Source organism: Spinacia oleracea, chromosome 5, assembly GCF_020520425.1.
Source record: "Spinacia oleracea cultivar Varoflay chromosome 5, BTI_SOV_V1, whole genome shotgun sequence".
Classification (NCBI taxonomy): Eukaryota; Viridiplantae; Streptophyta; class Magnoliopsida; order Caryophyllales; family Amaranthaceae; genus Spinacia; species Spinacia oleracea.
Genome location: NC_079491.1, coordinates 78149143 through 78210090, shown reverse-complemented (window position 1 = coordinate 78210090; position 60948 = coordinate 78149143). Strand labels below are relative to the sequence as shown.

The following is a 60948-nucleotide window of genomic DNA, read 5'->3' as shown; positions in this document are numbered from 1 at the left end:
TCGGATGAATCATAGGCTATGATTATCTGTTTATTTGATCAGTTGAACTCTGAAACCGAGGAACACCTCTGGACATAATAAGGATGACAACTCTTACCTTATGTTCAAGAGCAAGCATCGAGCGACAAAGGAATTAGGAAATGCACACTTGTCCCTAAGGACAAGTGGGAGACTGAAGGAAATAATTCCCTTGGTCCAAGTATGCATTCTATGATAAGTCTAATAAATGCGGTTCAGTATTAATTAACAAGTTAATAATTCAGTGAGATCAAGTGAGCTGAATGCCTAGCTAGAGGCCGCTTCAGTTCAAGTGGAATTAATGATATTAATCCACAGCTTACTCTTGACTGAACCCGTAGGGTCACACAAATAGTACGTAAACGGATCAAGTATTTAATGGCATTAAATACTCCATCTATGAATATTCGGAATCGACGGATCTTGGTTTCAGTGGGAGCTGAGATCGTCACAGGCAAGAAATGAATACTCCGGAAACGATGATATTACCGGAAACGGAAATATGGATCGTATCGGAAATATAAATATTATCCAAGTCGTAGATGTTGCCGGAAACGGAAACATGGTACGTATCGGAAAATATTATCGGAAATGGAAATATTGCCAGAATCGGAAATATTGCCGGAAACGGAAATATTGTCAGAATCGGAAATATTATCGGAATCGGAAAATAATTCCGGAAACGGAAATATTAAATATTTGTTCGAAACGGAAATTAATTCCGGAATCGGAAATATTAAATATTGTTCGTATCGGAAATGAATTCCGGAATCGGAAATTTAATCGGAAGCGTATCGTACGAATAAGCATCGGACGAGGCCTGCCGGACGAGGGCCCAGCACGAAGCCAGGCCATCGCCCAGCAAGCCAAGCGCGCCACACGAACAGCCAAGGCCACGCCAGGCCCAGCGCAAGGCCAGGCCCAGAAGGCCGAGGCAGCGCGCACAGCGCGCACAGCGCGCGCAGCGCGCGCAGGAGCTACGTGGGCTTGTAGCTCGCGTAGGCCTCGCTGCGTGGGCTGCTGCTCGCACGCACGCGCATGGGCGGCCCATCGTGGCTGCCGTGTGTGTGTGCGTGAGTGTTTGTGTTCATGCACGATTCCTAAAACATGCAGAGTTCGGTTAATGATTAAATTCCTAATTCTATTAGATAAATTAATTAATTAGAGTTCTTGTAGGATTCTAGGTTTAATTAATTTGTATCTGAATAGGATTCCAATTCCCTTTCCACACCCCTATAAATATGTGGCCTGGGTTCACAATTTAGAACGAGTTTAAAAGTATTCAAAGTGAGTTTTTGAGAGAAAAATTCAATCACACATCTTGCTCAAAAGTGCCGAAAATTCTAGTACCTTAAGGGCGATTCTAGTTGGTCAATCTTAAGGCGGATCCGGACGTGCTGTGGACTATCTACGGAGGGACGACACTTGGAGTCCTAAAGACTTGTTCTTGTTCGGTTCGGGCGCAGCTAGGGAAGGCACGCAACAAAGAGTATGCATCTAAATTATGCTATATGATTATGTGTAAATAATATGTATTCCTGGGTTAATGGTTGTTTCCGCATGATTTATGTAATATCATATGTATCATAACCTAACACGCTCCTCGTATCCGCGTTTAATATATTTCCGATATATTACGGTTTTTTCATGAAATGCCCCTGAGGTTTGCAATAATGCACCAAATACCCCTGCGCGTTTTAAAATTCATAGAATACCCCTATTTTTTCCAACTGTTCATAAAATACACTTGGATTTAACGTCCGTTAGTCCTCCGTTAGTATGAATTTACGTTTTTTACCCTTATGTGGCTTAAATCCCATTCATCTGTACACTTTCTCTCTCTCCCACCCGACCCACCCAAACTTTCTCTCTCCTCCCACTGAACCAACACCACTCCTCACCCCGTCACCATCTTAGCCCCCGCTACCGTCGCCAACCTCGGTCAGGATTTGACTTTCTCTGGTGCACCGTCGATGGCATCGGTGACCCGGTCAACTCTCTATCTCCTCCATTGGCGTTGTCGACGAGTGAGATTTCATCAAGGTGAAAGGCGTTGATTAAGGGGAGGAGAAGACGGCGGGAGGAGTTGATCCCGGAGCGGAGGAGAGAGAATTAGAAAAAATCGGGTTGGCGGAGGAAGAGGAGCTTCCACCATTGTTGGGCGGAGATGACGGAGGAGGGGCAACACCAGAAACGTCCGTTGTTGGCGTGGTCATGGTGGGTGAATTCGGCGGCGATTTCGGTGGGAGAAATTAGGGTTTTGAGACCGGGTCGTTTGCTAGGGATGTTGCTATCATGCTATGCATCCTGAGACTTGGATTGATTTCCCTTTGCCTGAGGATGACGAGGATGAAGGTTTGATTCAACTTTCCTTCTTTATTTATTCAAGTTGTGAGCTGTCCAATTGTGTTTTTATCTTTGGTTTGATTCAATTTTTCTTATAATTTCGTTGAATTGTTGAATAATTTGTGCAAAAATAATGACCAGGAAGTTGAATTGCATAATTATAAACGGATAACGGGGAGAGAAAATGTGTGATAGATCCTGCAATGACCTCAGTTTGCGGTGCACCAGGTAATTTTTAGTGTTTTCCAGTTAAAATTTTATAAAATTTCGGCTAAAATTTCAGAATATTTTGTTAAAATGTTATTGATTTATTGGATTATAATGAATTGAAGCTAGATTGAGTGTGGTGTGCTTATTATTGACAATTTTGATTGTTCATTGTTCTGTAATTTTGTTTTTCCAATTTTATTACTCATGTTAGGGATAATTTTCAAGCAATTAGAACTCAGAAGGAGATTTCTTTTTAGGATTAGGTTTGTGGTTTTTCTTTGTGTTTTGGGTTGTATAGTTAGAATTTAGGTTGAGTTTCGTCGATGCGACAGTATGAATGTATGATCATATCAATTGCGCAACCTATGGTGCTTTTGGGAGCATTGAAGTATTGTGCTCGAAATGAATGCGGTTTAGAGACTCTGGACGCTAGCTGTACCTATATCTTCGACCAATTGGGACTGCACGACTAATTTGCGTTCTACCGGTGTGGTTCTTTCTATTTAAGGGTGGAAATGGCTCAAGCAAGGTAACCAAGAATGTGATGCATTGTAGTACAAGAGTGATTGTAAATGTTCATTGCAAGGGTATTATTACCGGCTTACTTTGAATTTTCAAGAGCTTTTATAGACTTTCAAATGTAATGGCAATGGCAATATAATCAGAGTTTTTGTAAAGCTACTCTGCAAATTAATCGGCTTTTTATGGAATATAATTCCTATTTATTGCTGGAAATTTGTTATAAACGGTTCTACTTCATTGCTAGGAAAATTAGAAATTCAAACTAGCCGTTGAATTCAAATTCTGCAGTTTTAAAGGAGTTTGGGTATTTGGTGCAAAGAACTTTATAAATTGGTGTATATTATGCAATAACTTTATATGTAGGTGTATTTTATGAATTATAAACATGACTTAACGGAGGACTAACTGAAAGTCATAATAGGGGTATTTTATGAACAGTTTGGAAAAAATAGGGGTATTATATGAATTTTGAAACGCGCAGGGGTATTTGGTGCATTATTGCAAACCTCAAGGGCATTTCATGAAAAAACCGGATATATTATTTATCGTTTTGTATACGCCGAATCACCGTTGTACGATACTATTTATTCGTTTCGCCTAGCTTACGAATATTCGCGATACGATATAAGATTCCGATGCAAGGTCGTATTGTATAATACATTTTCCAAACTAATTCCCGAAAAAGCTATTAAATGAATTTCCGATTCATTTAATCCGTTGATCTGTTACGTGTCATTGGTGTGACCTTGTAGGTTCAATCAAGAGTAAGCTGTGAGTTCAATATCCATTAGAACTCACTGATCGGAAGCATTGCTCCAGCTAGCTGTTCCGGTCACTTGATCTCACTTAAATTAATTGTTCGCAATTAATCTGAACCTTGGTATTAGACTTAATGCACCTTGGGTGGAGGACATATTTCCTTCAATCTCCCACTTGTCATTCAGACAAGTGTGCATCCACATTCCTTTGTCACTTAGTGTTACTTACTGAACATAAGGTAAGATCCAAGCCATCCTTATTAGGTCCAGAAGTGTTTCTCGGATTACAGAGTTCAACTGTCAAACTTTTGCAGAAGGTTAAGCCTAACCATTCTGAGCACGACCATGCATTTTACAGTATCTAACTCTCCGAGAGGCCTTGTTACACAACAACACCATATCCTATCAAAGATAGGAGGACAGTCCATTCTTGCAATCTATGAATACTCACTTTGATTCATAGTACGCCCAATAACTTGCTTTTATAGCCTCCTTTTACGGTGCGACGTTTAGCTAGTATCAAAGCGAACTAATTCTCAAACGAGCAGACATAATCGCTCATGTTCAGAGGAATGGTTTCTAATCACCATTAATGAGAACTACCTATGACACGACATTAATCTCTTAAAGTGTTCTCATGGTCAATCCGATACAAGATCCAATAAGTATCTATGCAAAAGATTCTGACATCCAGTCACTCTAGTTCAAGAAACGTAACTAAGTAATCTACTTGCAATCTAATCTTCATTAGTCATTGGTCGTCCACCTTTCAATGACCTGGATTAGGGATCCTTTGTGACTTCAATATTCAAGTTCACTTATGGGTGTTTCTTTGTCGAAGAATCCATATTGACATCCCATTTGAATGATTTGAATCACATGGACTTATCATTTAATTCTAAACCACAATTAAATGAATATGAAATAAATAAATTTCATAAATATGAAATGGTTAAACCAATTGATTTAAACATAGATCTAACAGATGTTCCAAAACAATACTTAGAAAATCAAAGCCATTCTCCAACATGCTTGATTCCCATGGTTGCTACATGTGCGTTGTCTTTCACTTGTGGCAACGGTTTAGTCAATGGATCCGCGACGTTGTCGTCATTTCCAACCTTGCAAATCTCGATTTCTTTTCTTTCAACGATCTCTCAAAGTATGTGAAATCGCCGCAGTACGTGCTTGGACTTCTGGTGGCTCCTAGGCTCCTTTGCCTGGGCAATGGCTCCGCTATTGTCGCAATACAAAGCCACTGGTCCTTTAATGTAGGGGACAACACCAAGTTCTTCGATGAACTTCCGAATCCAAACAGCTTCCTTTGCTGCTTCTGAGGAAGCAATGTACTCGGCTTCAGTTGTAGAATCCGCAATGGTGCTTTGCTTAGCACTTTTCCAGCTTACTGCTCCGCCGTTGAGGCAGAACACAAACCAAGACTGTGATCTGAAATCATCTCTGTCGGTTTGAAAGCTTGCGTCCGTATAGCCCTTAACAATCAACTCATCTGTACCACCATAAACCAGAAACTAATCCTTAGTCCTTTTCAGGTACTTTAGGATCTTCTTGGCAGCAGTCCAATGCGCCTCACCTGGTTCTGACTGGTACCTGCTCGTTGCACTGAGTGCGAATGAAACATCCGGCCTTGTACAAATCATAGCATACATGATGGATCTAATAGCCGAAGCGTATGGAATTCCACTCATCTTTCTACGCTCATCAGATGTTTTGGGACACTGATTCTTGCTTAGATATGTGCCATGTGACATGGGAAGATGGCCTCTCTTGGCTTCCATCATATTGAACCTAGCTAGCACTTTGTCAATGTAAGTGCTTTGGCTTAGTCCAATCATCCTCTTAGATCTATCCCTATAGATCTTGATGCCCAATATGTACTGTGCCTCTCCTAAGTCCTTCATTGAGAAACACTTCCCGAGCCAAGTCTTTACAGACTCCAACATAGGAATGTCGTTTCCGATAAGCAGTATGTCTTCAACATACAAGACTAGGAATGCAATTTTACTCCCACTGACCTTCTTGTATACACAAGATTCGTCCTGATTCTTGATGAAACCAAACTTATTGACTGCTTCATCAAATCGTTTATTCCAACTCCTTGATGCCTGCTTTAGTCCGTAGATGGACTTCTTAAGCTTGCATACCTAATGAATCATATTTATATAGGGTACTCTAAGCTCATTTAGGTTGCATTTCTAGGCATTTGTCTCATTTTAGTTGCATTTAGAGTCATAATTGCATAACTCATCGTTATTGTACTCTATTACGCTCCGTTTGTGTTTTCTTTGATATTTCAGGTGATTTTACAATCATTTGGGTGCTTTTGGAGTGTTTGGAGGTGGATCGAATGATCACCGGATGGTTTGAGTCGGAGACGAAGTGTTTGATCGGAGAATTGAGCTTTCCGGGGATGATTAGCTCGATGTATCGCTTGTGCATAGCCTCGCAAGATCCCTCGTTGGCTCGCAAGATCTCTCGTTGGCTCGCTACATCAATCGTCGTGCCTCATCGCTTCATGGTTGCTTGCTTCACTATGCCAGCAAGGGATGGTGCGCGAGATCCCTCGCTGCCTCGTTGCTCCGTTGCTTGTCTTGCTGCACTTCACTAGGCCAGCGAGGGATGGCTCGCTAGCTCCCTCGCTGCCTCGTTGCTCGTCGCCTTGGCCTGCTATGTATCTCACTAGGGCAACGAGGGATGGCTCGCTAGCTCCCTCGCTGCCTCGTTGCTCGTCGCCTTGGCTTGCTGCACTTCACTAGGCCAGCGAGGGATGGCTCGCTAGCTCCCTCGCTGCCTCGTTGCTCGTCGCCTTGGCCTGCTATGCATCTCACTAGGCCAGCGAGGGATGGCTTGCTAGCTCCCTCGCTGCCTCGTTGCTCGTCGCCTTGGCTTGCTGCACTTCACTCGGCCAGCGAGGGATGGCTCGCTAGCTCCCTCGCTGCCTTGCCTCGCCCCGTGCTCTACATTGCTACATTACATTGGGCCAGCGAGGGATGGTGTGCGAGATACCTCGCTTCCCATGCCTCGCCATCTCTCTTGCTTTAGACGCGGCTCGTGCTCGGGTTTGGCTGCCACGTCATCGCTCCATCGACCAATCATCGACAACTTTTATTTTTATTTTCTTATTTATTTATTTATTTTATTCTAGAAAATAGGAGCATATAAATACTCAAGGGAACTAATTTATTTCCCTCATGCTATTATTTCCTTAGAATTCTTTTGAACGCTTAGTTTTATTTTTCTCTCTTCACATTATTGAGCCCTAGTTCATTCCATTCAATTAATCAATATACAGGTATTTTCATAATTCTTCTTGCTTTTCTTCCTTTGAATTATCGTTTCTTATTATTGTTCATTATGAAATTCATTGTTAATTCATATTTCATGCTTGTTAATTCAATTATGAGCGAGTAGTTTTATTCTAGGGCTAAGTAAGGGAAGCCATGTTTATACCATGATTGATATGCATTAAAGTTTGTTAATTTATAGATTATTGCTGGAGTGATTCCTATTGATTTGTTTTAATAGTTGATTCATGTAATTGGCCAATATCGTGGATTGATTTTCTAGTAAATAGGAATTAGAATTGAAAAATCATATTCTTAGAGGCTTTGTGCAATTGGCAATTCTGATTATGTTAGCGACCGTATTGCATATGTTGGATTGAAAGTGTTAAGACCCGACCGTAGGATTAACATATACTTTAATTACTCGGCCTAGCCTATTCATTGTCGAATTGATTTGTGTTCTTGGATTGGTATAAGCATGGTGAACCGAACAGACGCCCTAGACCTTTAATTCATCGATAAATTACGCATTTTTATTATTGCTTTAGTTTTACTAGTTAATACTCAAAATCAACTTTCGTTTACTGAAATAGTTTCTTTAATTGGGCAAAAACTAATAGAACTTGTCTCCCTGTGGGATCGACTCGTATTTGCTAAGTATCTGCTAACAACAGACACCGTGCACTTGCGGTATCACTTTTTAATTCATCAAGTTTTTGGCGCCGTCGCCGGGGAGATGGCTAGATTCTATTAGCTTTAGTTTGATTATTTGAACTGTTTCCATTGTCTCATTGGAACTTTTAGTTCCAATTGAGGCAAATTTCACTGCGTTTTCTTGTCTGTTGTTTATGCCCAGGTCTGCTAGAACGGGTACCTTAGTTCCACCCGATCCCGATCCTGGTAAGACTCTTTGACAACTCAAAAAGAAACAACAAAAGAAGAAGCAGTCAGGGGTTCAAGACTCACAAACTCCACCGAGTCACACGATTTCTAAATCCTTGAAATCATATGGGGTTCCTTCCTCAAGCAATATTCCGACTGGGCTTACGATGCCAACTATCGAAGCAGTCAACTTTGAGATCAAGCCAGCTCTAATCTCCATGGTCTCACAAAATCAATATGGTGGCCATCCATCTGAGGAACCCACCAACCATCTGCAGAGGTTCAACCAACTATGTGGCACTATCACGCATCAAGGGGTCACTCAAGACAAATTGAAAGTAATGTTGTTTGGTTTTAGCCTCCGTGATAAGGCTCAAACATGGTTGAACGATGTCAAGGAGACAGAGTGGAGTGCTATTTCACAAGCCTTTCTAGAAGAATTCTTTCCACCCACCAAGACTGCTGAAATAAGACACAAGTTGACTACATTCACGCAAGAACCTGGAGAGTCACTTCGAGAAGCCTGGGATAGATTCAAGGCTTTGCAGCAGTCGTGTCCGCACCATAACATTGAAAAATGGTTCTTGGTTCAGATTTTCTACCATGGTTTGCAAGATGAAACAAAGAACACGGTTGATTCTGCAGCTGGGGGTGTTTTTCTTGACAAAGAAGTGGATGCAGGTTATGATTTCCTTGCCAATCTTGCTGCCAATCACTATAGCACCACCAGAACCACATCTAAAAGGGGAAAGATGGACGTTGATGCTTATGCTCTATTGTCCTCACAAGTGGCAGCCTTGAACCTAAAGATCGATGCTTTGAAGTCCCTTCAGTCTGGTACTCCCCCAATGAGTATCAATGCTATGTCTAGTGTACCTCCAGTGACAACTTCTTACTGCAAAGTTTGTGGCATCCAAGGTCACTTTGGTCATGAGTGCTCTTATAGTCCGCAAGATACCACGCAAATGGAACAAGTGAATGCTTTTCAACAGAGGCAACCCGATGACCCATATTCTTACTCATACAATCCAGGTTGGAGGAATCATCCAAATTCCTCATATCGGAGCAACAATGTTCAAAATCCTCAACCCCAACAACAATGTTCACAACCACAGTTCCATCCACCTCATCCACATGTTGCTAGGCCTCCATTCCCACAAGGAGCCTCACATAATTCTCCCCCGGGGTTTAATAGACCTCCACACCAAGGCTATCAACAACAACCTCCTCAGATTAATGCTACTCTAGAGCCTAACATGGGTGATCTGTACAAGCTCATAGCGAATATGCAGAAGACCTCAGAGATCGCTTAAAAGAATCACGATGAGAGCATAAAGGAGTTGAAGAATCAAAATAGAATGTTGGAGAACCAAGTTGCTCAACTCGCTGATACTTTGTCAAAAAGGCAACCGGGCAAACTTCCAGGGCAATCTACTTCATCTCAAGATCACACTAGAGAGAGTGCTTGTGCCATTGTTTTTCGGAGTGGTACTACATATGATGCCCCCTTGGTACCTACTGATTTTGGGGATCTCGAAAAGGGGAGAGAGCAGGCTAGAAGAAAGAAGGAAAGAGTCAAGGAGAAGGCTATTGATGATTCTCGCCCTTTTGTTCCCCGATTGCCATTTCCTCATCGACAATATAAGTCAAAGGGTGATCATCAGTCTGGTGAAGAGGCATATGTTGAAATTAAGACTGTGGATGTAGGGGTTGAAACCCCGGGTGCTGAGAATGAAATAGAAAAGAAGGAAAGCGACAAGGAGAAGGTTACTGATTCTCCCCCTTTTGCACCTACACTACCATATCCTCACCGAATGCAGAAAACAAAAGTTGATCAACAGTTCGGTAAGTTCTTGGCTATGGTCAAGAATCTTGAGGTAACGATTCCTTTCATTGATTTAATATCTCAGATTCCTATGTATGCAAAATATTTAAATGAATTAATCACTAAGAAAAGGGATCTTGGTGGTGTAGAGAGAGTGGCTCTAACTGAGGAGTGTAGTGCTATGTTACAAAACAAGTCTCCCCCTAAATTAAATGACCCCGGCAGTTTCTCCATCCCTTGTCATATAGGTGCTTTAATCATTGATAAGGCTCTATGTGATTTAGGTGCTAGTGTGTCCGTCATTCCCCTCTCTATTTATAAAAAGTTGAACATGGGAGAATTAAAATGTACCACCATTACTCTTCAAATGGCCGACCATTCTATTAAATACCCCTTAGGGGTTTTAGAAGACGTCCCCGTGAGAGTAGGTAAATTCTATATTCCTGTAGACTTTGTTGTGCTTGACATAGTAGAGGACACCCAGATTCCAATAATCTTAGGAAGACCATTCCTTCATACTGCGGGGGCAGTTATTGATGTTAAGAGAGGGAAGCTAACCTTGACTGTAGGGGATGACAAGGTGGTTTTTAACCTGTCTCATGTGATGAAAAGTCCAATGAAAGAAGTGTCTTGTTCTTTGAATACCTCTATTGCTAAGTTGCCTCATTCCAGTTCTAGAAATCTTTCAAATAATGCACTTGGCTTGAAAGGGTTTGCAGGTGATGATGATCCTGGAGATGCAGTTGATGCTAGTCCAAAAGTTGGAACAAGAGGTTCGGTACTCGATGGCACCGGGTTTGGTGCCCCTGATCGGTGAAGTTGTAAGTTTTTCCTTCCCCTCACTTTGGTTTTACTGTCGTGTTTTGTGCAGTGGGGACACTTCATCATTCTAGCTTGGGGGAGGGATATTCTATCCTTTATTGCTTTCTTAGTGTAATTTTATCGCTTTTGTAGGTGTTGTACGCTTTGTACCATCCATCAGGGGTGGGAGTTTACGTGCAACGAAAAAAATGTACTGCTTTCCTAGTGTTAATGTGAAGGAAATAGTGCCCTTGGTCCAAGTATGCATATAATATTAAGTCTAATAAATGCGGTTCAGTATTAATTAACAACTTAATAATTCAGTGAGATCAAGTGAGCTGAATGCCTGACTAGAGGCCACTTCAGTTCAAGTGGAATTAATTATATTAATCCACAACTTACTCTTGACTGAACCCGTAGGGTCACACAAATAGTACGTAAACGGATCAAGTATTTAATGGCATTAAATACTCCATCTATGGATATTCGGAATCGACGAATCTTGGTTTCAGTGGGAGCTGAGATCGTCACAAGCAAGAAATGAATACTCCGGAAACGATGATATTGCCGGAAACGGAAATATGGATCGTATCGGAAATATAAATATTATCCAAGTCGTAGATGTTGCCAGAAACGGAAACATGGTACGTATCGGAAAATATTATTGGAAATGGAAATATTACCGGAATCGGAAATATTGCCGGAAACGGAAATATTGTCAGAATCGGAAATATTATCGAAATCGGAAAATAATTCCGGAAACGAAAATATTAAATATTTGTTCGAAACGGAAATTAATTCCGGAATCGGAAATATTAAATATTATTCGTATCGGAAATGAATTCCAGAATCGGGAATTTAATCGGAAGCGTATCGTACGAATTAGCATCGGACGAGGCTTGCTAGACGAAGGCCCAGCACGAAGCCAGGCCGTCGCCCAGCAAGCCACACGCAACAAACACACGCCAAGCTCTACCAGGCCCAGCGAAAGGCCGGGTCCAGCCAAGCCTTGGCGCGCGCGCATAATGGGCTGCGGGCAAAGGGGCTGTGCGCCGTGCGTGGGCCGCGAGGCTTGCGCATGGGCGTGCGGCTCGTGCGTGCGTAAGTGTTTGTGTTCCTGTACGAATCCTAAAGCTATCGGGATTCTACATATTGATTAAATCCTAATCCTAATATGATTATATTTATTATTTAGAGTTCAAGTTGGATTCTAATTAATAAATTCAAATCCTAGTAGGATTATAATTCCTTTTCCATACCTCTATAAATAGGAGCCTAGGGTCATAATTTATAGAGACAATTGAAGTATTCAAAGGGTAAGTTTTTGAAAGAAAAATTCAGCCATACACTTGCACTAACCTAGCCGAAAATCTTAGCACCTTAAGGGCGATTCTAGTTGGTCAATCTTGAGGCGGATCCGGACGTACTGTGGACTATCTACGGAGGAAAGACACTTGGAGTCCTAAAGACTTGTTCTTGTTCGGTTCGGGCGCAGCTAGGGAGGGCACGCAACAAAGTGTATGCATCTAAACTATGCTAAATGATTATGTGTAAATAATATGCTTTCCTGGCTTTATGGTTTTTCCGCATGATTTATGTTTTGTCATATGAATCATAACCTAACAGTGGTATCACGAGCCTCTTATTATTTTCATAATCTAAATTGCATAACATGGTTAAATTTCACAAATTTGCAAGGAATTAAAAGGGGTGATTAATTTTCGTAATTGTTAATTAATTGCAAATTGCGTTTATTTAATTATATGTACGCAGTTTTTCGGCAGTTTCTTCGTTACTCATCCAAATCGAGTGATTTTTGTGTCAATTCCGCATGTAAAAGGCATTCTAAATTTTTTGGAAAAAGTAGTATTTTTCAGCCGAACCCAGAATTCCCAAATTCGAAGCCTAACTATGACTTTTCGGAGGTTTTAGTTTTTCGAACGCAAAAGTTTTTAAATTTAAGATGTTAAACTAAGTATTTGCGATTCTTGTTGATAAATCTTGAATTTTTGATTGACCTACAGTATATGTTTAACAAGTTTGAATGCCTAGCCTTGTTAATTATACAACCTAATTTGTAATTATGATTAATTTGTTGAAATTCGAATAACTTAGAATTAATTTGATTTTCATAATTAATTAATAGTTTAATTAGGTATCTATGATTAAAATCCACCATAAAAATTGTTAATTTATGTTAAATTTTTAATTTTTATGACCTAGATTTGAATCCATGTTAATCGGAAATTAATTGATTAATAAATTTTCGATTTTTCGCCCTAAAATTATGAAATTAATATGTTTTATTAATTTGTCATTAATTTTGAATTAAAAATTTTAAATTTTTATAAAAACGCTCATTAATGTTGCACGCACAAAGCAATGGAAGCTACGTGTTACCCTTAAGGGGTGTTGTATAGTGCGGGCACGCGACGACTAGCAAGGGAGCTCGTCGCCCGTGCGGTACGAATGCAACGAGCAACATAGCGCATGGCGCGCGCACGAGGCAAGGGAGCATGTGCGTGTGTGCCGTATGTGCTATACGATGAGCGAGGGCGACGATGCAAGGCACGAGCGACGAGCAAGACGCGTGTGGGCAGCGATGCTGCCGCGCCACAGCGCGCCTGGCTCGCCCAGCCAGCAAGCAGAACGCGCGAGCAGGGAGCGATCCCTCGCTCGGCGCGCGCTGGCCTGCGCAGCAACACGCGACACAACACAAGGCTGCGTGCAGTGTGGCCAGCTGTGGCGTGTGGCTGTGTGTGCTTTGTGCTACGATCAATCGAGCGGGGCGCGCTGCCTCGTAGCTTGATGGGGCTTGGGCGCAAGCCCAAAGTGCCTCGTCTTGCGACGATTGGTACGTTTTGATTTTAATTTTAATTTTCAGTTCGGAAACGATTTTAATTAATTTTAAAATTCGAAATTTAAATTGTTTTCTTGGATTTTAATTTGGAAAATTTGGTAATATTAATCCAACCTTTGACCGATTTTCTTTTATTAAGCCCACCTACGACATATTTTTTAATAATCCCACATTTATTACCCAGCAACTTTTATTGGGCCCAACATGTCATAAAACTGTTGTAAGCGGCATTATTTCTCTACATGGCAGTACTCTCTCTCGATATATTCAGTCATCATCATCAATTCATCACCATCTCGTTGACTTTTTCACCGATTACCGGCCACTTAAGCCCAATAAAAGTCGTCGGGTAGTAAAGGTGGGATTATTAAAAAATATGTCGTAGGTGGGATTAATAAAAGAAAATCGGCCAAAGGTTGGATTAATATTACCAAATTTTCCTTTTAATTTTGAATATTATAATTATTATAAATTTTATTTATACTAATTATTTTACTAAAGTTAAATCTTGAATTAATTTAAGTTCGTTTACTTCAACTGAAATAAATTAAATTAATGGATTCGATTATAAATTTATATGAGCTTTAAATTTTAATTAAATTTGTATGTTTCCGGTTAGACTAGAAATACATTTTTATGTTTAAAATTAGTAAAGCATATGAATTTATTGGTTTTAGTGGGAGCACTTTTAGTCATAAACTCTTGATTAGGTCTACAAATCCCTTAAGGTTAAACAACTTGATTAGAATTAATAAGGACTGAATAATTGGTAGATTATTGGTGCCCTTGATTAATTGCTGCAAATATTTATGTGATGCATAACGTGTTTTACTAACCAGCTATGTGGGCCATTCATGATAATGAATGGGTGAATGGTATATATTGTATATGTACTGTTTTGCAGGTTATGAAGTGACTAGTATGGCCCAAATAGGATAGAAAATATGGTCTGCGTACCATGAATTTGAATGTAATTGGTCTAAAGTACCAAAATTGTTTTTCAATTCAAATATGGTCTGCGTACCATCAAATAGTTGTAATTAGTTTAATTATAGCTTATCCTATTTGAAGAAAATGGCTCCTCCCACGGAGATTTTCAAGACGGACTTTGAAGTTGAAGCTTCAAGATGAAGTCGGGCCATACTAGATCACATTTATCTTATGCATGTTTTAAGTTATTTATTGCTTTTAAATATGTCTTAAATATGCATGAGATCAAAGCTTGATTATGTCGCATGATTAAGGATTTTAGTTCACTTAAAATCTAACCAACATAGTAAGAGCTTTAAGTTCCAAACTTAAAAATTGAGTTAAAAGGTGCCATGCCAAAATAACACTTACTTGGATATCCTTTCTTCATCGATCTTAGTAATAGTTTTCCGCCATAGCGAGGTGTTACTTATCGATACTAAAGGGGTAAGGTACACAAATAATTGTGAGTACATGTTAGTTTTGGTGAAACTCAACGACATAAGTAAGGAGTCCTTTTATGTCGTGGCAAAATCGATAGGTTTACCTAATAAGTTCTTAGACGTACCTATCAACCAAGAGTAGTTTCTAGACTATTAGCAAAAGGCTTTTGCTTACTTAAAAGATTTTAGAATTGAGTCTAAATACATAATGTGCTTAGTTCTTCAATGGATTTTAGGGTCTTGGAATCATTTTATTCACACCTGCCGGAACACATAACTCGAATAAAATGCTAATAACTTGTTTGAATTGCATGATTGCTTTAATTTCAAGTTATTATTCATGATAAATGTTTAGACTTTGCATGCTTCAATGTATGTTTTAATTATTGTTTATAATTAAATATCTTGCACTGTAGTAAACCCTTTTAGAAATGTAACAGTAAATTTCCTCGATTGGTAGTGAATCCAAGAACGATTCACGGAAATAAGAGAAAATGAGCAATTTAAAATATACGTTTCTTATAGCGACTTTTATGGTTGTTTTTGAGTATCAAAATTGAATGGCAAACCAATTGGTGCTTGTGAAATCAAAATACAATGTAGTTTTGAGATCATAAAGCATTGAGTTTAAACGCTCAGCTTTACCAATGGTTAACAACCTAAAATCTTTTTCCATTTAATTCTCGAATGAGTCTAGTCCCTAGACATTCGAATAGATCGATGCTTAGAGAACTTTAGAAGCTTCTGGTAAGATCATCTAGTTGAAACAAAATATTCAACATAAATTAAAATGGTAAAGAACCTTGTTGGTGACATTGGACATGTCTAAACAAAGTATAAAAGTCAACAATGGAGAATTCAATTCTAAAGGCTGTTAGAAAGGGTACAAGAAATAGGAAAAACAAGGAACAAACGAAAGGAATTTACGATTCCGTTTCCACCTATAAGTTTATGTTTAAAGAGAAGTGACCTAGCAATCAAACTTCCTTGGTATCATATACCGCTTGAGGTTCTTACTTCGGAAAAAACTCAAACAATGGAAGCTAGGCTACACTAATGGCCTACAAGTGGGAAATGAAGCATGGCAATGCTACATTAGTTGTAGGGTCATCTAGTTTGTTTTAAGTCCTTTCAAAGGCTGGAACTTAATGGCTATTTTGTTCCATAATCAGCATACCTAAATTTCTGCTTCAAACACAGAAAGACTCACATTCAGAAAAACAAAAACAATGTGTGTTTGTTTGTTTATTTGAATGAAATGGTCATTTACGGGTTAAGTCAATATGCTTGATTAAAACAAACAACTCTTTAAATAAAAACTTTACTAGGTTCAAATCAACCCCTTGATTTGAGTTCCACTAATCTTTGGCATTGTTGCTTAGACCATATCAACAAGTTAACATTCATAAGCTCTATTTCGATGGACTTTTGAAAGTTGATTAATTTCTAGATCAATTCAACACAAGCTAGTCTTACTTGTTGAAAGTAACAAAAAATATGAACTATTGTTAGAACGCCTAGACAATAGAGTTCAAAGCTAAAGAAAGGTTTTATAACTTTATTATTTGACACATGTTTGAGTGAATATAGGTTTATTTACTCAATGTGATATAAGTTTGAATCTGTTTGACTAGTTCAAAGATTCAGAAGTATAAATCCCACTTGGTAAGAAATCATAAAGATCTAGGATAGATCATGTTAATGATTGCTTGAGACCAATAATGATCATCAATGATTGTGTGTTGTAATTTCACAATCTAGCTCCATGAGATATGGAATATCTAAGTGGAATGATCGAAGTCAATTAGTACTTGATTCGATCAATGATGAATCATAAAGACTTTTCCTATAATTTCTAAAACAACATGCTCAACTACCACCAAACTAAACCAAATTCGTCAAAGCTATTGAAAAGTAACTTCAGAATATCTTTTCATAATATATCTAAAGAGTTCCTAAACTCAGTGGGAGCTTAGTGTTTGTTATTCAACAAACTAAGGCCCAAGTTTAGATATATGTTTCATTGTGATTTATTCAAATGAGACACAAGGGTATTGTTTCTACCACGAATTTTTGAGAACATAATGTTTGTTTGCTCGAAATAATGTCCTTTTGGAGATTCGTTTCCAAAATGACAAGTGGGTGAAAATAGACCTCGAAAGTCTTCGAGGCGAACAACAAACATAAACGGACATTCAGGAGGCTTTTCGAAGTTCTTTAGAAAATTCGAACATGTATTCTTTAAGGACTTTAGAAGTGGCTTTAAAGAATAAGCATCTCTTAGAAGACTTTACAACTGCTTCAAGGAGAACAGAATATTCAAAGGACTTTCAAGTGGCTATTGATATTCTATTTGTTTGATGTTCTATACCCAAGTAGGCATAGAGTTCAAGTCACTGAAACTATGAGATTCTTCTATTAGATAGTAAAGAATCATGGAGTTCAGGTCACTGAAGCTATGCGATTCTTCTATTAGATAGAAACCTACAACTTGCAGTCAAACTATTATCATGTAGATTAATAAGTTTGTGACCTGTAAGAATGCTATGACGAAACCCGGATTCCCTGAAATGGTTAAAGGCCATATATAGACTCAAATGTTTTAGATGGTTAAAGGCCATAAAACATAACCAATGTTTTGATGACAAAATTGAAATTTTGTTGAGTTGCAAGAATGGGTTAACACCTATTGGTTGCAAATTGGTTTTAAGGATAAAAACCATCGAACATGGAATTGTGTTCACACACAAAGCTAGATTAGTTGCTAAAGGTTACAAGCAAAATTCACGGTGTGGATTGTGTTGAAACCTCATGCATAATCGTAATGCTCAAGTCTATAATTCAAGCAATGATTGCATATTGGTACATATGGCAATTGGATGACAAAAACATCTTCCTCAGTCAAATGTTGGAAGAAACTATGCATGTCATAGGATATGTGGATCCAAATAAGTACTTGAAAGCAAAAGCTAGCTTATGAAATCTAAGTACAGATTTAAGCAAGCAATTGGGAATTGGAATTGTATTTTAGTGAAGCTAATAAGTATTTTAGTTTCATAAAATATACATGATTCTTATAAATATATAAGAAGTTTAGTGGGAGTACGTAAAACTTAATTGGTCCTATGTGTATCATACACATATCTCTATATTGTGAAATAAAATTCAAATGCTAATAACTTAGGTTTGAAATTATTCATCAATGATGGACCAAGGCGAAACTTAGTACATACTGGGTATTAAGATCTATTTACAAAGATCTTATGATATTGTTTTGGATTAAGTAATGGCATTTACTAAATCAAACACGAAAGACTCCATTGGAGATATTCGATCCATATGAATAAATCTAAGTAATGAATGTTTAAACTATGTATAAGCATTTACTAAGTTAAACATCAAAGGATCTAAGTGAGATTCTTAACCTATATTATATATCAAAGAATTTAGCTGGATTCAGTATCTACTGAAATTGAATGAGCTAAAGTTATATGAATAGAATTCAATTGGGAATTATTCTGCAAAAGAATTTATCATGTATGATATAATATGAGGATCGCCAAAAACGTATCGTATGACTTTAGGCATGACGAACATATACCAATCTCTACTGATCTAAGTGAAGATCAACTAGATTGAGATCAAGAAAAACTTATGGTACTTGAAAAGGTACACAAGAGTAGTTCTTGATTCAAGAAAATAAAGATATGCTAAATATTGATGCTACACGCATAAACACTGGCAAAGGATCAAGCAAGATTCCTTTGGAGTTAACCATTGACAAGGACGAGCTACAGAGCATCGTGTTTTGAAATGGCAACATGGATTTGAGACCATGAATTGTTGCGTGGAAAATTAAATATTAATTTCTATGTTCTGAGATACAGATGGAAAGTCTTCCACATATCTGTGAACTGCTTGGATAAGTAATTCCAAATAAAGCATCACTAGCAACCTATAAAGTTGAAGTAAAAATACTTATTGCCTAAGAAGCAATAAAACAGGGTTGTTTATGTTAAAGAGTTCTTCACCGAACTTGGGTAGATCACATGTCTGCTGGCTTGATGGTTCTTCATTGAAAAATACGTAGAACCACTCTTGAAGCAAGAAAAGACTAGATCACAAAATAGACATACTCAAAAGATCTTATCATCTATCTCGAAGAACATTCGATGAAAAGGATATTAAGATTGGCAAAGCATGATAACTAAACCTATGCAACAAGTGAGAAGAAACACTCACATTGTAGCACTGGAAATCAAGCATAGCTTTGAATTCCATGAACTGTTTTAAAAATGGGTTTGAGGCCCATGGTTGTAAAACATTGGGGTTGAACATTTATCATATATGAAATGTATTTTCATATTCCATTTAATCTTGGTTTAGTATTAAATGATGAGTCCCTTCAATTTGACAATATATTCAAGATAGACTGTCAGGACCAGTCCTGTGACTAAGAAATGTCTATCAAGTGAACTTGAATGTCAAAGGTTGAAAATGGTCCCTGGTCGGAGTTTTCTATAAAATTGGACGCATAGAAAACGTTAGACGACTAGAATGCAAGATGACTAGTAGTTTCGTTTCTTGAACTATGTGGACATGGCAATGACAAAATCATTTGCATAGATACTTACTTTGGGAAGACTAGTATCGGATAGACCTATGAAACTTTACTGTAAGAGATGAAAATCTGTCATAAGTAAATTTCATTAAAATTATTAGACACTAAATCCTCAATACCTGAGTGATTTGAGATTACTTGTTTGAGAACTGGTTGCTTTGACGTTGACCAACCGTCGCACCGTAAAAGGAGGCTATAAAGGCAACGCTCAGGTAATCACCTATCAAACGAAGTCTAATCTCAAGATCGCAAGATTGGGATTGTCCTCCCATAAATCGGGATGATATGCTTAAAAGTTGTACAAGGCCACTCGGAGAGCTAGAAACTGTAAAATGCATGGCCGTGCTCAGATGAATCATAGGTTATGATTATCTGTTTATTTGATCAGTTGAACTATGAAACCGAGAAACACCTCTGGACATAATAAGGATGACAGCTCTTACCTTATGTTCAAGAGCAAGCATCGAGCGACAAAGGAATTAGGTAAATGCACACTTGTCCCTAAGGACAAGTGGGAGACTGAAGGAAATAGTGCCCTTGGTCCAAGTATGCATATAATATTAAGTCTAATAAATGCGGTTCAGTATTAATTGACAAGTTAATAATTCAGTGAGATCAAGTGAGCTGAATGCCTGACTAGAGGCCGCTTCAGTTCAAGTGGTATTAATTATATTAATCCACAGCTTACTCTTGACTGAACCCGTAGGGTCACACAAATAGTACGTAAACGGATCAAGTATTTAATGGCATTAAATACTCCATCTATGGATATTCGGAATCGACGAATCTTGGTTTCAGTGGGAGCTGAGATCGTCACAAGCAAGAAATGAATACTCCGGAAACGGTGATATTGTCGGAAACGGAAATATGGATCGTATCGAAAATATAAATATTATCCAAGTCGTAGATGTTGCCGGAAACGGAAACATGGTACGTATCGGAAAATATTATTGGAAATGGAAATATTACCGGAATCGGAAATATTGCCGGAAACGGAAATATTGTTAGAATCGGAAATATTATCGAAATCGGAAAATAATTCCGGAAACGGAAATATAAAATATTTGTTCGAAACGGAAATTAATTCCGGAATCGGAAATATTAAATATTATTCGTATCGGAAATGAATTCCGGAATCGGGAATTTAATCGGAAGCGTATCGTACGAATTAGCATCGGACGAGGCTTGCTAGACGAAGGCCCAACACGAAGCCAGGCCGTCGCCTAGCAAGCCACACGCAACAAACACACCCCAAGCTTGACCAGGCCCAACGCAAGGCCAGGCCAAGCCAAGCCTTGGCGCGCGCGCATAATGGGCTGCGGGCAAAGGGGTTGTGCGCCGTGCGTGGGCCGCGAGGCTTGCGCATGGGCGTGCGGCTCGTGCGTGCGTAAGTGTTTGTGTTCCTATACGAATCCTAAAGCTATCGGGATTCTACATATTGATTAAATCCTAAACCTAATAAGATTATATTTATTATTTAGAGTTCAAGTTGGATTCTAATTAATAAATCCAAATCCTAGTAGGATTATAATTCCTTTTCCATACCTCTATAAATAGGATCCTAGGGTCATAATTTATAGAGACAATTGAAGTATTCAAAGGGTAAGTTTTTGAATGAAAAATTCAGCCATACACTTGCACTAACCTAGCCGAAAATCCTAGCACCTTAAGGGCGATTCTAGTTGGTCAATCTTGAGGCGGATCCGGACGTACTGTGGACTATCTACGGAGGGACGACACTTGGAGTCCTAAAGACTTGTTCTTGTTCGGTTCGGGCGCAGCTAGGGAGGGCACGCAACAAAGTGTATGCATCTAAACTATGCTAAATGATTATGTCTAAATAATATGCTTTCTTGGCTTTATGGTTTTTCCGCATGATTTATGTTTTGTCATATGAATCATAACCTAACATACTGTTTAATTTAGTTGCATTTTTTGCATTCATATGTCTTTATACCCTGCATTGTGCAATTGACTTTCAAACTATGTTCGGGCTTTATTTGACTCTCTTTAGCTTCTTTTGAACTTAGTTATGATTCTGAAATTCAGTCGGTCATGTTATACATTGATAACTGCTTGGCATTGTGTGAACCAATTGAATGGTATGCGGTAAGATGTTGGTCTCGTGTCAAGAATAGCTAGCCAATTATCTTGCAGGTCACCTTACTATGTGTTTGTGTGATTGATGTGACTTGTGATCGTATGACTTTGGCTTGAGATTCATTAGTAGCTTAGTTGCAACTCACGCATGCCGCGTATGACAGAGGCCATTCTCTTAGGAAGCCTTCAGACGAATTTAGAAACATCAGTTCCTGCCTTTCATACCCATGTTGTAGCCTTGTCCGTTTATTGTTTTAACTCCACAAAATTGAGCCCTATTAGCCCCGTTGGTTACTTGTCCCAAGTCTAGCTTGGGGGAGCTTCGGTGTTCGTAATGGTTTCGTTGATGTTGATTGATTGGCATACTAAGCCAATAGTTCGTGGTTCGAGGCTATGGTTGGATATGTGGTCTGGAGATGGTGCATATTATTGTTGGCACCCAAGCTTGTAACAGTTATGTACTTTCGATTTCATTATTTAGTTTCATTTTTCATAAAAAAAAAAAAAAAAATCAAAATCAGCTTAATTCAATTCTCTCTCTCTCATGGTGAATGGCGCACGATAAGGGTTTCTGCTATCCTGCACTACGTCCTTTGATGGGGAGGAAGAAGAAGGCAACGACGGTCTCGAAGCCAGGAAATAATGGAGTTTCTTCTCCTGATATTGGTACTCATGATTCTGCTACTCAAGCGTCTAACTTGGAACCCACGCAACAACTCACGTATGCTATGGTGGAGGAGCTGCTTGCTGAACCAACCTCCATTGCTGACCCGAAATTAGTTCACCCCAGTGCTGGACCAGTTTCAATCAGGCTACAAGAGGTAATTCGTGAACACCATGATTCGCTTTTCACTGCTGCTAAATGCCAATCTGCTAGATTAAATCGTACTGGAATAATGGGTGTTATTCCAGAAATTGGAAGTCCTGTTAGATCTGATTCTGCGCATACTGTAAGTAGGAGATTGCAGATGGGGGGTGAAAATGGTGATGCTAATCCACAGAAACCTCCTGAAACTTGGTCTAGTATTCTTAAGGGTAGCTCTCTCGCCACTAAAGGTCTAGCTCTCTCATATGTTGCTCCTGTGACCATTGAAGGGAAATCTGTTGCCCAATTGCAGGCTGATGAACAGGACAAGTATAATGCTCACTGGGCTACTGCTGTAGTATTGTTTGATTTAGGGGAAACACCCACTATTGCTTCTGTAATGCGATTTATTGCTAAGGATTGGAACCAAGTGGCCACCCCTACTGTGTATTTACATGATGAAGGGTATTTCTTAGTGAAATTTTCTTCTATGGAGGACAGGAATGAGATTCTCTATGCAGGGCCTCATTTCTTCTATGGAAAACCAGCTATCATTAAGCCATGGTCTGCTACATTTAAGTTTCATGCTGAAGTGTTGAAGGTTATCCCTCTCTGGGTTAGGTTCCCTAATTTGCCACTCAATTGTTGGGGGACAGATTCTCTTAGCAGGATGAGTAGTGTGATTGGTGTGCCTCTCTATGCTGATGAATGTACCTCACAACAACTTCGGCTTTCTTTTGCTAGGGTGCTTGTGGAGGTTGATGTCACCAGACCTTTACCTAGTAGTATTGTTGTGGTTGATGCTTCAGGGGAGGAATTTATGCAGAGTGTTACTTATGATTGGAGACCACCTTATTGCAAGGTGTGTTGTATGGTAGGGCATAATTGTGAAACCAAAGCTGGAGTGTTAAAGAAAACTGCTGTACCAGTGAAGAAGGTGACAAAGAAATGGGTCCCTAAAAAACAGCAACCAGTGGTGGTTCAGTCCACTCAGGCTCAAGTAGTTCCTACTCAGGCCACACCAGTTGGCACTTCTAGTGTGATTCACTCAGATGATGATGCAGGTTGGAGAGTTGACTCTAGAAGGGTGAAACACAGAGAGGAGAGGGTTCCTCCCTCTACTACTCCTGTTCAGAATGTGTTTGGAGTGCTGACTCAAACACACCATGAAACTCATGATGAGGAGTTAGATGAAGAGGAGGGAGATGGGGGTCAGTTTGGTGATCATTCCTCCCCAGGATGATCATCTGTACTTGGAATATAAGGGGTCTAAATGACCCTATTAAAACAAGGAAGCTGAAATCTTTCTTGTTAGAGAATAATGTTGATGTTATAGGTGTGTTGGAGACAAGGGTTAAGAAGAACAATGCTGATAAGATAAGACAAAAACTAGGCAATTGCTGGAGTTGGGTTTGTAACTCTAGCTGTAATCCCTGAGGTAGAGTGTGGTTAGGCTGGAGAATGATGAATGTTACTGTAAAAATTCTGGATGTTCATGAGCAATTCATTCATGGTGAAATTTTAGATAACAGAGGGAGGTTTGTGTGTTATTTTACTACAGTTTATGGTCTGCATACTGTAGAAACTAGGAAACCTTTATGGGCTTCTCTTGCTGGTATTGCTGCCACAGTTAGTCATGCTCCTTGGTTGATTCAAGGAGATTTTAATGCTGTTTTGGGCTGTCAAGACAGAATGAATGGGGTGGATGTTAGTAGATATGAAACACAAGATTTTTCTGATTTCTTGTTCCAAACTGGTGTTGGGGAATTAAGAAGTACAGGGCATTATTTCTCTTGGAGCAATAAGGGGTTAGGAGATGCTAGAGTGGTTAGTAGGATTGATAGGGCCTTGGGTAATAGCTGTTGGATGATGCAGTTTGGTCATTTGGCAGTTGATTACTTAAATTGTTCTATTTCAGACCATTCTCCTTTACTGCTTAAAGTTGGTAGTGATCAACAGAGTGGAGGTAGACCTTTCGGGTTTTTCAATTAACTAGCTCAGCATTCACAATTTGAGAAACTGGTGCAACAAGATTGGTCAAAGCCTATTCAGGGTAACCCTCTCAGTAGAATTTGGTTTAAGTTAAAGAGACTTAAACTACAACTCAAACTTTTGCATAAGGAGGAATTTGCAGGTATTGAATCCAGAATTCAACAATCTCAGCAAGAGCTAGATCATGTTCAAGGGAAATTACAAGTGGATTCTGCTGATTTATTGCTGCAAGTGGAGGAAAAAAGACTAACTGATAAGCTTAGAAAATGGCTGTCAGTTGAGGAGTCTGCTTTAAAACAGAAGTCCAGAATTTTATGGCTCTCTAATGGTGACTCTAACACCAAATTTTTCTTTGCTTCTGTGAAGCAAAGAAGAAATATGAACAGAATCTCAATGCTATATGATGATCAAGGAACACAATTGATTGAGCCTGATGAAATAAGTAAAGAGATCCATTTATTTTACAAGAAGTTGTTAGGGTCTGCTGCTGCTGTGTTACCAAAAGCTGATATTCCCATTTTGAGAGCTGGTCCTAGATTATCAAATGAAGCTGCTATGGCTCTGTGTTGTCCTATTACTAACTCTGAAATTGATGTTGCACTTCACTCAATTGATGATAGCAAAGCTCCAGGTTTAGATGGATACAATGCTGTTTTCTTCAAGAAGTGCTGGCATATAATCAAAGAGGAAATGTATGATGCAGTCAAGTTTTTCTTCTCTCATAGGCAGTGCCTAAAGTGCCAAATGCTTCTCAGGTGAAGGATTTTCGACCTATAGCCTGCTGTACTATGGTATACAAGATCATCTCCAAAATTCTGACTATTAGGCTTCAAAAAGTGATTCCAGAAGTTGTAAGTGAGTGCCAATCTGGTTTTATCCTAGGTAGATATATTGCTGACAATATTCTACTTGCTACAGAGCTAATCAAAGGCTATGGAAGGGCTCATCTCTCCCCTAGGTGTGTGCTAAAGGTTGATCTGAAAAAAGCATATGATTCAGTTGAGTGGAGCTATCTTAATACAGTGTTGCAAGAGCTTGGTTTTCCTGAACTGTTTGTGCAATGGATTATGGCCTGTGTTACTACAGTGTCCTACTTAATCCTCATTAATGGGAAACCTAATAAACCTTTCCAGGCTAAGAAAGGTTTGAGGCAAGGGGATCCCCTCTCCCCTTTCCTTTTTTCTATTGGGATGGAATATCTGACTAGGTGTATGCAGCAATTACAGGTTTCTCCAGATTTTAATTTTCATCCTAAGTGTGAGAGGCTTAACATCACTTACTTGATGTTTGCAGATGACTTACTGTTATTTGCAAGAGCTGATATGATCTTAGTTAAAATGCTCCTTGCTTCTTTTCATAAGTTCTCTTCTGCCTCTGGTTTGGAAGCAAATATGAACAAGAGCAATATCTACTTTGGTGGCATCCTGGACACAGAGAAACAGCTGATTCTGAATGCTACTGCTATCCCTGAGGGATCTCTTCCCTTTAGATATTTGGGAGTCCCACTGTCATCCAAGAAACTGAACTATCATCAATGTAAGCCATTGGTGGATAAGATCCTTGCCAGAGCTACTATTTGGTCTGCTAAATTCCTCTCCTATGCTGGCAGATTGTTATTGATAAAAACTATCTTATTTGGGATGCAAACTTTCTGGTGCCAAATTTTCATCCTCCCTAAAAAGATTATAAAAGAAGTTGAAGGTTTCTGTAGGGTTTTTCTTTGGACTGGTAGTACTGCTAACTCAAAAAAGGCCTTGGTTGCTTGGGAAAAGATGTACCTACGTAAAACAGCTGGTGGTTGGAACTTGAAAAACATCACAGTATGGAATAAAGTGGCTATTGGTAAGCTCCTTTGGGCTTTGGCTTTTAAGAAAGATAAACTGTGGGTTCAGTGGGTAGACAAGTACTATATGAAAGGTCAGGATCCATTGACTTGTAATGTTCCTAATACTTGTTCTTGGGCTTTGAAGAAGATTTTGGGTTGCAGAACCTTTATTCAGCAGATTGGTGGGTGGAGCAATTCTACTCATAATGGCAAATACTCTATCAGTAAAGTTTATAGAGGGCTGCAAGGTGATCATACTAAAGTTCCTTGGAGGAGAGTGATTTATAATAATCATGCAAGCCCTAGAAGTATTTTCATCACTTGGCTAGCTGTTCTTAACAGATTATATACTGCTGACAGAATTCAGGATTGGGGTATCAATTATAGTGATGTGTGTGTTCTTTGCAATTCTGGGAAGGAAACTGTTGAGCACCTGTTCTTTGGGTGCCTATTTTCTGCTGATATTTAGCAGAGAGTTTTGAGAAGCATTGGGATCTCTAGAAGAGGGAATGGCTTTGCTAGTGAGCTAAATGCAGTTGTTAAGAGGAGCAGGAAGACTAGTGGTTGCTCTGTGCTTTATGTCATGTGCTTCACTGAGACTGTTTATCATATCTGGCTTGCTCGAAATGCTGTTGTTTTTAGACAGACTAGGAGATCTATTGATAGTATTGTTAAAGACATTCTCTTTAGAGTGTGCTGCAGATGCTCTGATGATCTTAGAAGTAGAGTAGAGTATGTTTAGTAGCTGCTGTTGTAGCTATTTGAGCTGTTGCTTGTTGTAGCTCTTTCTGTTGCTGGTGTTTTGTAGGTTGTAATATCTGCTCTACCCCTTGAGGTTTCTCAAGGATTTGGTTATTAATATATCCCATTATTAATTGCCAAAAAAAATATAGAAAAAAAAAGAAAAAAAAAGAAAAAAAAGGAGAAAAATCAAAGAAAAATAAAAAAATATATGTTTTTCGTTTTTGTATGTAGTTTGAAAGCAGGTAAAGGGGAATGAAGAAAGATCATTGACATTATATTATGTTTTTCCCCTTGGTTATAACTTGGTTGATTGTTCGGGTTTCATGGTTCGATGGAGTTGGATTTTCGGCATTATCACGCCGACGCATATAGTTCACATTTTCTCCCCAAGTTGGACCTTACTCTCACTTTTTCCCAAATTATACCCTACCCTTTATTTTCACCTAGCCCCATTACAAGCTTATTATAAAGACCTCTTGATCGGCATGTTTGTTTTGTGATTGAATGAAAATCGTTTCTTGCTATTGTCATCTTACCCCATGTTGCATCATATATTTATATTCTACAAGGTATGCGGCGACGACTAGCTTGATTGAGAATAATTTGTGGCTAAGATTGGTTGTTTCAATTGTGGATCATGATGCTTTCTGGTTCTATTTGTATCCGAGCTAGATTTCTGTCTCAATAACTCTGTTTGATTGTTTGCTCGAGAGTTAGGTTGGTCTTACCATGGTTTTATGAAAGTCATCTGCGTCTCATTTCTCTGTCTTCGGTCTAGTGTTTCTTGGTGACAAGCAACAGTTTAGCTTGGGGGAATTTGATGAATCATATTTATATAGGGTACTCTAGGTTCATTTAGGTTGCATTTCTAGGCATTTGTCTCATTTTAGTTGCATTTAGAGTCATAATTGCATAAGTCGTCGTTATTGTACTCTTTACGCTCCGTTTGTGATTTCTTTGATATTTCAGGTGATTTTAAATCATTTGGGTGCTTTCGGAGTGTTTGGAGGTGGATCGAATGATCACCGGATGGTTTGAGTCGGAGACGAAGTGTTTGATCGGAGAATTGAGCTTTCCGGGGATGATTAGCTCGATGTATCGCTTGTGCATAGCCTCGCAAGATCCCTCGTTGGCTCGTAAGATCTCTCGTTGGCTCGCTACATCTATCGTCGTGCCTCATCGCTTCATGGTTGCTTGCTTCACTAGGCCAGCGAGGGATGGTGCGCGAGATCCCTCGCTGCCTCGTTGCTCTGTTGCTTGTCTTGCTGCACTTCACTAGGCCAGCGAGGGATGGCTCGCTAGCTCCCTCGCTGCCTCGTTGCTCGTCGCCTTGGCCTGCTATGCATCTCACTAGGCCAGCGAGGGATGGCTCGCTAGCTCCCTCGCTGCCTCGTTGCTCGTCGCCTTGGCTTGCTATGCATCTCACTAGGCCAGCGAGGGATGGCTCGCTAGCTCCCTCGCTGCCTCGTTGCTCGTCGCCTTGGCTTGCTGCACTTCACTCGGCCAGCGAGGGATGGCTCGCTAGCTCCCTCGCTGCCTTGCCTCGCCCCTTGCTCTACATTTCTACATTACATTGGGCCAGCGAGGGATGGTGCGCGAGATCCCTCGCTGCCCATGCCTCGCCATCTCTCTTGCTGTAGACGCGGCTCGTGCTCGGGTTTGGCTGCCACGTCATCGCTCCATCGACCAATCATCGACAACTTTTATTTTTATTTTCTTATTTATTTATTTATTTTATTCTAGAAAATAGGAGCATATAAATACTCAAGGGAACTAATTTATTTCCCTCATGCTATTATTTCCTTAGAATTCTTTTGAACGCTTAGTTTTATTTTTCTCTCTTCACATTATTGAGCCCTAGTTCATTCCATTCAATTAATCAATATAGAGGTATTTTCATAATTCTTCTTGCTTTTCTTGCTTTGAATTATCGTTTCTTATTATTGTTCATTATGAAATTCATTGTTAATTCATATTTCATGCTTGTTAATTCAATTATGAGCGAGTAGTTTTATTCTAGGGCTAAGTAAGGGAAGCCATGTTTATACCATGATTGATATGCATTAAAGTTTGTTAATTTATAGATTATTGCTTGAGTGATTCCTATTGATTTGTTTTAATTGTTGATTCATGTAATTGGCCAATATCGTGGATTGATTATCTAGCAAATAGGAATTAGAATTGAAAAATCATATTCTTAGAGGCTTTGTGCAATTGGCAATTCTGATTATGTTAGCGACCGTACTGCATATGTTGGATTGAAAGTGTTAAGACCCGACCGTAGGATTAACATATACTTTAAGTACCCGGCCTAGCCTATTCATTGTCGAATTGATTTGTGTTCTTGGATTGGTATAAGCATGGTGAACCGAACAGACGCCCTAGACCTTTAATTCATCGATAAATTACGCATTTTTATTATTGCTTTAGTTTTACTAGTTAATACTCAAAATCAACTTTCGTTTACTTAAATAGTTTCTTTAATTGGGCAAAAACTAATAGAACTTGTCTCCCTGTGGGATCGACTCGTATTTGCTAAGTAGCTGCTAACAACAGATCGACACCGTGCACTTGCGGTATCACTTTTTAATTCAGCAATACCTTTCCTTGGTTCTTTTGATCGACAAAACCCTCCGGTTGTGTCATAAACACAGTCTCTTCAAGAATACCATTCAAGAAGGCATTCTTGACATCCATTTTCCATATTTCATAGTCATGAAAAGCGACAATCGCAAGGATTATCCGAATAGACTTAAGCATCGTGACTGGAGAAAATGTTTCATCGTAGTCAACGCCGTGAACTTGCCTGTAACCTTTTGCTACCAATCTAGCCTTGTATATGTATACAATTCCATCTTTGTCTTTTTTCAACTTGAAGACCCATTTGCATCCGATAGGTGTGAACCCATCCGGCAAATCAACCAAATCCCAGACTTGATTTTCAGATATGGAGTCAATTTCAGATTGCATGGCCTCTAACCATTTAGTGGAGCTTGGGCTCGTCATAGCTTTCTTGTAAGTCATAGGTTCATCACTATCCAATATGAGAACGTCTAAGTTTTCAGTCAAGAGGACGCATGTCCATCTGTCCGGCTGAATAATAGTTCTACTTGACCTACGAGGGGCAACAACGTTTTGAGAAACTACTCCCACTGGCTCTTCTAAAGACCTTGGAGGTTCATCAACCTGAAATGCTTCTAAAGAGTTCTGAGTTCGTTGTTCGTCTCGAATCTCTTCGAGGTCTATTATTCTCCTACTTGTCAATTTGGAAATATGATTTCTTCGAGGTCTATTATTCTCCTACTTGTCAATTTGAGAAATAATACCCCATAGTTTCTTTTGGATACCCAACGAAGAAACATTTGTCAGATTTACGTTGTAGCTTGTCCGAAATTAATCGCTTGACATATGCTTCGCAACCCCAAATCTTCAGAAAATACAACTTTGGAAGTTTCCCAGTCCATAATCCGTATGGAGTCTTTTCAACAGCTTTTGACGGAGCACGATTCAGTGTGAGTGCTATAGTTTGCAACGCATGTCCTCAGAACTGTAAAGGAAGTTCGGCCTGACCCATCATTGACCTGACCATATCTAGTAAGGTCCTGTTTCTCCGTTCCGACACTCCATTCCATTGAGGTGTCCCGGGAGCAGTCAATTCAGAAAGAATACCGCATTCTTTTAGATGGTCATGAAACTCGTGGCTAAGATATTCACCTCCTCGATCCGATCTTAGAGCTTTGATTTTCTTGCCATGTTGATTCTCTACTTCATTTTGAAATTCTCTAAATTTCTCAAACGATTCAGACTTGTGCTTTATTAACTAAATATAGCCATATCTAATGAAGTCGTCCGTAAATATTATGAAATAGCTGAACTCACCTCTAGCTTTCGTACTCATAGGACCACATACGTCCGTATGTATTAGCCCTAGTAGTTCGCTTGCTCTTTCTCCCACCTTTGAGAAAGGTTGCTTTGTCATTTTGCCAAGTAAACAAGATTCGCATTGATCAATCTTCTCTAAGTCGAATGATTCTAGAATTCCTTTCCGTTGAAGTAATTCCATGCGCTTTATGTTTATATGGCCTAATCGACAATGCCACAGAAATGTGAGATCCGAATCACCAGTTTTAGCCTTTTTGGTATTTATGTTATAAATGTTTTTTCTCGTATCTAGCACATAAAGACCGTTTTCTTGTTGTGCTGAGCCATAAAACATTCCATTCAAAGAAAAAGAACAACTATTTTCTTTAAATTGAAAACTAAAACCATTAGAATCCAAACTTGAAACGGAAATGATGTTTCTGGTGATACTAGGAACATAGTAACAGTTTTCTAGTTCCAAAACAAACCCACTAGGCAAAGAAATAAAATAAGATCCTACGGCTAATGCAGCAATCCGTGCTCCATTTCCCACGCGTAGATCCATCTCGCCTTTATCAAGCTTTCTACTTCTCCTTAGTCCCTGCGAATTAGAACATAAGTGTGAGCCACAACCAGTATCTAATACCCAAGAAGTAGAATTAGCAAGATTACAATGTATAACATATGTACCTGAAGTAGAAGCAATGTTCCCGTTCTTCTCATCTTCCTTCTTCTTCAAGCAATCCCTCTTCCAATGCCCCTTCTTCTTAAAGTAGAAGCATTCAGAGTTGGCAGGAGAACGATTCACCCTCTTCTGTTTACCAGAACTGGTGCCGTTGGACTTGGATGAGGGCGTAGCCTTGCCATTACCCTTCTTACTCTTATTCTTGCCTGATTTCTTGAAGTTCTTGCCCTTACGCACCATAAGCATATCATGCTTATTCTCTTGCTTGAGCGTCTTTTCAGCGATTTTCAGCATACCGTGAAGCTCAGTAAGAGATTTCTCCATGCTGTTCATGTTGTAATTCAACTTGAACTGATCATATCCATTATGAAGCGAATGGAGAATGATGTCAACAGCCACTTTATTTAAGACGTCAGAATCTAGAGCTCTGATGTTTCAAAGAGTCCAATCATTTTAAGAACATGTGGGCTCACTGGTTCTCCTTTCTTGAGCTTAGTCTCAAGGATCAACCTCTGAGTCTCGAATCTTTCGATTCTGGCTTGGTCCTGAAACATGTTCTTCAACTCCGAGATGATTTGGTAAGCATCCGAGTTAATGAACGTTTTCTGAAGTTCAGGACTCATGGATGCAAGCATCACACATTTGACATCCCTGTTGGCCTGAATCCAACGATTAAGGGCAGCTTGAGTTACCTCCGGCCCAGCCTCTTCCGGTAACTCTTCCTCAAGGACATATTCCTTTTCCTCATGCATAAGAACTATTTGTAAGTTCCTTTGCCAGTCGAGGAAATTGTTTCCATTCAACTTCTCTTTGTCGAGAATTGAACCCATTCAATATCTCGTTAGCCCAAATTAATGCAAATATACGAAGCCCAACGAAATAAACAATTTTCAACGAAAAAAGTCCGATTACGTAGTTGGGCTTGGCTTGCGCCCAGCCCAATCCCTTGCGTGTGGCCTATGAGGTGCACGAGCAAGCTCGCACACCCCCAGGTCTTCGCGTGCGCGCGTGCCCGCAGTTATCGCTGCCCCTGCGCTGCGTGTTGTGCGTCGCTGCGCTGGACGTCACAGAGCCTTGTGCCTTGCTTCGTCGCAGCCCCTTGCAAGCATACGCCTGCCCCTTTCCTCGCCCAGTGCGCACGAGGCACGCAGCACGCTTGCTGCTGCCCGTGTCGCTGCGGCTCGGCCATCGTATAGTAGCCCGTATGGCTCGTCGAGCCATACGTCCACCACACTTGTGTTCGTGCCTTTGGTTCGTGATACGGACCAACTTAATTAAAATAAATTTAATTTCATGAACTTGCATTAATATTATTTTTCAAAAAGTTACGATTTTTATTTTTGAAAAACAACGATTTTTAACGATTTAATAAATTCCAACGACAATCCAATTTCGTAAAATATTAAATCAAAGGCTAACATTATTCAAACTTTTAAGAACGAACGAATCAACATTAAAGTTTGAACTTTTAATTAATAAAATCCGAAGCTTTAAATCGTTCATTAACATTTAAATTTCAGATTTTTAATAATTTGGTTTAAGTGCGATTAAAATTAACGAAACCATTCAAAATTTTAATCCAATAATTTTTAAAATTAGCCACTGACCCATGAAATTATATCCCCTTTCCCAATTAACCGAATTATTAAACTAAAATTAATTAAAATTCAATTAGGGTTTCAAATTTTACGAATTGGGGAAAGGCAAAATTAGGATTTATATTTATCGGGGAAAGGCAAAATTAGGATTTTACGAATCTGAAATTTTTACCATAGATCAAGAATATACCCAGAAACATTGTGTCAAAATTTCAAGCAATTCCGAGTAGTTTAGATCGACCTTTTAATTGAATTACTGTCCGACACTTTTAATTTTTAATGAAAAATTAACAAAAACGCCCAAAGAACGACATTCGAGGCATGTTTTTGCAATTCCGTTCGCATGAGTTGATCTTATAAAATCCTTTTCAATCAGATTAGGGTTTTAAAACTCGGAAAAACGAATATTTTTGATTTCGGACCTGATTATTACGCAATTCATCCAATAATTCGTAAAAATTTCGAAAATTCAACAAAAAATTCAAAATTTTCGACAGATGCAAAAACAATAAAATCATGCTAATTCATGCTTTGAATACATAAGGCTCATGATACCACTGTTGGGGAATACAGTTAAACATAATAACATGTGCGGAAACAATCCCCAAAGCCAGGAAGCATGTATAAAGCACAGATTAAGCAGACTTACGTTTGAAGCGTGTTTTCCACGAATTGTCAACGAACACGAACTTAGAACTCCACTTGTCGTTCCACTACTTGGTTCACCAACACGTTCAGATCCGTCTTGATTATCGTAGCTTAGACAATCGATCAAGATACTTTGCTTTTGGGAAGAACTCACTTTGGAGGCACAGAGAGAATTAGGGTTCTCTGTGTCTCTAGGGTTTGAGTAATGAATTGTGTGTATTATTGGAAAATTGGTTAGAAGGTTATTTACATAACCTTACTAAACGACCAAGCCATAAGGCAAGGCCGGCTAGCAAGCCCGCGCAGCATCACACGGACACGCACAGCGAGCTGGGCCGTGGGCCGCGCTGCTGCTGCTGTGTCGTGGTCTTGGCCCGCACGCGCACACAGCTGCTCGGCCATGGGCCAGCGCGGTTGTGTCGCCTTGCTTGCTTTCCTAGCGCGCGCTCCCATGGGCCTTGAGTGCTTCGTGCACTCAGCTCGTGGGCCGCTCCTCGTATCCGCGTTTAATATATTTCCGATATATTATTTATCGTTTCGTATACGACGAATCACCGTCGTACGATACGATTTATTCGTTTCTCCTAGCTTACGAATATTCGCGATACGATATACGATTCCGATGCAAGGTCGTATTGTATAATACGTTTTCCAAACTAATTCCCGAAAAAGCTATTAAATGAATTTCCGATTCATTTAATCCGTTGATCTGTTACGTGTCATTGGTGTGACCTTGTAGGTTCAGTCAAGAGTAAGCTTTGAGTTCAATATCCATTAGAACTCACTGATCGGAAGCATTGCTCCAGCTAGCTGTTCCGATCACTTGATCTCACTAAATTAATTGTTCGCAATTAATCTGAACCTTGGTATTAGACTTAATTCACGTTGGGTGAAGGACATATTTCCTTCACTTTGGTCAATTTATGCACATTTAAGGCTCGTTCGATCCCTACATGTCATATTTTGACTAAAATAGCCGTTTTCGCTCCCAACTCTCAACTAATGAACCAAATTAGGAATTATTAACCCTTTACATGTTTACAATACATAGTATTAGGTTGCCAATCCTCATTCTCATATACTTTGGTCAATTTATGCACATTTAAGGTTCGTTTGATCGTTATATGTCATAGAAATTATTAACCCTTTACACGTTTTATCGTTCCCAAAGGAGCCTTAGATGTGCATAAAGAACTTGAAATAAGTTTCATAAACATATAACTAATCATATGAATCATGAAAAACGTTTAGAATATGGAAATAGTTTCATTTGTTGGTAGTTGGGATCGAAAATGCCATTTTTGGCGGTAAATGACCTATATCAACCCAAATGACCCATAGGCGTGCATAAAGAACTTGAAATGAGTCTTATAAACATATAACTAATAATATAAATCATGAAAAAGGTTTAGAATTTGAATATAAGTTCGTTTGTTGGTAGTTGGGATCGAAAATGCCATTTTTGGCCATAAATGACCTATATCGACCCAAATGACCCATAGGCGTGCATAACGAACTTGAAATGAGTTTCATAAACATATAACTAATCATATGAATCATGAAAAAGGTTTAGAATTTGGATATAGGTTCTTTTGTTGGTAGTTGGGATCGAAAATGCCATTTTTAGCCATAAATGACCTATATCGACCCAAATGACCCATAGGCGTGCATAACGAACTTGAAATGAGTTTCATAAACATATAACTAATCATATGAATCATGAAAAAGGGTTATAATGTGGAAATAGGTTCTTTTGTTGGTAGCTGGGATCGAAAATGCCATTTTTGGCCATAAATAACCTATATCGACCCAAATGACCCATAGGCGTGCATAACGAACTTGAAATGAGTTTCATAAACATATAACTAATCATATGAATCATGAAAAACGTTTAGAATGTGGATATAGGTTAGTTTGTTGGTAGTTGGGATCGAAAATGCCATTTTTGGCCATAAATGACCTATATCGACCCAAATGACCCATAGGCGTGCATAACGAACTTGAAATGAGTCTTATAATCATATAACTAATCATATGAATCATGAAAAAGGTTTATAATGTGGATATAGATTCGTATGTTGGTAGTTGGAATCGAAAATGCCGATTTTGGCCATAAATGATCTATATCGACCCAAATGACCCATAAGCGTGCATAACGAACTTGAAACGAGTCTTATAATCATATTACTTATCATATAGATCATGAAAATGGTTTAGAATGTGGATATAGGTTCGTTTGTTGGTAGTTAAATCGAAAATGCCATTTTTGGCCACAAATGACCTTTATCGAACCAAATGACCCATAGGCGTGCATAACGAACTTGAAATGAGTCTTATAAACATATAACTAATCATATGAATCATGAAAAGGATTTAGAAAGTTTCCTTAGGTTCATTTGTTGATATTTGGGATCGAAAATGCCATTTTTGGCCAAATATGATCTATATCGAGCCAATCGAGCCCACTTGTGCATAAAGAACTTGAAATGAATCTTAGTACACTCAGAAAGTTGTTTTCTCGACCAATATAATTTCTATTTTCGCATATGAAACTTAATTTAATTTATTGGTTTGCATGTACGTTGTTCTTTTAAAGGTTTTCAAAACTCCAAGGGAGGCCCTTTAACAAAGAGGAGTTGGATGAAGTTCGAGACAAGTGGGCTACTTACTTCAACAATTGTTAACTACCCAAAGTGTAATAAATAGAGCAGGCTTGTAGTTATCCGTGACTCTTACATTATTTTTGAAGGAAATAATGCCCTTGGTCCAAGTATGCATTCTATGTTAAGTCTAATAAATGCGGTTCAGTATTAATTAACAAGTTAATAATTCAGTGAGATCAAGTGAGCTGAATGCCTAGCTAGAGGCCGCTTCAGTTCAAGTGGAATTAATGATATTAATCCACAGCTTACTCTTGACTGAACCCGTAGGGTCACACAAATAGTACGTAAACGGATCAAGTATTTAATGGCATTAAATACTCCATCTATGAATATTCGGAACCGACGGATCTTGGTTTCAGTGGGAGCTAAGATCGTCACAGGCAAGAAATGAATACTCCGGAAACGATGATATTGCCGGAAACGGAAATATGGATCGTATCGGAAATATAAATATTATCCAAGTCGTAGATGTTGCCGGAAACGGAAACATGGTACGTATCGGAAAATATTATCGGAAATGGAAATATTGCCAGAATCGGAAATATTGCCGGAAACGGAAATATTGTCAGAATCGGAAATATTACCGGAATCGGAAAATAATTCCGGAAACGGAAATGTTAAATATTTGTTCGAAACGGAAATTAATTCCGGAATCGGAAATATTAAATATTGTTCGTATCGGAAATGAATTCCGGAATCGGAAAATTTAATCGGAAGCGCATCGTACGAATAAGCATCGGACGAGGCCTGCCGGACGAGGCCCAGCACGAAGCCAGGCCATCGCCCAGCAAGCCAAGCGCGCCGCACAAACAGCCACGCCAGGCCCAGCGCAAGGCCAGGCCCAGCAGGCTGCGCAGCGCGCGCAGCGCGCACAGCACGCGCAGCGCGCAGCGCGCGCGGGCGCTGCGTGGGCTGCTGCTCGCGCGCACGCATGGGGGCCCATCGTGGCTGCCGTGCGTGTGTGTGCAAGTGTTTGTGTTCGTGCACGTTTCCTAAAACGTGCAGAGTTCGGTTAATGATTAAATTCCTAATTCTATTTGATAAATTAATTAAATTAGAGTTCTTGTAGGATTCTAGGTTTAATTAATTTGTATCTGAATAGGATTTCGATTCCCTTTCCATACCCCTATAAATATGAGGCTAGGGCTCACAATTTATAACAAGTTTCAAAGTATTCAAAAGTGAGTTTTTGAGAGAAAATTAAAACACACATCTTGCTCATAAAAGTGCCGAAATTTTCTAGTACCTTAAGGGCGATTCTAGTTGGTCAATCTTAAGGCGGATCCGGACGTGCTGTGGACTATCTACGGAGGGACGACACTTGGAGTCCTAAAGACTTGTTCTTGTTCGGTTCGGGCGCAGCTAGGGAGGGCACGCAACAAAGAGTATGCATCTAAATTATGCTATATGATTATGTGTAAATAATATGTTGTCCTGGGTTAATGGTTGTTTCCGCATGATCTATGTAATGTCATATGTATCATAACCTAACAGTGGTATCACGAGCCCCTTATTATTTTCATAATCTAAATTGCATGAACATGGTTAAATATTACAAATTTGCAAGAATTAAAAGGGGTGATTAATTTTCGTAATTGTTAATTAATTGCAAATTGCGTTTATTTAATTATACGTACGCAGTTTTTCGGCAGTTTCTTCGTTACTCATCCGAATTGAGTGATTTTTGTGTCAATTCCGCATGTAAAAGGCATTCTAAAAGTTTGACAAAAGTAGTATTTTTCTGCCGAACCCAGAATTCTCAAATTCGAAGCCTAACTATGACTTTTCGAAGGTTTTAGTTTTTCGAATGCAAAATTTCGTAAATTTAAGATGTTAAATTAAATATTTGCGATTCTTGTTGATAAATCTTGAATTTTTGATTGACCTACTGCATATGTTTAACAAGTTTGAATGACTAGTCTAGTTAATTATGCAATCTAATTTGTAATTATGATTAATTTGTTGAAAATTAGAATAATTTAGAATTAATTTGATTTTCATAATTAATTGTAATTTAATTAGAAACCTATGATTAAAAACCACCATAAAAATTGTAAATTTATGATAAATTTTAAATTTTTATGACCTAGACTTGAATCCATAACAATCGGAAATCAATTGGATAATAAATTTTCGATTTTTTCGCCCTAAAATTATGAAATTAATATTATTTATTAATTTGTCATTAATTTTAAATATAAATTTTAAATTTTTATGCGATTCGTTCATAAAACTTGCACGCACGAAGCAATGGACGCTTCGTGTTACCCTTAAGGGGTGTTGTATAATGCGGGCATGCGACGACGAGCAAGGGAGCTCGTCGCCCGTGCGGCACGAATGCAATGAGCAAGGGCGTAGTGCACGAGCACAAGGCAGCAGCCCTGCCTTGTGTCGTGTGCCACGAGCAATGGACGAATGGGGATGGGCGAAGGGCAAGCCAAGGCAGTCGCGTGTGGGCAGCAAGCGAGCTGCGCCACAACGCGCGCTGCCTCGCACAAGAGCGCGCAGCCTCGCGCGCAGCGAGCGCAAGCTCGCGTGCCACGAGCGCTGCGCCCAGCATTGCTCGCGCGCACAGCGAGCGATGTCGCCCGCCCAGCGAGCGATGTCGCGCGCCCATCGAGCGATGTCGCGCGCCCAGCGAGCGATGGCTCGCGCGCCCAGCGAGCGATGTCGCGCGCCCAGCGAGCGATGTCGCGCGCCCAGCGAGCGATGTCGCGCGCGCACTGCGAGCGATAGCTCGCGGCCGATGAGCGCTGGCGCGCGCAGCGAGCACCAATGCGTGCGGAGGCTTGCGATGGGGATGCAGCAGCTATGCGACGAGCGCATGGGCTGCGCGCACATGGCCAGCAATGGCTGTGTGCGTGCGGCCCATGGGCGTGCAACGCGTAGGGTGTTTGCATTACGATTAAAGATCGTTTTGAATGTTTAATTTGAAAATTTCAGTTCACGTAATTTTAATTAATTTTAAAATTAATAATTTAAATTATTTTCTTGGATTTTAATTTTGAATATTGTAATTATAATAAATGTTATTTATTCTAATTATTTTACTAAAATTAAAATCATGAATTAATTTAAATACGACTGAAATTAAATTAAACTTTTTGGATTCAATTATAAATTTATATGAGCTTTAAATTTTAATTAAATTTGTATGTTTCCGGTTAGACTAGAAATACATTTTTATGTTTAAAATTGGTAAAGCATATAAATTTATTGGTTTAAGTGGGAGCGCTTTTTAGTCATAAACTCTTGATTAGGTCTACAAATCCTTAAGGTTAAAACAACTTGATTAGAATTAATAAGGACTGAATAATTGGTAGATTATTGGTGCCCTTGATTAATTGCTGCAAATGTTTACGTGATGCATAATGTGTTTTACTAACCAGCTATGTGGGCCATTCATGATAATGAATGGGTGAATGGTATATATATTGTATATGTACTGTTTTGCAGGTTATGAAGTGACTAGTATGGCCCAAATAGGATAGAAAATATGGTCTGCGTACCATTAATTTGAATGTAATTGGTCTAAAGTACCAAAGTTGTTTTTCAATTCAAATATGGTCTGCGAACCATCAAATAGTTGTAATTAGTTATAGCTTATCCTATTTGAAGAAAATGGTGCCTCCCACGGAGATTTTCAAGACGGACTTTGAAGTCAAAGCTTCAAGATGAAGTCGGGCCATACTAGATCACATTTATCTTATGCATGTTTTAAGTTATTTATTGTTTTAAATATGTCTTAAAATGCATGAGATCAAAAGCTTGATTATGTTGCATGATTAAGGATTTTAGTTCACTTAAAATCTAACCAACATAGTAAGAGCCTTAAGTTCCAAACTTAAAAATTGAGTTAAAAGGTGCCATGCCAAAATATACACTTGCTTGGATATCCTTTACATCAATCTAGTAATAGTTTTCACTCAGCGAGATGTTACTTATTGGTCCTAAAGGGGCAAGGTACACAAATAATTGTGAGTACATGTTAGTTTTGGTGAAACTCAACGATATAAGTAAGGAGTCCTTTTATGTCGTGGCAAATTCGATAGGTTTACCTAATAAGTTCTTAGACGTGCCTATCAACCAAGAATAGTTTCTAGACTATTAGCAAAAGGCTTTTGCTTACCTAAGATGTTCTAGGATTAAGTCGACAAACTGTGCTTAGTTCTTCAATTATTTTAGGATCTTGGAATCATTTTATTCACACCTGCCGGAACACATAACTTGAATAAAATGCTTAATAAACATTGAATTATGCATGTATGCTAGAATTTAAGTTTATTAAGAGAAACTGTGAATGGTTATTTATTTGTTTATTCTTTTCAATTGTAGTTTTTAATATGGCAAACAACAATTCATTCAACATTTGATCAATTCTCGAAAAGGAGAAGTTGAACGGGAAAAACTTCCTTGACTGGCAAAGGAACTTGCAAATAGTTCTTATGCAGGAAGAAAAGGAGTATGTCCTGGATGAGGCGATGCCCGAAGCTGCAGGCGACGGGGTCACTCAGGCAGCCCTCAATCGTTGGATTGATGCCAACAAGGATGTGAAATGTCTAATGCTCGCCACCATGAGTGCGGATCTGCAGAAAACGTTCATCAACTCAGATGCTTTCACAATCATCAGTGAGTTGAAGAACATGTTCCAAGATCTGGCTCGAGTCGAAAGATTCGAGACTCATAGGCAAATTCTTGAGACCAAGCTTAAGAAAGGCGAGCCCGTAAGTCCACATGTTCTCAAAATGATTGGACTCATTGAGAATATGAGTCGGCTGGATCAGCAATTTTCTCAGGAAATGGCTATAGACACCATCCTACATTCTCTTCATAGCGGGTATGATCAGTTCAAACTGAACTACAGTATGAATAGTCTGGAAAAAACGCTCACTGAGCTTCACGGTATGCTGAAGACCGCTGAAAAGACGCTCAAAAGTGATAAGCAGGATGTGCTTATGGTGCGTGGGGGCAAGTTCAAGAAATCTGGAAAGAAGAGGAATGCTAAGAAAGGTGGCAACAAGGCCAGCCCAACTAAGCAAACTGGCGCCAAATCTGCAAAGAGGAAGGTCAGTCAACCCACTTCTGAATCCGAATGCTTCTACTGCAAGAAGAAGGGGCATTGGAAGAGAGATTGCTTGAAGCTAAAGGAAGATCAGAAGAACGGAACAGTCGTTCCATCTTCAGGTATTTTCGTTATAGACTGTATACTTGCTAATTCAACTTCTTGGGTATTAGATACAGGTTGTGGCTCACACTTATGTTCCAATCCACAGGGACTAAGAAGAAGTAGAAAGTTAAGCAAGGGTGAAGTCGACCTACGAGTGGGAAATGGAGCACGGATTGCTGCATTAGCTGTAGGAACTTACTATTTGTCGTTGCCCTCCGGGCTAGTTTTGGAACTGGAAGAATGTTTCCATGTTCCAAGTCTTACTAAAAACATCATTTCAGTTTCTTGCTTAGATGCTAAGGGATTTTCCTTTTTAATAAAAGACAATAGTTGTTCGTTTTATTTTAAAGAGATGTTTTATGGATCTGCTAGATTAGTCAATGGACTTTATTTATTAGATCACGACAAACAAGTATATAACATAAATACCAAAAAGGCCAAAAAGGATGATTCAGATCTCACCTATCAGTGGCATTGTCGATTAGGCCATATAAACTTGAAATGCTTAGAAAGACTTCAAAAGGAAGGAATTCTAGAACCATTTGACTTAGAGGATTATGGTAAATGCGAATCATGTTTACTTGGCAAAATGACAAAGCAACCTTTCTCTAAAGTTGGAGAAAGAGCAAATGAACTATTGGGTTTAATCCATACAGATGTATGTGGACCAATGAGTACAAATGCTAGAGGTGGTTTCAGCTACTTTATCACTTTCACTGATGACTTCAGTAGGTATGGTTATGTCTACTTAATGAAGCATAAGTCTGAATCCTTTGACAAATTCAAGGAATTTCAGAGTGAAGTAGAGAATCAATTAGGCAAGAAGATTAAGGCACTGCGGTCTGATAGAGGCGGTGAATATCTGAGCTATGAATTTGATGACCATCTGAAAGAATGTGGAATTCTATCAGAATTGACTCCTCCTGGAACACCACAATGGAACGGTGTGTCAGAACGGAGGAACAGAACCTTGCTAGACATGGTCAGGTCAATGATGGGTCAGGCCGAACTTCCATTAGAATTTTGGGGACATGCACTAAATACAGCTGCACTCACTATAAATAGAGCTCCGTCTAAAGCTGTCGAAAAGACTCCATACGAATTATGGTTTGGAAAGCCTCCAAATGTGTCTTTTCTTAAGATTTGGGGATGTGAAGTATACGTCAAACGATTAATTTCAGACAAACTTCATCCAAAATCTGACAAATGTATCCTTGTGGGCTATCCAAAGGAAACAAAGGGGTATTACTTCTACAATACATCTGAGAACAAAGTGTTTGTTGCTCGAGATGGTGTCTTTTTGGAGAAGGATCACATTTCCAAAATGACAAGTGGGAGAAAAGTAGACCTCGAAGAAATTCGAGTCGAACAACAAACTCTAGAGAATGCTCAAGATGACATTCAGGATGAAACTCAGAGATCTTTAGAAGAATCTGGTGAGAATCATGGTCAATCTAGAAATGTTACCCCGCGTAGATCGCAAAGATATAGATCTCAACCGGAAAGATACTTAGGTATTTTGACGAACGAGAGCTATGACGTTCTATTACTTGAAAGTGATGAACCTGCGACTTACAAGCAAGCTATGACGAGCCCTAGCTCCAAGCAATGGCAAGAAGCCATGCAATCTGAATTAGACTCCATGTCTGAAAACCAAGTATGGGATTTGGTCGATTTGCCAGATGGCTACCAAGCCATTGGAAGCAAATGGGTTTTCAAACTGAAAAAGGACAAGGATGGGAAACTTGAAGTTTTCAAAGCTAGATTGGTCGCAAAAGGTTACAGGCAAGTCCACGGTGTGGATTACGATGAAACCTTTTCACCAGTTGCAATGCTAGAGTCTATTCGAATAATGTTAGCAATCGCTGCATATTACGATTACGAAATATGGCAGATGGATGTCAAAACTGCTTTCTTAAACGGCGTTTTAACAGAAACTGTGTTTATGACACAGCCTGAAGGTTTTGAGGATCCAAAGAATGCTAAAAAGGTATGCAAGCTAAAGAAGTCAATCTACGGATTGAAGCAGGCATCCAGGAGCTGGAATATACGTTTTGATGAAGCAGTCAGTGACTTTGGTTTCATCAAGAACGCAGACGAATCTTGTGTATACAAGAAGGTCAGTGGGAGCAAAATTGCTTTCCTAGTATTATATGTCGACGACATATTGCTTATCGGAAATGACATTCCTATGTTGAACTCTGTCAAGATTTGGCTTGGGAAATGTTTTTCGATGAATGATCTAGGAGAAGCACAGTACATATTGGGCATCAAGATTTACAGAGATAGATCTAAAAAGATGATTGGACTTAGTCAAAGAACTTATATCAATAAGGTGCTTGATAGGTTCAAGATGGCGGACTCCAAGCGAGGCTACCTACCCATGTCTCATGGAATGACTCTAAGCAAGACTCAGTGCCCAAAAACACTTGATGAGCGTAGACGAATGAATGGGATTCCATATGCATCATTGATTGGTTCAATAATGTATGCTATGATATGTACACGCCCGGATGTTGCGTACGCACTCAGTGCTACGAGCAGATACCAGTCAGACCCAGGAGAGGCACATTGGACTGCTGCCAAGAATATTCTGAAGTACCTGAAAAGGCACAAAGATGACTTCCTGTGAAGGAAATAATGCCCTTGGTCCAAGTATGCATTCTATGTTAAGTCTAATAAATGCGGTTCAGTATTAATTAACAAGTTAATAATTCAGTGAGATCAAGTGAGCTGAATGCCTAGCTATAGGCCGCTTTAGTTCAAGTGGAATTAATGATATTAATCCACAGCTTACTCTTGACTGAACCCGTAGGGTCACACAAATAGTACGTAAACGGATCAAGTATTTAATAGCATTAAATACTCCATCTATGAATATTCGGAACCGACGGATCTTGGTTTCAGTGGGAGCTAAGATCGTCACAGGCAAGGAATGAATACTCCGGAAACGATGATATTGCCGGAAACGGAAATATGGATCGTATCGGAAATATAAATATTATCCAAGTCGTAGATGTTGCCGGAAACGGAAACATGGTACGTGTCGGAAAATATTATCGGAAATGGAAATATTGCCAGAATCGGAAATATTGCCGGAAACGGAAATATTGTCAGAATCGGAAATATTACCGGAATCGGAAAATAATTCCGGAAACGGAAATATTAAATATTTGTTCGAAACGGAAATTAATTCCGGAATCGGAAATATTAAATATTGTTCGTATCGGAAATGAATTCCGGAATCGGAAAATTTAATCGGAAGCGCATCGTACGAATAAGCATCGGACGAGGCCTGCCGGACGAGGCCCAGCACGAAGCCAGGCCATCGCCCAGCAAGCCAAGCGCGCCGCACAAACAGCCACGCCAGGCCCAGCGCAAGGCCAGGCCCAGCAGGCTGCGCGCAGCGCGCAGCGCGCACAGCGCGCACAGCACGCGCAGCGCACAACGCGCACAGCACGCGCAGCGCGCAGCGCGCGCGGGCGCTGAGTGGGCTGCTGCTCGCGCGCACGCATGGGGCCCATCGTGCCTGCCGTGCGTGTGTGTGCAAGTGTTTGTGTTCGTGCACGTTTCCTAAAACATGCAGAGTTCGGTTAATGATTAAATTCCTAATTCTATTTGATAAATTAATTAAATTAGAGTTCTTGTAGGATTCTAGGTTTAATTAATTTGTATCTGAATAGGATTTCGATTCCCTTTCCATACCGCTATAAATATGAGGCTAGGGCTCACAATTTATAACACAAGTTTCAAAGTATTCAAAGTGAGTTTTTGAGAGAAAAATTCAGTCACACATTTGCCTATAAAGTGCCGAAAATAATAGTACCTTAAGGGCGATTCTAGTTGGTCAATCTTAAGGCGGATCCGGACGTGCTGTGGACTATCTACGGAGGGACGACACTTGGAGTCCTAAAGACTTGTTCTTGTTCGGTTCGGGCGCAGCTAGGGAAGGCACGCAACAAAGAGTATGCATCTAATCTATGCTAAATGATTATGTGTAAATAATATGTTTTCCTGGGTTTATGGTTTTTCCGCATGATTTATGAATTGTCATATGTATCATAACCTAACAGTGGTATCACGAGCCCCTTATTATTTTCATAATCTAAATTGCATGAACATGGTTAAATATTACAAATTTGCAAGAATTAAAAGGGGTGATTAATTTTCGTAATTGTTAATTAATTGCAAATTGCGTTTATTTAATTATACGTACGCAGTTTTTCGGCAGTTTCTTCGTTACTCATCCGAATTGAGTGATTTTTGTGTCAATTCCGCATGTAAAAGGCATTCTAAAATTTTGACAAAAAAATTATTTTTCTGCCGAACCCAGAATTCTCAAATTCGAAGCCTAACTATGACTTTTCGAAGGTTTTAGTTTTTCGAATGCAAAATTTCGTAAATTTAAGATGTTAAATTAAATATTTGCGATTCTTGTTGATAAATCTTGAATTTTTGATTGACCTACTGCATATGTTTAACAAGTTTGAATGCCTAGTCTTGTTAATTATGCAATCTAATTATTAATTATGATTAATTTGTTGAAAATTAGAATAATTTAGAATTAATTTGATTTTCATAATTAATTGTAATTTAATTAGAAACCTATGATTAAAAACCACCATAAAAATTGTAAATTTACGATAAATTTTAAATTTTTATGACCTAGACTTGAATCCATAACAATCGGAAATCAATTGGATAATAAATTTTCGATTTTTCGCCCTAAAATTATGAAATTAATATTATTTATTAATTTGTCATTAATTTTAAATATAAATTTTAAATTTTTATGTGATTCGTTCATATAACTTGCACGCACGAAGCAATGGACGCTTCGTGTTACCCTTAAGGGGTGTTGTATAATGCGGGCATGCGACGACGAGCAAGGGAGCTCGTCGCCCATGCGGCACGAATGCAATGAGCAAGGGCGTAGTGCACGAGCACAAGGCAGCAGCCCTGCCTTGTGTCGTGTGCCACGACCAATGGACGAATGGGCATGGGCGTAGGGCGAGCCAAGGCAGTCGCGTGTGGGCAGCAAGCGAGCTGCGCCACAACGCGCGCTGCCTCGCACAAGAGCGCGCAGCCTCGCGCGCAGCGAGCGCAAGCTCGCGTGCCACGAGCGCTGCGCCTAGCATTGCTCGCGCGCACAGCGAGCGATGTCGCCCGCCCAGCGAGCGATGTCGCGCGCCCAGCGAGGGATGTCGCGCGCCCAGCGAGCGATGGCTCGCGCGCCCAGCGAGCGATGTCGCGCGCGCACTGCGAGCGATAGCTCGCGTGCGATGAGCGCTGGCGCGCGCAGCGAGCACCAATGCGTGCGGAGGCTTGCGATAGGGATGCAGCAGCTATGCGACGAGCGCATGGGCTGCACGCACATGGCCAGCAATGGCTGTGTGCGTGCGGCCCATGGGCGTGCTACGCGTAGGGTGTTTGCGTTACGATTAGATCGTTTTGAATGTTTAATTTGAAAATTTCAGTTCACGTAATTTTAATTAATTTTAAAATTAATAATTTAAATTATTTTCTTGGATTTTAATTTTGAATATTATAATTATAATAAATGTTATTTATTCTAATTATTTTACTAAAATTAAAATCATGAATTAATTTAAATGCGACTGAAATTAAATTAAACTTTTTGGATTCAATTATAAATTTATATGAGCTTTAAATTTTAATTAAATTTGTATGTTTCCGGTTAGACTAGAAATACATTTTTATGTTTAAAATTGGTAAAGCATATGAATTTATTGGTTTAAGTGGGAGCGCTTGTTAGTCATAAACTCTTGATTAGGTCTACAAATCCTTAAGGTTAAAACAACTTGATTAGAATTAATAAGGACTGAATAATTGGTAGATTATTGGTGCCCTTGATTAATTGCTGCAAATGTTTACGTGATGCATAATGTGTTTTACTAACCAGCTATGTGGGCCATTCATGATAATGAATGGGTGAATGGTATATATTGTATATGTACTGTTTTGCAGGTAATGAAGTGACTAGTATGGCCCAAATAGGATAGAAAATATGGTCTGCGTACCATTAATTTGAATGTAATTGGTCTAAAGTACCAAAGTTATTTTTCAATTCAAATATGGTCTGCGTACCATCAAATAGTTGTAATTAGTTATAACTTATCCTATTTGAAGAAAATGGTGCCTCCCACGGAGATTTTCAAGACGGACTTTGAAGTCAAAGCTTCAAGATGAAGTCGGGCCATACTAGATCACAAATATCTTATGCATGTTTTAAGTTATTTATTGTTTTAAATATGTCTTAAAATGCATGAGATCAAAAGCTTGATTATGTTGCATGATTAAGGATTTTAGTTCACTTAAAATCTAACCAACATAGTAAGAGCATTAAGTTCCAAACTTAAAAATTGAGTTAAAAGGTGCCATGCCAAAATATACACTTGCTTGGATATCCTTTACATCAATCTAGTAATAGTTTTCGCTCAGCGAGGTGTTACTTATTGGTCCTAAAGGGGCAAGGTACACAAATAATTGTGAGTACATGTTAGTTTTGGTGAAACTCAACGATATAAGTAAGGAGTCCTTTTATGTCGTGGCAAATTCGATAGGTTTACCTAATAAGTTCTTAGACGTACCTATCAACCAAGAATAGTTTCTAGACTATTAGCAAAAGGCTTTTGCTTACCTAAGATGTTCTAGGATTAAGTCGACAAACTGTGCTTAGTTCTTCAATGATTTTAGGATCTTGGAATCATTTTATTCACACCTGCCGGAACACATAACTTGAATAAAATGCTTAATAAACATTGAATTATGCATGTATGCTAGAATTTAAGTTTATTAAGAGAAACTGTGAATGGTTATTTATTTGTTTATTCTTTTCAATTGTAGTTTTTAATATGGCAAACAACAATTCATTCAACATTCGATCAATTCTCGAAAAGGAGAAGTTGAACGGGAAAAACTTTCTTGACTGGCAAAGGAACTTGCAAATAGTTCTTATGCAGGAAGAAAAGGAGTATGTCCTAGATGAGCCGATGCCCGAAGCTGCAGGCGACGGGGTCACTCAGGCAGCCCTCAATCGTTGGATTGATGCCAACAAGGATGTGAAATGTCTAATGCTCGCCACCATGAGTGCGGATCTGCAGAAAACGTTCATCAACTCAGATGCTTTCACAATCATTAGTGAGTTGAAGAACATGTTCCAAGATCTGGCTCGAGTCGAAAGATTCGAGACTCATAGGCAAATTCTTGAGACCAAGCTTAAGAAAGGCGAGCCCGTAAGTCCACATGTTCTCAAAATGATTGGACTCATTGAGAATATGAGTCGGCTGGATCAGTAATTTTCTCAGGAAATGGCTATAGACACCATCCTCCATTCTCTTCATAGCGGGTATGATCAGTTCAAACTGAACTACAGTATGAATAGTCTGGACAAAACGCTCACTGAGCTTCACGGTATGCTGAAGACCGCTGAAAAGACGCTCAAAAGTGATAAGCAGGATGTGCTTATGGTGCGTGGGGGCAAGTTCAAGAAATCTGGAAAGAAGAGGAATGCTAAGAAAGGTGGCAACAAGGCCAGCCCAACTAAGCAAACTGGCGCCAAATCTGCAAAGAGGAAGGTCAGTCAACCCACTTCTGAATCCGAATGCTTCTACTGCAAGAAGAAGGGGCATTGGAAGAGAGATTGCTTGAAGCTAAAGGAAGATCAGAAGAACGGAACAGTCGTTCCATCTTCAGGTATTTTCGTTATAGACTGTATACTTGCTAATTCAACTTCTTGGGTATTAGATACAGGTTGTGGCTCACACTTATGTTCCAATCCACAGGGACTAAGAAGAAGTAGAAAGTTAAGCAAGGGTGAAGTCGACCTACGAGTGGGAAATGGAGCACGGATTGCTGCATTAGCTGTAGGAACTTACTATTTGTCGTTGCCCTCCGGGCTAGTTTTGGAACTGGAAGAATGTTTCCATGTTCCAAGTCTTACTAAAAACATCATTTCAGTTTCTTGCTTAGATGCTAAGGGATTTTCCTTTATAATAAAAGACAATAGTTGTTCGTTTTATTTTAAAGAGATGTTTTATGGATCTGCTAGATTAGTCAATGGACTTTATTTATTAGATCACGACAAACAAGTATATAACATAAATACCAAAAAGGCCAAAAAGGATGATTCAGATCTCACCTATCTGTGGCATTGTCGATTAGGCCATATAAACTTGAAACGCTTAGAAAGACTTCAAAGAGAAGGAATTCTAGAACCATTTGACTTAGAGGATTATGGTAAATGCGAATCATGTTTACTTGGCAAAATGACAAAGCAACCTTTCTCTAAAGTTGGAGAAAGAGCAAATGAACTATTGGGTTTAATCCATACAGATGTATGTGGACCAATGAGTACAAATGCTAGAGGTGGTTTCAGCTACTTTATCACTTTCACTGATGACTTCAGTAGGTATGGTTATGTCTACCTAATGAAGCATAAGTCTGAATCCTTTGACAAATTCAAGGAATTTCAGAGTGAAGTAGAGAATCAATTAGGCAAGAAGATTAAGGCACTGCGGTCTGATAGAGGCGGTGAATATCTGAGCTATGAATTTGATGACCATCTGAAAGAATGTGGAATTCTATCAGAATTGACTCCTCCTGGAACACCACAATGGAACGGTGTGTCAGAACGGAGGAACAGAACCTTGCTAGACATGGTCAGGTCAATGATGGGTCAGGCCGAACTTCCATTAGAATTTTGGGGACATGCACTAAATACAGCTGCACTCACTATAAATAGAGCTCCGTCTAAAGCTGTCGAAAAGACTCCATACGAATTATGGTTTGGAAAGCCTCCAAATGTGTCTTTTCTTAAGATTTGGGGATGTGAAGTATACGTCAAACGATTAATTTCAGACAAACTTCATCCAAAATCTGACAAATGTATCCTTGTGGGCTATCCAAAGGAAACAAAGGGGTATTACTTCTACAATACATCTGAGAACAAAGTGTTTGTTGCTCGAGATGGTGTCTTTTTGGAGAAGGATCACATTTCCAAAATGACAAGTGGGAGAAAAGTAGACCTCGAAGAAATTCGAGTCGAACAACAAACTCTAGAGAATGCTCAAGATGACATTCAGGATGAAACTCAGAGATCTTTAGAAGAATCTGGTGAGAATCATGGTCAATCTAGAAATGTTACCCCGCGTAGATCGCAAAGATATAGATCTCAACCGGAAAGGTACTTAGGTATTTTGACGAACGAGAGCTATGACGTTCTATTACTTGAAAGTGATGAACCTGCGACTTACAAGCAAGCTATGACGAGCCCTAGCTCCAAGCAATGGCAAGAAGCCATGCAATCTGAATTAGACTCCATGTCTGAAAACCAAGTATGGGATTTGGTCGATTTGCCAGATGGCTACCAAGCCATTGGAAGCAAATGGGTTTTCAAACTGAAAAGGACAAGGATGGGAAACTTGAAGTTTTCAAAGCTAGATTGGTTGCAAAAGGTTACAGGCAAGTCCACGGTGTGGATTACGATGAAACCTTTTCACCAGTTGCAATGCTAAAGTCTATTCGAATAATGTTAGCAATCGCTGCATATTACGATTACGAAATATGGCAGATGGATGTCAAAACTGCTTTCTTAAACGGCATTTTAACAGAAACTGTGTTTATGACACAGCCTGAAGGTTTTGAGGATCCAAAGAATGCTAAAAAGGTATGCAAGCTAAAGAAGTCAATCTACGGATTGAAGCAGGCATCCAGGAGCTGGAATATACGTTTTGATGAAGCAGTCAGTGACTTTGGTTTCATCAAGAACGCGGACGAATCTTGTGTATACAAGAAGGTCAGTGGGAGCAAAATTGCTTTCCTAGTATTATATGTCGACGACATATTGCTTATCGGAAATGACATTCCTATGTTGAACTCTGTCAAGATTTGGCTTGGGAAATGTTTTTCGATGAAGGATCTAGGAGAAGCACAGTACATATTGGGCATCAAGATTTACAGAGATAGATCTAAAAAGATGATTGGACTTAGTCAAAGCACTTATATCAATAAGGTGCTTGATAGGTTCAAGATGGCGGACTCCAAGCGAGGCTACCTACCCATGTCTCATGGAATGACTCTAAGCAAGACTCAGTGCCCAAAAACACTTGATGAGCGTAGACGAATGAATGGGATTCCATATGCATCATTGATTGGTTCAATAATGTATGCTATGATATGTACACGCCCGGATGTTGCGTACGCACTCAGTGCTACGAGCAGATACCAGTCAGACCCAGGAGAGGCGCATTGGACTGCTGCCAAGAATATTCTGAAGTACCTGAAAAGGCACAAAGATGACTTCCTGGTCTATGGTGGAGATGATGAATTAATTGTTAAAGGCTATACGGACGCAAGTTTCCAAACCGACAAAGATGATTTCAGATCACAGTCTGGGTTTGTCTTCTGCCTCAACGGAGGAGCAGTAAGCTGGAAAAGTGCTAAGCAAAGCACCATTGCGGATTCTACAACTGAAGCGGAGTACATTGCTGCACATGAAGCAGCAAAGGAAGCTATATGGCTAAGGAAGTTCATAGGAGAACTAGGTGTAGTCCCCTCCATTAAAGGACCAATAGCCCTGTATTGTGATAATAACGGAGCTATTGCACAGGCAAAAGAGCCTAGACACCACCAGAGAGTCAAGCATGTACTTCGTAGATTTCACCTTCTACGAGAGTTCGTTGAAAGAAAAGAAGTCGAGATAAGCAAAATTGGAACTGATGACAACATATCAGATCCATTAACTAAACCTCTGCCGCAGGCGAAGCACAACTCGCACACTGCAGCTATGGGAATCAAGCATATTGGAGAATGGCTTTGATGTCTCTGTTTAATGTTTTAAAGTTTTAGAGTTTAAATCTTTGTAAAACATTATTGGTTAATCATTCACAATAAATAAAAAGAATTCATTTTTCCATTTAATTTGTGGTTTATTAAATGATGAGTCCCTTCAACTTGACGATATATTCAAGATAGACTGTCAGGACCAGTCCTGTGACTAAGAAATGTCTATCAAGTGAACTTGAATGTCAAAGGTTGAAAATGGTCCCTAATCGGAGTTTTCTATAAAATTGGACGCATAGAAAACGTTAGACGATTAGAATGCAAGATGACTAGTAGTTCTGTTTCTTGAACTATGTGGACATGGCAATGTCATAATCATTTGCATAGATACTTACTTTGGGAAGACTAGTATCGGACGAGACCTATGAAACTTTACTGTAAGAGATGAAAGTCTGTCATAAGTAAATTTCATTAAATTATTAGACACTAAATCCTCAATACCTGAGTGATTTGAAGATTACTTGTTTGAGAACTGGTTGCTTTGACGTTGACCAACCGTCGCACCGTAAAAGGAGGCTATAAAGGCAACGCTCAGGTAATCACCTATCAAACGAAGTCTAATCTCAAGATCGCAAGATTGGGATTGTCCTCCCATAAATCGGGATGAGATGCTTAAAAGTTGTACAAGGCCACTCGGAGAGCTAGAAACTGTGAAATGCATGGCCGTGCTCGGATGAATCATAGGCTATGATTATCTGTTTATTTGATCAGTTGAACTCTGAAACCGAGGAACACCTCTGGACATAATAAGGATGACAACTCTTACCTTATGTTCAAGAGCAAGCATCAAGCGACAAAGGAATTAGGAAATGCACACTTGTCCCTAAGGACAAGTGGGAGACTGAAGGAAATAATGCCCTTGGTCCAAGTATGCATTCTATGTTAAGTCTAATAAATGCGGTTCAGTATTAATTAACAAGTTAATAATTCAGTGAGATCAAGTGAGCTGAATGCCTAGCTAGAGGCCGCTTTAGTTCAAGTGGAATTAATGATATTAATCCACAGCTTACTCTTGACTGAACCCGTAGGGTCACACAAATAGTACGTAAACGGATCAAGTATTTAATAGCATTAAATACTCCATCTATGAATATTCGGAACCGACGGATCTTGGTTTCAGTGGGAGCTAAGATCGTCACAGGCAAGGAATGAATACTCCGGAAACGATGATATTGCCGGAAACGGAAATATGGATCGTATCGGAAATATAAATATTATCCAAGTCGTAGATGTTGCCGGAAACGGAAACATGGTACGTGTCGGAAAATATTATCGGAAATGGAAATATTGCCAGAATCGGAAATATTGCCGGAAACGGAAATATTGTCAGAATCGGAAATATTACCGGAATCGGAAAATAATTCCGGAAACGGAAATATTAAATATTTGTTCGAAACGGAAATTAATTCCGGAGTCGGAAATATTAAATATTGTTCGTATCGGAAATGAATTCCAGAATCGGAAAATTTAATCGGAAGCGCATCGTACGAATAATCATCGAACGAGGCCTGCCGGACGAGGCCCAGCACGAAGCCAGGCCATCGCCCAGCAAGCCAAGCGCGCCGCACAAACAGCCACGCCAGGCCCAGCGCAAGGCCAGGCCCAGCAGGCTGCGCGCAGCACGCGCAGCGCACAGCGCGCACAGCACGCGCAGCGCGCAGCGCGCGCGGGCGCTGAGTGGGCTGCTGCTCGCGCGCACGCATGGGGCCCATCGTGGCTGCCGTGCGTGTGTGTGCAAGTGTTTGTGTTCGTGCACGTTTCCTAAAACATGCAGAGTTCGGTTAATGATTAAATTCCTAATTCTATTTGATAAATTAATTAAATTAGAGTTCTTGTAGGATTCTAGGTTTAATTAATTTGTATCTGAATAGGATTTCGATTCCCTTTCCATACCGCTATAAATATGAGGCTAGGGCTCACAATTTATAACACAAGTTTCAAAGTATTCAAAGTGAGTTTTTGAGAGAAAAATTCAGTTACACATTTGCCTATAAAGTGCCGAAAATAATAGTACCTTAAGGGCGATTCTAGTTGGTCAATCTTAAGGCGGATCCGGACGTGCTGTGGACTATCTACGGAGGGACGACACTTGGAGTCCTAAAGACTTGTTCTTGTTCGGTTCGGGCGCAGCTAGGGAAGGCACGCAACAAAGAGTATGCATCTAATCTATGCTAAATGATTATGTGTAAATAATATGTTTTCCTGGGTTTATGGTTTTTCCGCATGATTTATGAATTGTCATATGTATCATAACCTAACATCCTGGTCTATGGTGGAGATGATGAATTAATTGTTAAATGCTATACGGACGCAAGTTTCCAAACCGACAAAGATGATTTTAGATCACAGTCTGGGTTTGTCTTCTGCCTCAACGGAGGAGCAGTAAGCTGGAAAAGTGCTAAGCAAAGCACCATTGCGGATTCTACAACTGAAGCGGAGTACATTGCTGCACATGAAGCAGCAAAGGAAGATATATGGCTAAGGATGTTCATAGGAGAACTTGGTGTAGTCCCCTCCATTAAAGGACCAATAGCCCTGTATTGTGATAATAACGGAGCTATTGCACAGGCAAAAGAGCCTAGACACCACCAGAGAGTCAAGCATGTACTTCGTAGATTTCACCTTCTACGAGAGTTCGTTGAAAGAAAAGAAGTCGAGATAAGCAAAATTGGAACTGATGACAACATATCAGATCCATTAACTAAACCTCTGCCGCAGGCGAAGCACAACTCACACACTGCAGCTATGGGAATCAAGCATATTGGAGAATGGCTTTGATGTCTCTATTTAATGTTTTAAAGTTTTAGAGTTTAAATCTTTGTAAAACATTATTGGTTAATCATTCACAATAAATGAAATAAATTCATTTTTCCATTTAATTTGTGGTTTATTAAATGATGAGTCCCTTCAATTTGACGATATATTCAAGATAGACTGTCAGGACCAGTCCTGTGACTAAGAAATGTCTATCAAGTGAACTTGAATGTCAAAGGTTGAAAATGGTCCCTAATCGGAGTTTTCTATGAAATTGGACGCATAGAAAACGTTAGACGATTAGAATGCAAGATGACTAGTAGTTCTGTTTCTTGAACTATGTGGACATGGCAATGTCATAATCATTTGCATAGATACTTACTTTGGGCAGACTAGTATCGGACAAGACCTATGAAACTTTACTGTAAGAGATGAAAGTCTGTCATAAGTAAATTTCATTAAATTATTAGACACTAAATCCTCAATACCTGAGTGATTTGAGATTACTTGTTTGAGAACTGGTTGCTTTGACGTTGATCAACCGTCGTACCGTAAAAGGAGGCTATAAAGGCAACGCTCAGGTAATCACCTATCAAACGAAGTCTAATCTCAAGATCGCAAGATTGGGATTGTCCTCCCATAAATCGGGATGAGATGCTTAAAAGTTGTACAAGGCCACTCGGAGAGCTAGAAACTGTGAAATGCATGGCCGTGCTCGGATGAATCATAGGCTATGATTATCTGTTTATTTGATCAGTTGAACTCTGAAACCGAGGAACACCTCTGGACGTAATAAGGATGACAACTCTTACCTTATGTTCAAGAGCAAGCATCGAGCGACAAAGGAATTAGGAAATGCACACTTGTCCCTAAGGACAAGTGGGAGACTGAAGGAAATAATGCCCTTGGTCCAAGTATGCATTCTATGTTAAGTCTAATAAATGCGGTTCAGTATTAATTAACAAGTTAATAATTCAGTGAGATCAAGTGAGCTGAATGCCTAGCTAGAGGCCGCTTCAGTTCAAGTGGAATTAATGATATTAATCCACAACTTACTCTTGACTGAACCCGTAGGGTCACACAAATAGTACGTAAACGGATCAAGTATTTAATGGCATTAAATACTCCATCTATGAATATTCGGAACCGACGGATCTTGGTTTCAGTGGGAGCTAAGATCGTCACAGGCAAGAAATGAATACTCCGGAAACGATGATATTGCCGGAAACGGAAATATGGATCGTATCGGAAATATAAATATTATCCAAGTCGTAGATGTTGCCGGAAACGGAAACATGGTACGTATCGGAAAATATTATCGGAAATGGAAATATTGCCAGAATCGGAAATATTGCCGGAAACGGAAATATTGTCAGAATCGGAAATATTACCGGAATCGGAAAATAATTCCGGAAACGGAAATATTAAATATTTGTTCGAAACGGAAATTAATTCCGGAATCGGAAATATTAAATATTGTTCGTATCGGAAATGAATTCCGGAATCGGAAAATTTAATCGGAAGCGCATCGTACGAATAAGCATCGGACGAGGCCTGCCGGACGAGGCCCAGCACGAAGCCAGGCCATCGCCCAGCAAGCCAAGCGCGCCGCACAAACAGCCACGCCAGGCCCAACGCAAGGCCAGGCCCAGCAGGCTGCGCAGCGCGCGCAGCGCGCACAGCACGCGCAGCGCGCAGCGCGCGCGGGCGCTGCGTGGGCTGCTGCTCGCGCGCACGCATGGGGGCCCATCGTGGCTGCCGTGCGTGTGTGTGCAAGTGTTTGTGTTCGTGCACGTTTCCTAAAACGTGCAGAGTTCGGTTAATGATTAAATTCCTAATTCTATTTGATAAATTAATTAAATTAGAGTTCTTGTAGGATTCTAGGTTTAATTAATTTGTATCTGAATAGGATTTCGATTCCCTTTCCATACCCCTATAAATATGAGGCTAGGGCTCACAATTTATAACAAGTTTCAAAGTATTCAAAAGTGAGTTTTTGAGAGAAAATTAAAACACACATCTTGCTCATAAAAGTGCCGAAATTTTCTAGTACCTTAAGGGCGATTCTAGTTGGTCAATCTTAAGGCGGATCCGGACGTGCTGTGGACTATCTACGGAGGGACGACACTTGGAGTCCTAAAGACTTGTTCTTGTTCGGTTCGGTCGCAGCTAGGGAGGGCACGCAACAAAGAGTATGCATCTAAATTATGCTATATGATTATGTGTAAATAATATGTTGTCCTGGGTTAATGGTTGTTTCCGCATGATCTATGTAATGTCATATGTATCATAACCTAACAATTTTGTTATTTATCGATTTAATTAATTACATTTGAATTAATTCGGTAACATTATTGGAAATTTGAAATTTATATCATTTTTGAGGAATGTCAAGCTGATGTTTGGTGAAACAGTATTCTATAAATTATAATGCAGAATTTTGTATTGCAAAATCAGAAATTATATTGCAGAATATCAGGAATTATATTGCAGATTTTTTTTTTAAAAAAAAAAAAAAACTCAAAAGTTGCCCTTGTTTGCAACAAGAGCAACTTATGTGAAGCTTATAAGTTGTCCTTGTTTGCAACAAGGGCAACTTATAAGTTTCACATAAGTTGCCCTTGTTGCAAACAAGGGTAACTTATAAGCTTATAAGTTACCCTTGTTAAGGGCAACTTTTGATAATTTTACAAAAGTGACCCTCATAGGTGGCACTTATGAAGGGCAACTTATAAGCCTATTTTAAGGGCAACTTATGATGTTTTTTCCTCTAGTGATCCACATCTCATCCCCATCTCATCCCCGTTCCATACCCGCGCCAATATCCCCCCAAAATTTCTTATTTAGCAAACATTGTGGAAATCAGTAACTTCCGTAACAAAAAATTCAAACAAACATATTTAAAATTCTCGCCTTAATTAATTCATATTATCACAAGCTACAAACAACTCCAAACAACTCCAAACACATAAAAAAAATTGTTCAACTTTTTATCTTAAATTTTTCAATTCACGTACGAAATGATACTCGGAAAGGGTTGACGAGTATCAAGCAGGGAGGGTGGGGATGGAGCAGGGCGGGGGGGGGGATAGGGCGGGTCCAACACAAAATCCACACCCGCCCCATCACCCATTGCTCGTATGATTTTATACCCATCCCCGCCCCCTATCACCCGCCAAACCTCCCTCCGTCCACGCCTACTTGAGGCGGATGCGACGTGGGTCTCCCATAAAACCCGCCCCACTGACATCCCTAGACTCGAGCACCTTTCCCACGTGAAATAAAACTTCTTGAACAACTTTTTGTTTTTATTTTGTTCCTTATTTATTTTCCATTATATTATATGTTACTTTTAATTGTGTTTTTTTTTTTAAAAAAAAAATATTCATTAAATATGTTGTCATGTGTTTGCTAAATAAGAAAGCATGTTTGCTAAAAAAATATATATATATAGAAGTGCATAAATAAAATGGTGATCTAGTATGGCCCAAAACATCTTGTCTTGAAGCATCCAATCTTCATCACCTCCTTGTTAGCTTGGCATCGTCTTGAATCTTCGTTCAAATGCTAACTTAAAGTTCTAAACTTAGAAATACTTGAAAATAATAAATTACATCAAAATTTTCATGGTACGCAGACCATATTTAAAACTTTACATTCAAAGATAGAACGGTATGCAGACCGTATTTAACTATCCTAAATTGGCCATACTAGTCACTTGGAGTACCTGCATTACATAAAATATATATTCTATGCATTCACCCATTCGTATGCTAAAACGAATGGCCCATGTTAATATGCAAGTATTTACGTGAATTAATTAAAATTCACGTTCACATAAAAGCGTCCTAAAAGATTAATCAATTTCCAAATTATTAATCCTTAGACTTTATTCTAATTAAAATTGAATTTAATTAAAATAATGCGACCTACGAAAATAATTAAAATTAATAATTTTATTTTAATTTCATTTATTGGCTCCCACTCAAACCAATAATTATTCCGGATAATTAATTATGAAATATTAAAATAAAACTCGCGGCCCGGCCCAAGAAAATAAAATATTAAATTAAATATCCCGTTAGCCCAAATTAATGCAAATATACGAAGCCCAACGAAATAAACAATTTTCAACGAAAAAAGTCCGATTACGTAGTTGGGCTAGGCTTGCGCCCAGCCCCATGCCTTGCGTGAGGCCCAAGAGCGCACGAGCAAGGCTCGCACACCCCAGCCCCGCGCGTGCATTGCGTCCCCGCAGCTATGTTGCCCCTGCGTGCGTGTTGTGCGTCGTGTGTGTGCTGGACGTCGCATGGCTCGCGCCTTGCTTCGTCGCAGCCCCACAAGCAATGCCGCCTGCCCCTCCCCTCGCCCAGCGCGCACGAGGCACACAGCGTACCTGCTGCTGCCCGTGTCGCATGCGGCTCGGTCAAGCACAATGGCTCCGCATGGCTCGACGAGCCATACGTCCACCATGCTTACGTTCGTGCCTTTGGTTCGTGATACAGACCAACTTAATTAAAATTAAATTTAATTTCACGAACTTGCATTAATTTTATTTTTCAAAAAGTTACGATTTTTATTTTCGAAAAACAACGATTTTTAACGATTCAATAAACTTTAACGACAATCCAATTTCGTAAAATTATTAAATCAAGGGCTAAAATTATTCAAACTTTTAAGAACGAACGAATCAACATTTAAATTTTGAACTTTTAATTAATAAAATCCGGAGCTTTAAATCATTCATAAACAATTAAATTTCAAATTTTTAATAATTTGGTTTAAGTGCGATTAAAATTAACGAAACCATTCAAAATTTTGATCCAATAATTTTTAAAATTAGCCACTGACCCATGAAGGTATATCCCCTTTCCAAATTAACCGAATTATTAAACCAAAATTAATTAAAATTCAATTAGGTTTTCAAATTTTACAAATTGGGGAAAGGCAAAATTAGGGTTTATACTTATCGGAAAAATCCTAAATTTTTACCATAGGTCAAGAATATATCCAGCAAGATTGTGTCAAAATTTCAAGCAATTCCGAGTAGTTTAGGTCGACCTTTTAATTGAATTACTATCCGACACTTTTAATTTTTAATGAAAAATTAACAAAAACGCCCAAAAAACGATATTTCGAGGCCTGTTTTTGCAATTCCGTTCGCATGAATTGATCTAAGAAAATCGTTTTCAATCAAATTAGGGTTTTAAAACTCGAAAAAAACCAACATTTTTGATTTCGGACCTGATTATTACGCAATTCATCCAATAATTCGTAAAAATTCCGAAAAATAAACAAAAATTCCAAATTTTCGACAGATGCAAAAACAATAATAATCATGCTAATTCATTCTTTGAATACATAAGGCTCATGATACCACTGTAGGGGAATACAGTTAAACATAATAACATGTGCGGAACAATCCCCAAAGCCAGGAAACATGTATAAAGCACAGATTAAGCAAACTTACATTCGAAACGTGTTTTCCACAATAATATGTCAACGAACACGAACAAAGAACTCCACTTGTCGTTCCTCTACTTGGTTCACCGACATGTTCAGATCCGTCTTGATAATCGTAGCTTAATTAGACAATCATTCAAGAGTTTGTGTTTTTGGGAAGAACACATCCATGGAGGCTGAGAGAGAATTAGGGTTTTCTCTATCCTCCTTAGGGTTTGATGTG

The 60948-nt window shown here is 39.3% G+C and overlaps 1 protein-coding gene, 1 long non-coding RNA gene and 1 other non-coding gene across 3 annotated transcripts; 2 read left to right on the top strand and 1 right to left on the bottom strand.

Moving 5' to 3' along the window:
* The first annotated feature begins 2207 nt into the window (after positions 1-2207).
* LOC130461229 (uncharacterized) lies at positions 2208-3309 on the top strand. Its single transcript, XR_008921632.1, has 3 exons — positions 2208-2373; positions 2506-2592; positions 3083-3309. It is a non-coding gene; the product is annotated as an uncharacterized lncRNA (long non-coding RNA).
* A 5193-nt stretch (positions 3310-8502) lies between these two features.
* Positions 8503-8609, bottom strand: LOC130462255 (small nucleolar RNA R71). The gene has a single exon (XR_008922355.1). It is a non-coding gene; the product is annotated as a small nucleolar RNA R71 (small nucleolar RNA).
* A 787-nt stretch (positions 8610-9396) lies between these two features.
* Positions 9397-10680, top strand: LOC110780114 (uncharacterized). Its single transcript, XM_021984542.2, has one exon. It carries the CDS (start codon positions 9397-9399, stop codon positions 10678-10680), a length of 1284 nt encoding a protein of 427 aa, XP_021840234.2.
* The last annotated feature ends 50268 nt before the right edge of the window (positions 10681-60948 follow it).

Excerpts from the sequence above, each read along its gene's own strand:
- LOC110780114 (XM_021984542.2), top strand. The coding sequence starts at position 9,397 with ATGTTGGAGAACCAAGTTGCTCAACTCGCTGATACTTTGTCAAAAAGG.